Source organism: Cryptomeria japonica, chromosome 7 (genome assembly GCF_030272615.1).
Source record: "Cryptomeria japonica chromosome 7, Sugi_1.0, whole genome shotgun sequence".
In the NCBI taxonomy this organism is placed as follows: Eukaryota; Viridiplantae; Streptophyta; class Pinopsida; order Cupressales; family Cupressaceae; genus Cryptomeria; species Cryptomeria japonica.
In genome coordinates, this window is record NC_081411.1 from 186,177,295 (window position 1) to 186,249,383 (window position 72,089).

The 72,089-nt window shown below is 35.8% G+C and overlaps 1 protein-coding gene across 1 annotated transcript; it reads left to right on the forward strand.

Moving 5' to 3' along the window:
- The first annotated feature begins 17,610 nt into the window (after positions 1-17,610).
- LOC131056326 (ankyrin repeat-containing protein ITN1-like) lies at positions 17,611-21,212 on the forward strand. Its single transcript, XM_059209449.1, has 3 exons — positions 17,611-18,173; positions 18,456-18,958; positions 20,212-21,212. The coding sequence occupies exons 1-3, from the start codon at positions 17,696-17,698 to the stop codon at positions 21,082-21,084; spliced, it is 1,854 nt and encodes a 617-aa protein (XP_059065432.1). The 5' UTR covers positions 17,611-17,695; the 3' UTR covers positions 21,085-21,212.
- Positions 21,213-72,089: the final 50,877 nt, after the last annotated feature.

A 72,089-nucleotide genomic window follows, 5' to 3' on the forward strand; every position in this document is an offset into this window, starting at 1 on the left:
TCAAGTTGTTGTTTCTCTCTTTGTAGATCTCTTTCTTTATCCTCAACTATTTTTAATGCATCTAGATTTTCAGTCATCTGTGTGCTGAAATGTTCATGTTCTCTTTTCATTGGTTTTAGTTTATCAACCAATGCTTTGTTCTTTTCTTTCAATACTCCAATCATTTCTTCAGTCTCTTCAGATATACTATTCTTTGATGATGTCTCAATTTGTTCCACTAACTCTTGAGAGTCCTGCAAATCATCAAATAATCTTCTTCTTACTTTCAGAGATTTTTACATTTGCCTTTGCATGTCTGCAATCACTTGATTAGCATGATCCATCTCTTCTTGTAGATACACAATCCTCTAAGATTGTTTATAGCCTTCCATTGATAAGATCTTTCTCTTTAGGCAATTAAACCCTTTTCCAAGATTCAAGCTCTGATACCAATTGTTAGGCCCAATATGGAAAGCTAATGTACTGAGAGGGGAGGGGTGAATCAGTACTCCAAAACTTTTCTTGAATAATAAATTCATAGTTATGCATAAACCGAATAGTGCAGTAACATAAAATAAAGCTAAAACAAATAGATAACAATCATACATGATTCACTCCATAACACATATATTTTGGTTACACAGAAACTCTTGGTTAGAGAGAAAAATTGCGATGGGGATGGCACCCACAACTTCACTACTGCAATAATAAAGAGTGCTCGGTTAGAGCTACATATTAGCTATTTCTGATAGCTTACCTTGTTAGGAGTAACAAGATCTATTGGATCTACCTTGATAAAAGATTTTACAACACTTAATCTAAATGTTGCACTTGGTTAGAGGCTTTACAATTTATAGACTTGATTAGAGCCTTTTACCCTGTTAAAGGTTTCTCTTTCAACTTCACAATATTACAATAAAATCATTATAAATATCTGCAACATTACATCTGAAATGTTATAGAAAATTCTATGTGCTCAGAATAGATTACCTTGCTTATAGCATACCTCAGTAACCCATATAGTAACTCGGTAAACCCTTCTGTTTACTCTACTCTTTGACTGTTCTCTGAAAACCTTCTCGGTGACCTCTATGTCTCTGTAATAGTCTTCTTACACTCATACATACACCCTTAACTCATGCTATATAAATAGATCACTTAAGACGGTGATCCAATTCATTGCTTTGATCTTACAAACACAATTTATAATCATATAAAATATTCCATTGGTTAGATGACCTCAAAATCATACACAATCTTCTAGTGCAATTTCCAATGTGATAACGGTTAGATGTGCCTTGATCTTGTAACACGTTTTCATATGCATGTCTAGGTTCAATGAATCTGGTAACATGTTTCACTCAATGTATATCAACTCTGTGTGTCATCTTTGTTGCTTGATAGACATGAAAAGATACTCGGTAGATTTCTCGATGTATACTGCATTCTATGACTGCTTGCTTCTGTAACCGACTAGACTGTGCATACCGACTTCTCTATGTATACTGACTGCATGACTCGGTAGTGTTAATCAACTAGAGTATATAGTATGACTTTGGATATAAAAACTAATGGCAACTTGATAAGTAGTAACAACACCATCCAAGGATAGAGCAATAATAGCAACAATGATCTGCATAGAAACTGTTAGATTTTGCCAAGATCAAGGGGTCAATGAAATGTACAAAATAGAGACACAATATAGGACAAGAATAAACTGTATTCTCATCAATAGAAAATGATCAATAGTTCAATAGTTGTTACATACAATGTAGATGAGCCTGCTTATATAGGCAAGGCTAGGGATATGTATGAGCACACAAATATGACATGTGGCTCAATAAGAAACAAGGGTAGGTAGGAAATAGGTGTGGGTAGGTAGGAGAAATAATATAATATTCCACATGAGGTGGATCACCCACCGAAGGTGGAATTATCACTCCACAATAAGTGGATATGATAGTGTAATAACAAGATCAACACCATAAGAGGTGGAATTTCTCCTACACACACTATCCCAATGTGGCACAAACACCCAAGTGTCTCATATCCAAACTACTATGAAATGCATTATCCTAAGTAAACTTAAGTAAGTGTAATAATATCCATGATGAATAATTATTTACACCAACAGAAACTATAAAGATCAAGCCCCCAATTTGGACTTTCTCTTTCTCTCATGGCTAGGTAGATTTCTCTGAGAGGGAAGGGTCAAAAAATTTCAACATATTATATGATATTACCATTCACCATATTCATCCATAACTCTCCATTATTCTTGAAGTCATTACAGTTGTTCGATTCAATCTAGATTAGGTCACCATCCATTACTAGACTTTTCACTAAGAAACCATAGGCTAAAATAGAGAGGGAAGATAATAAACAAAAGTAAGAAAGAGAAAACATAGGTCAGTATTAAGGTAGGTGTAACTAATTCCAGTAGAAATTAATTATGGCATGGCCTAACATAGGCAAAAGATCAAGACATTTGGAGATAAAGTTTCCTGATTTCCAATTTGGCCTCCACCTAGCTTTCTTTTTAAGCATCATAATGGTGTTATTAGAATCACCTTCATTAATGATTCTTTTAAATCCTATCCATCACAATCACATTTTTTTTCATGTGTTATTAATTCTAACGTGGCATAACATAGGCAAAAGATCAAGACATTTGGAGATGAGGTGTCTTGATTTCCAATTTGGCCTCCACCTAGCTTTCTTTTTAAGCATCATTATGGTGTTATTAGAATCACCTTCAATAATGATTCTTTTAAATCCTATCCATCACAATCACAACTTCATGGTAGACTATAGCCACCTCCATAAATCTTGAGGTTTGAACTCCAAGGTTAGTCATGTAGTCTAGAATCATTTTACCACTTGAGTCTCTTATGATCCCACCCCTACTTGCTCGGCCTGGGTTACCTCTTGATGAGCCATCAAAATTAAATTTTAACCAACTCATATCAAGGAGAAACCATTCACTTATATTTATAAAACTAATAGGAGGATAATTGAAGCTAGAATCAACTATACTCAAACTTAGAACAATCTTTCAATCCAAGGATGAGGGTGGGTAAGAGTGTTTTTTCTTCACAAAGCATTCCATTATGTTTTTGACATTGTTGATTATGGAGATTGTTAAACAATCCCAAGTGCATTTTCTATCTTTGAATATTCTATTATTGCATTCTTTCCATAAACTCTACACTAAATGGAAGAAGGCCTCCCACCAAAGTTCCTTAATAAGGGGATGAGCTAATGGAGGAGTCCACCCAGAAGATCTTCCTTTAAGATCCTTGTTCCAAACCAAAAAAACCAAGAACATACTAGTAATTCTCTATTTGATATTCTATGAAAATGGTAGTGAAACATAATATGATTTATACTCTCTTCCTCCTCTTCACAGAACGCACATCTATTCACAAACTCAAAACCATGTTTCTTTAGGTTGTCAATAGCGAGGATTTTCCCATAGAAAACCATCCACTAGAAGAAACAAACCTTTAGAATCATTTTTTAATTCCAAATATTTGTCTAATAAAAAAAGGGGGGGATTCTAGAGCATCAATTTCAAATCCTAATTCGACAAAGTATTTCCCATCCTTGGAAGAAGCCTAGATCAACTTATCTTCATCTTCCAATCTAAAAAATCTAAGATTATTAAGAATCCTGAGCAACTCCTAAATAATTGTTCTCATTATATGATCAAAGTCCAAGGGATTAATTCTTCATACAGGAGGTGAAGGATTGGGAATCCAATAGTCTCTGACATAGCTCTTGAATCTATCAGTTAGTTCTCTTTAAATAGCTAAATAGATGGGTTAAACTCCAAGGAGATAGGAGAAGACCATGGGTCTTTCCATAAAGATAGGAAGTTGTTGGGTTGAGGGCAATGTCTTAGAAGTGGCATGAATAAAGATTTAGACATAAAGCAAGGATCCTATTTGTTTCTAGAAAAAAGTGGCTACTATTTATGAGTAATGACCAATATGCTATATTATAATTATAAAATGTATATATATAATTTTATAATTTTTATTATAGAAATAAATAGTGATAAAAAAATGTAAAAAAAATGTTGTCTCTCAAGCATTTCAAACTACAAGAGTTCGTTGAAGTTTCCAAATCCTTGTGTTTCAAAAAACAAGCAGTGCTTAGAGTGGATGACCATTATTATTGGGGGTCTAAATAGGAGGGAAAATGTATCTACCAAGTCTTATGGCTAGGAGTATGAATCAATTTGGTTCACCACAAGAGGTAAGGGCATTCACTTGGATCAATTCTATAGCTGAAATGTGGATATGAATATTGCGGATAAGGGTTTATTTAGCCAACATTTAGTTAGAGCTAATGGTTTTTGTTGTGGCTTTGGTGTTTCTCAAGGTAGTGAGTAGTCCTAGAAATAGGATTTGCTGAAAAAGTGTGGACCTATTGTTTCTTTGAATCATGGAATTTTGAGATGTGTCTCAGGTTGAAAAGTTGAATTTTGGATTGTCTTCAATTTTTTGATAGGGTTGGGAAAGACTACCCCATAAGATGGTTTGCCTAGCTCAAATAGATTTGGGACTTAAGGTGCTTCTATCTACGGTAGTATGCAGTTCTCGAAATAGGGTAAGATGTATAGGGGTGGAGTTAGTTGACCCCTGAAATAGGGAGAACCAAGTAAATCTCAAACTAAGAAGGGGGATGACGATATTCCTTCTATGTGTGGAGGTCCAAAGGAGATGGATGAAGTTGTTCAAGAGAAATGCAATGTGAAAACCCTTGGGAGTGAATAAAATGGTGGTAATGGGAAGGGATCTTCTAGGCCTAATGGGTTGATGTGGTCTAGTCTATTTGGAGTAGATAGAGGGAAAAGGAGCATTCTACCTTGTGAGAATAGGACAATTGTTTATTTGGAAAGCAATATTGGGCATGAAGTAGCACAAAATAAATAAAAAAATATTAGAGATAGATCTAATTGGTAGATTTAAGAGAATTTGGTCAAGCCTAGGTGAGGTATACAAATGGATTACAGAATTTTGGAGCCCCATTTTGGATGGGGATGTCTAGATATTCCTTGGGGCTTGCAGTTACTTTGTGATGGTATCTGATAGCGTACAAGATAGAAAGAACATTTTGTTAGAGTACCAATGGAGTTTGGAAGATAAATATATGCTACTATTAAAATCGTGGCATTCAGCTTTTAACTTGATTTCTAAATCCTTTAATAAGATACCAATATAGGTAAGACTCCCCAACTTACAATTGTATTTTTGGACTGAATCTTGTTTTGAAGCTATTGGAAATTTGCAAATGGGAGTTGGGTACAACCTATGGATTATGAAAGTATTTTGTTTAAATGTAGATGGTTCTTACAAACAAGTCATATGGCTACCCAACACATTAAAAGGAATAATCGAAGATAGGATTCATGGTGGAAGGAAGAAGACCCGAATCTCTATTTGGTAGAAAAATAAAGCTCCGAACCTTCAGAGATCAATTCGAGTGAGAGATATATTGAAAGACAGAAAGAAAAGGACTCAAAATTTCCTTAAAAAGGAGTAATAAGAGGGAGGGAAATAGGGAAATTGGTGTTGATTATTCAGTGGTATTGGAAGACTCTAGAAATGAATCTTCATGATCTTTGGATTTGGGGGATTCTCCCATTGCGAACATGGGGGTCTTAGGAAGAGTTGTGCGAGAAAACATAGGAAATATAGACATAGAAATATCTTGTATCCTTGAGGTGAAGTAGGAATCTTGTGGTGCCATAATGAAGGAACAAAAGGAAGTTGCAAAGTTGGAAAAAGGCTAGGAAATTGTGAAAGGAAAGAAAAATAAGAGATCAAAGAGAGATGGATCTTTGAATATACCCTCTAGTTCTCATGTAAAAGATCGAACAAACAAAAATAGGGATGATAATAGTAGGGATTAGGGGGTTCTAATAGCTATGCTAAAGTGTCTATGTTTGAAATTAGGCCATTTTGGGTTGGGGCATTGTGAATGGCGGATTCAGTAATTAGTGGGATATCTAGCAATATGGTCAAGCTTGACATTTTGTAATGATCTTATTTTTATTGTTTAATTAAAAGGGGTGTTGGACCTACTAGTAATATAATTATCAAAAAAAATATTGATATAAAAAAATTCAAAGATAATATAAATATTTTTGAATTCCAAATATTTGTCCAATTGAAAAGGGGGTGACAAAGCAACAATTTAAAATCTCAAATTGACATAGTATTTCCCTTCCTTAGAAGAGGCCTAGATCAAGTTATCTTCATCATCCAATCTAAAAAAAATGACATTATTAAGAATCTCGAGCACTCATCAACAACCATTCTCATTGGATGATCAAAGTCTAGAGGGTTAATTCTCCACACATGAGGGAAATAACTCGGAATCCAATAGCCTTTGACATAGCTCCCAAATATATTAGTTAATTCTCTTTCAATAGTTGAATAGATGGGGTGAAACTCTAAGGGGATAGGGGAAGACTATGGGTCTTTCCATAAAGTTAGGGAGTTATTGGGTTGAGGATGATATCTTAGAAGTGGCTTGATAAAAGATCTAGACATAATGTAGGGCTCCTTTTTGTTTCTCAGAAAAAGTAGAGCCCAACTATTTATGAGGAGTGACCAATATGCTATATTAAAATTTATTATATATTATTTTATAATTTTTTTAAAAGTAATATATTGATATAAAATAATTCAAAGATAATATTAATGTTTTGCATTTTTTTATTTTTTTAACAAGAATATCTTAAATATTTTTGAAATGTGAATTTACAAACTTGTTTTAATTGTAGCAATAAATTTATGATGTTTGTTTTATATATAAAATTTTATAACATTCATTGTTATCATTATTGTATAATTTTACTTTTTTTTTTATATATATACACTTTATTTGTCATACAACTTACAGCTAACATATATCTTAGTACGAGGTGTGTAGGTGGTCTATGGGGAGACAATCCCTCCATTTGGTTCTTGCCCCTTCCCTACACTATGCTTCTTGGGAGGTGCCTATGCCACCATTGTTGGGTTTTCCTAAGGTGGGTTGCAGTTGCATTGCATTTTCCTAGACCTATCCTTTGGGATGTGTGTTGGGAGAGGTTTGTGTTGGTTCCTCTACTCCCTCTCTACTATTGGTGTTTGGGGATGGGGCCCTTCCTTTTATTTTGTGTCTTGTCTTCACTATTGTTCTTAGGATGCCTCTCTTCTCACTGGTTCCCTTGATTGTGGGTTGTGCTAGGTAGTTAATTTTTGTTTTGGTTATGCTTGTTGCCCCTATGGTGCCTTATAGAGATTTTGTGTTCCTTTGTGTCTTCTAGAAAGTGGGTTTTTGGAAGGAGTATGTTGATGTTTGGACTATCTTCTCTGTGTTTGGGTTAGAGGTGTTTTTCCCTCTTCTTATGTGGAGGGATCTAGTTAGGTTTTTAGATCTTACATGCCTTTGGTGGGGCCTATGCTACTAGCTTGCTTCCTATATGTAGAGACTCCTTTTGAGGTGAATTTTTCTTGGTGGGGAGTTGAATGAGGTCTATGGGGTGGTGGATTCACTTTAGTTCTCAAGGGAAGATGGTTTACTTAGTCGAGTTGGTGTTTGACTTTATGTGGTGGGTTGGAAGCAATGGTGTGATAAGGACCAGTTACCCTATGGGTGCCTAACTAGAGAGAGCTCTATTCCCTTCCTACTTTTCACAATGGTGATATTGATTTCTTCTGGAAACTACCGTCCTTTGTTTGGGTTGGTGTTTCTGTTTTTGCAGCCCCTTTTTCTCCTATGGTTCCTTTCTTGGAATGGAGTTATTGTCCTACTATTAGGATAAGGTTTTGGAATGCCTTTCAAAATATTTCTATTATTTTTTGCTCACTTGGTTTCTTCTCTTTTAGTTTAAGGGTTATTTTCTAAATGCTTTGGGATCTTGTCATAAACCCCTTTGTTTTAGGTTGATATTTTTTATGTGATGGGAACTTTGGTTTGATTGGTTTGAGGACTCGATCAAATTTATCCTTTCAGAAAAGGGCTTGTCCTTTTTTGGTTTCATTTTTATGGTGGGCTCATTACTTGTGAGTTTCCACTTGTGTTCCTATTGGCAGTTATGTATCAGTAATGGGCCTATCATGTCTTTATCTAATCAAAACATATATCTTTATAAAAATTATAAAGAACATCAAAAGATATTTTTTACCATTTTTTTTTTTAATATAACTTATAAATACTTTGAAATAAATTAATATTAACCACTAAAAATGAATATAAAAACTAATTGTCATAAAATTTATTTAAGTCCACATTAAAATATAGTAAAATTTTGAAATTAATTGCAAAGACCAAGTAAATTCCTTGTTGAAGCACATCAATTAAATATTAAATGTTTGCAATTATTTGAGTAAACTTTGAGCTCTTTCTAAAGAAAGCTCTTAAATTTTAAAATATGCCATATAATTATATTATTGAATGCATATCATTATATTACTAAATTTTGGGGCTCCAGCTCTAGGGAATTCTAGTAGAAAATTTACTTTTAGCTTTGATTTATATTTTGATGATAAGGTGATTTTTTGTTATAAATGGGCACTAAATATTTAATGGTGGTATTGGTTAGAGTTATACGACTATTCTTTTGTAATGGTGCACCTATGTATTGAGGTCCCTTTTGATAAACAATACTATTTCCTATTGTAGTCTAAATTTGCTTTGTTGTGTGGTTTTTGGGTTGTTAGACCACTTATAGTTTTCTATTTTTGGTTGCCTTCTATTTGCCTAATTTATGTAATTTTTTTATATTGGTTCAATATAAAAAAAATCATTAATGGTGGTTGTTCCAGTGGAAAAAAAACTGATGTTTTGATTTTTTCCTAATTAAAAATTCTGTTTTTTTCCAATTTCTTCAAAGTAACTTTATTTTTTAACATGTGAATAGATAGCTTATCTCTTTTTTATTTACTATCATGGATAAATACAACATCACACAAAAAAAAGCATATTTGATGTAGAAGTAACTTGCTAAACCCACTTTGTGATTGTAGATGCCTTTCCGCATAATGATTAGAGAGAGTTGTTGGCATTACATAGAGATCAAGAAAGTTGTTATTGTACTATTATATCATTTTTTATTTTATTTAGTTTGAAATAATATTATTTAATTTATTTTTTGAATATTGTAATGCTTTTTTGTAAATAAGTTTATATTTAAATATATAATTTTTTTAAGTAGTTATAAATGTATAATTTTCTATCTTTAATATATTTGATAATATATTTCACAAATCAAGTTTCAAATATGTTTATCTTATTGAAATTTAAGATAATCAATAATGCTAGCTTTTAAACTTAATTTTCTCTATAATTTAAAAATGCATTGTTTTATATATCTCACTATAGTCTATAGACTATACTCATTAATTTCATAAAGAAATATTTTTCTTATACATCCATTTGCTACCTTCTTTCCAATAGCTTTAGAATTGCATTAGATGTTCGTTGACATATGCACAAACTATAGTTTCTAATTTTTTTAAAGGTGAAATGCATTATAGGTTTCTATAGGTAACGTTTTAGAATCCAACTACTAGATAATATTATGAATTTTCTAGCTAATTGTCTAATATGTTTTATTTTGTTTTTTTTCCTAATGGAGAGTTGAACATTTACTACTTTCTACCAATAGAATAAGACAAATTAGGAAAAGAGGGGATGGAAAATTGAAAACTTGAGATTGAGAAAAGAAAATTTATTATGCTTTTTAAATTTAATAGGCTATGTTCAAGTCATATTGTAGTGCAACTTATGGGTGATATTTAGGAAAGTATGTTATTATTAGGCCTAGAACTTTGAGTTTGACCTTAAAAGTCTATCTTTTCATCACTATTTCATCTAGATAGAAGTATCCTATTTAATTATGAAAACATCTCATAACTTTATGAAAGATATTATGTAGAATCAAAGAAAGTTATATGGTGCTTGAACAAAATTCAATTTTTTTTAGCATGAATTAATCCTATGATTTCTATAGAAATTAGCTAAGTTAACAAGTATTTATTAGAAATCACTAAACTGGTAGGCTTGGGATTTGAAATTAACAACCATTAGTATGTTTAAGAAAGCCAAATGCATGGTTTTATTTTTAAGAAGGGTAACTAATTATGATTGCCCTTTTAGGAATAATGAACATTCTTAGACACCCATTCCTTTCCTTCCTCAAAACCCCTCCAAACAACCTTCTTATCAACCTACTCTTTGTTAACAAATCCCTTCTTCTCCATGAGTCCAATCTTGAACCATTTCTTCTTCCATGATCCCTTGACTAATGCTACATTCTTATTAACTTGTTGTAGCTTTTCCTTATGAGGATGTTGTTATACATTCTAATAGTAGGAAATTATTAGGAAAAATAAATAACCTTCTAGATTACTTATTTCTTCCCATCAACATCTCAATATGATTTGATCACATTCTTACTCTCACTCTTCTACATATTTCCTAGTGCACATTAACTTGATCTAGACCTCACATTTCTACTCTCACTCTTCTATAGAATTCCCAGTGCACATTAAAGATCTAGACCCCTACTACCTCTAAAGATAACTAGAGTAATGATCAAGTTGTTATGTTTTCCAATGTGGACATGTTCAAGGGTGACCAAGTGACAACTACTTGTGTAGATGGATCATCAATAAAGTTTTCCACATGGTTGTCATCCTCGGTACTTGGATGGAAAGTTTCATATTGGTTTAGTGGATTTGAAGTGACAAGCTAGCTATAATATCAATTCTATTAATGCATTAGTAGCCTCTGCAAGATAAGACTCTCCTAACTCAATAATCTCCTATATTCTGTTTACTCATTTCATGCTTTATGTTTATCAGATTATAACATTGGTCACAATTATGATATTGATATTGGATTAGATTGACGACATGCTTAACTTTGTTAAGCGTCAATCTAATATGCTATCGGGGTATTAACCTGATAGCATATAATGCTAACAATTATTGTTTATGTTAATCCATGTGCTTTGATACTGATTCATAATCGGGTATGTTTTATATATCTGCAACAATTAACAAAAGACATATGATATAGATCGAATATGTTTAAGCACTATTATCATTAACATATCGATCGATATGATTAAGCATTATTATCATCAATGATGATACCGATTCATTATCGGGCATGTTATAAACATTGTTATCATTAAAGATACCGATGCATTATCGGGTATGATTGAAGCATCGATTAGTTATGGATTGGATGTTGTTAGCAGGGGTCAAGACCAAGTGACTATTTATACATCATTCCAATCAAAGGAGATGACATTGAAATCGATACATGTTCATTCACCTTACCTGTAGTAAAAGAGAAAGATAACAATATTAGTATCGTTGACATAATATCAAATTGAAATACACCATCCTGCATATAACTTGTCCATTAAATTGGAAATTACAATACATTTACATGGTATCAGAGCCAAGTTGATTGAACTTGAGGATATTTAATTTAGTGAAACAAATTTAAAGAACAAGGTTATATACTACATCACATTTCTTCAAATGGCCAGCGCTATCAGATTCGAAGACAGAATCGGAGGTGGTGATGATTTTCAGCCTAGAAATTCAGAATTCAAATGACCTTAAAGGAGAACAAAGTGGATTCATTTGTTCAAACTAAAAATGATCAGCCCAAAAATGAACTTGACAAAACAGCATGGATTGAGGGAAATGAAAAGGCAATAAAAATAATAGTTGATGGGGTGAGAAACAACATAATGCCCATCATAAGGAAACATCAGACAGCCTATAAAATGTTCAAATCTCTTGAAAGCATATTTGAGATATCAAATGCAAGTCAAACTCTAGCACTAAAATGAGAAATAAATCATATCACCATGAACAAAGGGGAGACAATCAATGCCTACTTTATGCGGATATCAGTTCTAAAAGATGAACTTGCAACTCTGGACTACGAGATCCAAAGCAAAGAGCTAACACTCATTGCTTTAGATGGGTTGCCTAGTGGATGGAGCACATTCGTCCAAGCCATCAGTGCAAGGTCCAAATATCCCAAATTTGAAAGGTTAAGGGATGACTGTCTCCAAGAGGAATCAAGATTGAACAAAATAGGAATGAAACACAAGAATATAGATGAAGACCTGCAGGTTATAAACACCAATTCCACCAAGCAAAACAAGAAAAGGCAGTTTAGAAAAAGAAAAGGTCGTCAAGGCAAGAACACTTCAAAGAAGGACTTATCTCATATTCAATGTTATAGATGTGATCAGTTCAGACACTTCATTGCAAAATGCCCAGAAAGAACCAAGAAACATGCTACATTTTTCAAAGCAGGAAAGACTAAAGGGGAAGATGACTCCGGGAAATATGTATTCTACTCAGCACTCACAAGTCAAGCTTCTAACAAAATCAACTCATGGGTAATTGACAGTGGTTCATCCAAGCACATCACTGGGTTTAGAGAATCACTTGATTCCATGACAGAGGAGAGTGATGAGGACGTAACCATTGGAGATGACTCCACATATCCAGTCAAAGGAGTAGGAACCTGCACCATCAAATTGAAGACAGGCATAACCTTACAGCTTGAAGGAGTACTATATGTCCCCGGCATCAAAAGAAACCTAGTTTGTATATCAGCACTGGAAGATAAAGGATACAGAGTGATGTTCATGGACAAAAAAGTATTGGCCTGGCCAAGGAACTCCTCCATCAAGAAGGCAAAGACCATTGGACAGAGACAGGGCTATTTGTATGAGTTGTGCATGGAAACCAATCTAGCTCTAATTCATGAAACCACTAATGCAAATGAAGTTTGGCATAGAAGATTAGGCCATCTGAATTTTAGGGCTTTATCTTCAATGGGAAACCTTGTCACAGGTCTACCCAAATTAAAGCAAGATCATTCAGGGGTATGCAAAGGATGTGCCCTAGGTAAGAATACCAAAGGTGAATTTCAAAATAGTACTAGGAAAACTAGCAAAATTCTAGAATTAGTTCATTCTAATGTATGTGGACCTATGTCCGTATCCTCTCTAGGGGGATTCTTGTATTATGTAATATTTGTTGATGACTACTCTAGGAAGACTTGGATCTACTTTTTGAAAAGTAAAGAATCAAAAGAGATCCTCTCTAGATTTAAAGAATTTAAATCACTAACTAAAAACCACTCAGGAAACAAAGTTAAAACCCTAAGAACCGACAATGGGGGGGAATACACATCAGATTCATTTAAAGAATTTTGTAGAGATAATGGGATTAAGAGGGAGCTTACTATACCTTATAACCCCCAACAAAATGGGGTAGTAGAAAGGAAAAATAGGACTATAGTTGAAGCTACCAAAGCCATGATACTAGATCAAAACCTTAACACTAATCTCTGGGCTGAAGCTTCTAGCACCGCTATGTATATACAGAACAAGTGCCCTCACTCCCATCTTGAGGACAAAACTCCTGAGGAAGTATTCACTAAGATTAAGCCTGATATTAGTCACCTTAGGATATTTGGATGTCCCATCTATATTCATATACCTAAAGAAAAGAGACTAAAACTAGAACCTTCTGGAAAAAGAGGGTTTCTTGTAGGATGTAGTGAAACCTCCAAAGCCTACAGAATCTATGTACCTGGTCAAAGAAATATTGAACTAAGTAGGGATGTAATATTTGAAGAAGACCTGGCTTTCAAAAGAGCCCAGAACTTCATAGAACCTGAAATCTGTGTACCTACCTCTAACTTAGATGAAAATCCTGCCCCTGAGTTTCAGAGGGAGAATCTAGATGAAACTGAAAATGAACATGAAAACAAACCTAGAAATCTCAAGAAAAGACCACTCTGGGCCACCAAAACTGTAGAAGAAGCTCAGAGGTTTGCTGCTCCTTCTGGAACCTTCAGAGAAAGCAAAAGACCTAATAAATTTACTACCTATGTTGCTCTTATGAATGACCTATCTAAAAATGAACCCGACAATGTAATAGATGCCATTAAACATCAAGTATGGAAGGATGCTATGTCTGAAGAGTATCAATCCATAATAAAAAATGATGTATGGGAAATTGGACATCCCTAGACCAACTAAGAAGGCTGTTATTTCTTCTAAATGGCTCTTCAAGATCAAAACATGTAGCAGATGGCAGCATTGAAAAAATATAAGGCAAGATTTATTGCTAGAGGTTTTTCTCAAAAGGAAGGGATAGACTATGAAGAAACATTTGCTCCTATAGCCAGATATACCTCAATAAGAGTTGTACTAGCCATTGCAGTAGAAAAGGGATGGAAGGTACATCAAATGGATGTAAAGGCATCTTTTCTTAATGGAGAGATGTCTGAAGAAGTATACTTAGAGCAACCTAAAGGGTTTGAGATCTATCATGCAGAATCTCATGTGTGTAGACTCAAGAAAGCTCTATATGGGCTCAAACAGGCTCCCAAGGCCTGGTATGAAAGAATTGACACATATCTATCAACACTAGGCTTCTCTAAAAATGAAGCAGATCCTAATCTCTACTACAAATAGAATAAAGGTGATATGCTAATAATGATTTTATATGTTGATGATTTATTAATCACAGGAGAGGATCATCTTATAGATCAATGCAAGAAAGAGCTATCCAAAGAATTTGATACGAAGGACTTGGGATTCCTTCATTATTTCCTAGGGTTGGAAGTATGGCAGAATCCTAACAATATTGTGCTAAACCAAGGCAAGTATACATTAGATATCCTGTAGAGATTTGGAATGCTCAACTGTAGACCCATGACCACTCCAATGGAAACCAATCTTCATAAACTTAAAGAAGCAGCAGTAGAATCACCTTCTACTGACCCCACTCTATATAGGCAAATGATTGGGTCTCTTATGTATTTGGTAAATACAAGACTAGATATCTGCTATGCAGTAAATGCCTTAAGTCAGTTTATGTGTGAGCCAAAAGAGATACATCTGGTAGCAGTAAAACACATTATGAGATATTTACAAGGCACCTTAAACCTTCGTCTCAAGTATAAGAAAATTGATCTTAATCTACACGGATTCTCAGATTCAAATTGGGCTGGAAGTGTGACTGATCGGAAAAGCACCTCTGGGTGCTGCTTCAGTTTGGGATCAGCCATGATATCCTGGATCAGTAGAAAGCAGTCTTCTATAGAGCAAAGTTCCACCGAGGCTGAATACATTGCAGCCTCCATGGCTACCCGAGAAGTAGTGTGGCTTAGAAAGTTGCTTGTGGGATTGTTTGGCAATCTGATGAAACCTACTATCATCCATTGCAACAATCAAAGTTGCATAAAACTTTCAGTGAATCCAGTGTTCCATGATAGATCCAAACATATTGAAATCCCATACCATTATGTACGAGACATGGTAGACAAAAATGTGATCAAATTAGAATATGTTAATACAGGAGATCAGACTGCAGATATTCTGACCAAACCACTTTCCAAAGTGAAGGTTGATCACTTCAGAAAGGGTTTAGGTATGATAGAAAGGTACTCTGCTTTGTAAATAAGATGTTGAAAATGTAAACTTCTTTTGTCATGTTGGGACATTCTGGATTTTACCCCCTATGCTCATATCTAAGAGGTGACAATCTCTCAGATTATGAACACTTGTATGCAGACATCATAAGGTGATGATCTTATGATTCTCAAACCAGTTATCATGTTGGATCTCTGGTATGTCATGGATGTGCCATGATGTTGTTGTGATAAAACATTTGTATGAAATGTTTGTGCACATATCACAACCTGGATAAGATGAGAATTTAACCATCCTCATATGTTTATCCTCAGTATTGCATGTTTAGGCGATACTGATATCATGTGTTTAGGTGATATCTTGTCATAATAAAATGATGAATCTATTATATCACATAGATTGTTGGTACCCTATGTCACATACTTAGGGTAATGTTTTATGTTTGTATTCTATGTTCTGATGGTACTTCATATTATATGTATAGATGATATATCTTCTTGGAGATTGACATTTTGAAAAAGAAATGTGATGCAGGTTATCTTATCTTCCAAAAGCTAAGAGGAAGTGTTAATGCATTAGTAGCCTCTACAAGATAAAACTCTCCTAACTCAGTAATCTCCTATATTCTGTTTACTCATTTCATGCTTTATGTTTATCAGATTATAACATTAGTCACAATTATGATATTGATATTGGATTAGATTGACGACATGCTTAACTATGTTAAGCATCAATCTAATATGCTATCGGGTATTAACCCGATAGCATATAATGCTAACAATTATTGTTTATGTTAATCCATATGCTTTGATACCGATTCATAATCGGGTATGTTTTATATATCTGCAACAATTAACAAAAGACATATGATATCGATCGAATATTTTTAAGCACTATTATCATTAACATATCGATCGATATGATTAAGCACTATTATCATTAGCGATGATACCGATTTATTATCGGGCATGTTATAAATGTTGTTATCATTAAAGATACCGATGCATTATCGGGTATGATTGAAGCACCGATTAGTTACGGATTGGATGTTGTTAGTAGGGGTCACGACCAAGTGACATCTTGGTCGGACATGTCATCAAGGTGCCACTTGATCGTGGCCACCCTACTATTTATACATCATTCCAATCAAAGGAGATGACATTGAAATAGATACATGTTCATTCTCCTTACCTGTAGTAAAAGAGAAAGATAACAATATTAGTATCATTGACATAATATCAAATTGAAATACACCATCTTGCATATAACTTGTCCATTAAATTGGAAATTACAATACATTTACAAATTCTACACTCAAAGCTAATGTACCTAGTCGTAACCTTCCATTGTTTCAGAAACAAAATATTTGTAAAAAGAGATGGATGTTGTTTATTAGTCACAAATAAAATGGTCAGTAGATGTGCATAAGAATTACTCTACCAATAAGTATGAAAGTATTAGATGTAATTAAATATACTAGAAAATAAGAACTTACAGAAAGAAAAAGCTTTGTAAAAAGTTTAAGCTATATGTATCCAAAATTAGCTATTAGTAAGATAGTGCGGCCGCTAGAATGGACTAATATATCATGCTAGACATAACTTCATTAGAAAGATATGTATAAGATATATTTTATTATTATTTTTCTATAAATTTAAATTTAAGATAATTTAAATTAACGACTGCATCCATATATACTCTTTATGAAAATGACCTAGTGACCTCTCGTAAAAGTAAAATAATGGCGAATCGAACAAAAGACTTTATGAAACAAACTCTTTGACTCGGAAGCCTTAACACTGATTTTTATTGTTTAACCCATCATTATTTTAAATGTAATGCGATATTGTAGTAAAGATCACCCAAGATTCCATGTTTCTCCTTACAACAATTAAAAGCATATTTCTATAGTGCTCCCACAGTAATTTCAGTAGAAGGAATACGTGTATCCGTTTCTTTCCATTAAAGTAATGTATTGGCATATCTTTTTCTAGTGTCAATTGGCATATTTTCTCAAATGAACAGAAGGTATTCAGTATCTTTTTATCTTTCTTTTTTGACATGTCTCTGTTTCGCGTCCTCTTTTGGTGGAGGTTACATCTCTTTTCTGGTGGAGGTTACATCTTTTTTTCTGCGGAACCAATTCCTGTTAACCAGCACAAGAATAATTTTCTGATTGCCTTATCGAGCCTTACGATTGTTAAGGCAGCTTAACAGCAGAAAATTGCCATGACAACTGAGTGTGAACAGCCCAGCGAAGGAATCGATGGCAGGGCATACTACGCTGCAATACGTTTTGGAACAAAAATTGAGATTTCCCAACTTAAAGAAACTCTCAATAGTGTTACACCCGGAAGCAGAAATACTCTTCTTCATTTGGCTGCTAGTGTAGGAAATCTAGTAATCGTTCAAGAGCTCCTGCAACTCAATCCTCTGCTTGTCAAGGCCACCAATGCCCAAGGAAATACTGCATTGCACTTGGCTGCTCATGGGGGTTTCTGTAGTGTTGTGCAGGTTCTACTCCAACAACAAAAAAGTGGTGTGGATATCTGTAACAAGCATAATGAGACGGCTCTTTTCAAAGCTTGTGAAAGTGGTAATTTAGCCACAGTGAAGGAGCTGTTGAAAGCACATCCGCCAAGTCTACGCCAAACAACAGTGGATGGGCGAACCTGTTTATATGTTGCAATAATCAAAGGAAATTTGGGTCAGTTATTATTTTTCTCTTTACCTAGTTATTTCTGATAATTTATATATCTCTTTCTAGATCTAGAATATTAGCGAGGATTATCCTACAATGCAACTTTAATGTTCTTCTTCTAATTGAGCTCTGTATTTCTTACATTAATGTAAGCTTTAACTAGGTAATCCGTACTTCTTCAACACTTAAATCGAAACTAATCTGAGATTATTTTCTTTGTTCTATCTATGTATTTATTTTAGAAAGGAAAATGCCACCAGCTAATGATTTTGGATGCTTCCTCCACAGATCTAGTGAATGAGATCTTAAAGTCACAAGATGCAAAATATTTAATAAAAATGAAGTATGAACATGACGATACGGCCTTGCATGTAGCTGCTCGGATACACTATGTGCACATAATGAGAAAGTTAATACAGTCTGAGCCCCGACTGTGTTATTGGGTTAATGGCAACCAAGAAACTCCCATTTTTGTGGCAGCGAAATTGGGGCATCTGGAAGCAGTAAAAGAGTTGATAAAGGAGAGGCCAGACGCTGTCGAAATACCAAGTAGGTGTGGAATGAACGTTCTACACATAGCTGCCCAAGTTAGCCAAGTGAGAATTATTGATTACTTGAATCAAAAGGTAGGTTTGTCAGACTTGGTCAACAAGGGACTTGAGAAGCCTCCAGAGGAAAAGTCCCTGCAAGGTGGAGAAAACCCAGGTCCGGCTACAAAATTAGATCATTTTTCACAGATAAGTGAAGGAGATACACCTCTGCATATTGCAGTCAGGAACAAAAAGCTACCTGTAAGTTTCTTTTCATATCTTATACTATTAATTCTCATGCCCGCTTTCGTTTGTTTAAATAGAAATTTTGGGTGGTTGTCCGATTTCTTAATTTGATATCATTGACTATGGAAAGAGGTAAAAATTAAGTTGCATTTCAAATCTGGTCCTCGCCATTTGAGTGTGGCTGTACAACTTACAGGTGAAAAAGTAAATTTTATTTCCAAAAGTATTTCTTACTCAAGATTAGCATCACAAAAATAAGGATTTGGAAAAACAAAAGAACTTTGACTCAAGCTGCGTGAAGCCAAAACTCCTCAAGCAACTTTGTACCCTATTGACAGCCTTACCCTTTAACTCATATGAACTCATATGAGTTGAGATCCTTAGTGGCTAGATTCCCACCTCAAAGCATTCATAGGACAACTCGTTGCCCCTAACCATTATCTTATCTTCATTCAAAGTGGGTGAGTGCCAAGATGTGTGCCCGGGAATGTAGGCATTCGGGACATGGAGCGCCCCATCTAGGCCCCCTAACATCATCCTTCTCCTTACAAATCTCCTCCAATCTTCACACATTAGGCTAAATCCCCACTCTCAAAGGCAAGAATAAGAGCCACTCAAATTAGTCTTGTCCAAAAGAAGACAGACTACTATTCATTACATCCAAGGGAAGCCTCAACCATAACCTATAATTGAAAAGGAATCACCTACACTTTAAAGCTTTATATGGGTTTACCTTCCTCTAAAACTCTCTTACCCTATACCCTATACCCTACACAAGCATGAGTACGAAAATAATTAAAAAACACTAGAAAATCTTCATAATCCATATGTTGCACCTAATCACTTCCTTAGAGGATAGATGATCGAACCTTATTGGGATACTAGCTTATCTATATAATGATAAGCAATAAAATATTTATTTTTCTTACGTAAGCAAAATTCTATTCGAAACGACCATTTCTTGTACTTTATATTTTTTCATTGAGAAGAATTTGCTTGAGGAGTTTCAATTAATTAAATGATATTAAGTGATTTGCTTTATTGATGGATTCTTTTCCCTAAAAAAAGATGAAGATTCTTAGCATTAAGAGATAGTATTAGTATTTATTTTAATTGTTTGTAGATCCCAAGTTCCCAAAATTCCTAGTTTCTCCATGCTAGAAAAATTTAGCAAATCATCAACGAAACAAATAGAGAAATCTCCAAATATGAATATTTTTAATGCACCATAACCTTCTATTTACTAAATTTCAGTTTGCGTCCTGTAGATGGTGAAGTCGCTTCTCAACGTACAGGGTATAAACAAGGACGCAGTTAACAAGGAAGGCTTAACGGCGCTGGACATTGCAAGAGAAAAAACAGAATACCACGAATCTCACAAGATAATTGAAATGCTGTGTAATTGTCCTCCCAAGTGCAGGCCTTTCTTGTACAGCGCTCCCAAGGTCGCCGAAGAGAAACGCCAGGTTGCCATTGATATGGTGAACAAAACATTTGACGCGAGGCGCAACACAGAATTAGTGGTAGCAGTGTTGTTAGCCACAATGTCATTTACAGCTGTCTTCACCATTCCAGACGGTTTCAGAACTGATATAGAGGAAGAAGAAAGGCACAAGTTTGGCTCCCGCTTTCTCATTAGATCTCTTTCATTTAATATGTTTATAATTTTTAATTGTGTGGCCTTCTTTCTGTCGTTATTTGTGGTGCTGGCATGGCATATTACTACGCCTCTTACAACAGAACATAAGTTGTCCTTCTTAGCTATCACCAATCTCATGGTTTGTGCCACCGCTGCTTTTACAACGTATGGTTTCATGGCTGCATTGTACACAATACTTGAGCACAATACACTGGCTTGGCTTGTGCTTGGGACGTGCATGATCATCTGCCTCTGTGGCGCTTTGGGTCTCTTCAAATTGGCTACACAGTATTTGGTGAAAATGGAAAGAGTGAGGCGCCTGTGTGGTGTGAATCTTTTCCTCTTTGACCGTCTGGTGGAGTCTGTCTGGATGAAACTAGAAAGTTGGGGTTATTTTGATATGGTACCCAGGTACATAAGGAAGTGCCATGTTATTATACACTCCAAGTGCACTAGTAAGTGTAAGGCTATGCCTAAGAGTGAGTCTGTTGAAAACGTGTAGGTACAAATTCAAAATCATGTTATTGTTGTAAATAAGATCTTTTTGATGTATGGAGTAAACTGGATATCAAAAGTCTATACTTCTTTATTAACAGTTTAGTGGTTGGATATTGTTGATGTATGTAATAAATTAGATCTTGTTAATGCATGGAGTAAATTGGATGGTTACTATCTTGTTCTTCCTCGCTAAGAGTTTAGCCATTGCATTTAGCTCTTGTTCATGTATGCAGTAAATTAGATGATCAAAATTCCATTCTTCCTTACTAATAGTTTAGTCATCTAATCTCGTTTATGTATGAAGTAAATTGGTCGACCAAAACTCTATTCTTCCTTACCAACAATTTAGGGCACCATCCAATCTTGTTGATGTATTAGTAAATTGGATGATCAAAATTCTATACTTCTTTACTAACAGTTTAGTCATCCCATCTTGTTGATGTATGGAATAAATTGGACGACTAAAATTCTCTTCTTCTTTAGTAACAGTTTAGTCATTTTGTTTATATATTTATGCTCTCCACTTTATCTCATATTAATTTGAAGGTGTGATTTAATTATTCAAAATTTTTTTAATGTGTAACATTATTTTATAAATGTTAATTTAAATAAGTTTATTCATTAAAAAAACATATTGTTTTTTATTAAGGGAAAACAAGTTTTGAAGGGACCTAAAACCCTTTACAAAACAGGTTTTGGAAGGACCTGAAACCCAAACCTTAAGATAAACTTGAAAGTCCACCTAATGATACAAAGCAAAAGTGAGATAGGGCAAACCATATAAAAGATGGGGGACGGCGTAAGAAGGACCCCCAACAAGAAACAACAAGCTGCAAAAGTGAAAGACCAACAAGTAGCCCCAATCCAACCAAAACAAATCAAGGATTTGATCTACACTTGTGGGAGCGAAGGGTCATATCAATAGAGGACTAGGATGATTTGGATTTCTTACTTTTAATGGTAATCCATCCCTCTTCAACCCTAATAGCAGTGCTTTGCCAAGAAGATAGGTCTAGAATAGAGAACCTCCCACCAACAAGAGGAATAGTGGCATCATCTTGAGAGGTGGGGAGAGTAGAAATCTGAGAATCAGAAGGACCAAACAATGATCCAACAGTAATTTGGGAAGCGGGAAGATCAACCACCATTGAAGAGCTTCCAACATCCTTCAACCAATCAGTCAGGATGCCACTACCACAAGAAGCATCCACACGCACCTAAGGCAAAGCAACAACAAAACTTTCATTTACAAGCGCCATAGCAGGGGCAGCAGCCTGAGGTGCATTACCATCACTATCATTGGCTAGAGGAACCTACGCAACCGCTTGGGAGAAGCTTTATTTTTGAACAAAGTAGTGTTTAGACGAGGCACCATTCCACCAAGAAACGGATCTTTTTTCTTTTTATCTAACTCACACTGTACAGTGACAAGAACAGTATGGAAGCAATTTCGACATCTGAAGGGGATGCCCTCATAGTCAAGCGATTAGACCCAAGATCCCAATGAAGAGTTAATCTTTATCTCAGTAGGGAGCCCTTTAGAAACATTAGTATCAACCAAAATCCGAGCATAATTAGAATGATAAATATAGTAAGAATCCTTATCAATCATTAGGAAGTCTCCTAAAGCCTCCCCCATTTCCTCTAGCAAAGAGTCTATCTAAAGATGAAGGGGGAGGTTAGGGAGCCTAACCCAAATAGGAATCTTGTTAAATGAATCAGTAGATGGGTTAAAATCCGAGAACCAAGGTTTAACCATCAATAAAAAATTATCCTCCTAGCTGAAAGGATTGTTACATAAGATTTTTGATCTATCCTCTTCCTGTTCAAATTTAGCAATGAAGAAAACCCTGGCTAAAGGATAAATGTTAACAGTGCCCTTTAAGATCGGTTCCCAGTTTTGAGAGATCTAGGTGTGCAGTTGTGGAAGGCTCGGCCAAAAGCCCCAAAACTTGCAAATCAATCCATGAGACTCAAACACAGAGTTATGGATGATCTCCTTTTCAATGTCAGCAGACAACCTAAAATCCAAGAAGTTGCACATAGGAATAGCCACAGACACCAAGCCACAAGCATCCCAATCCATAGCAGAGGACACTATAACCCCAATGGCAGAAATAGGAACACCACTATTTGTAGAATCACCAGTAGAAGCCCCATTGGCATCCACCTTCAGCCTACCAAATGTAGAAGATAGAGAAATGTCACCCGCAGAGGAGCCCATCCCTCCCACGGTCTCAGTTGCAGCCAGGAAGGGTGAAAGAGTTGTTGAAAGAGTAGGAGTCCATTGAGTGGGAGCATTTTTCTTCAGCCAAGGCATAGTTGAGCGGGCTCCTTCTAGCCACTATTGTCTTCTGTGAAATTCCTACTTAATCTTTTTGTTTTTTTCTTCAGATGAATCAAGATTTTTCCCTCAATATCGGATATGAGAATTTTTTTTTTTAAAAAAACAGATTGTTGTTTTTGATAAAGATAAACGGGTTTTACAGGGACTTGAAACCCAAAGTTTTACAGACCAAGGCCAGTAGCCAACCAAACATTAAACCTAAGCGAAACAAGGGAGAAACCCCACACAGACCGAATGCTAAAATACAAGACAAACAAAGCCAAAAAATAGGGCAAAGCACTCAACTGAGAGAGTGCACCAATTCAATATTCTTCTAAATAATCTTCTTGTTAATTTTGTCCAAATCCTCTAGGTTCCCTAGCCCTGGCTCCGACTCCTGGTTCTAGTGCAAGGACCTGAGTTATTTTATTCATTAAAAAAATATATTCTTGTTGATCTAATGAGAAACAAGAATAAACACACTATTTTTATTTGATAATTAAATTTTGAAAAAATTTACTTTTATTAATAATTATAATTTTTCAAGAAAAGAAACTATTATTAAATATATTTATAACAAGTTGTGGATGTATTTATTTTATATCATAAAAATAATTTATTATAATTTAAAATAAAAAATAATGTCTAATTTTAAAATTATGAATTAATAACTATTTATTCATAAAGATTATGTGAATTAAAATATTATAAATTTAATTATTTTTAATAGATAAAATTCAATTTAAAGAACAATAACTTTGCAATATTATTACTATTAAAAAATATGTAAGCCAAAATTTTGGAACTTGATAAATTTCATTATCAAAAATTTTAAGTATGTTTTTTTGCATGATTTCATAAATAAAGAAAGCTTTAATTTGACAAATTAATATAATAGAAAATATTTCACATCTTTCACAAAACACAATGGCGATAAATTGTTTAACAATCACTAAGAGAATCAAGGTCACATTGTTGTGAGCCTAGATACTTAAATTTTTGGATCCCCCATTGTACTTCACAAAATCCTATTTTTGTAGAAACCCTTATTGTTGGAAAAACATGAAATGGGTCATTTTGGAAAACCAAATGGATTGAGGTATATAATGCATATATTACATTAGATGAATGGGTGTGCGTAAGAAATGTATGGATAATATGAATTTATTATATTACATGATTATATAAATATGATAACAACTAATTATGTATAAATGTTTGTGTATAGAGAAGAGTCGAATATACAAAAATGAGAATATTTGAAAAACTATTGTGTCATTGATCATTATGTACATACATTAATAAACTAATTATTTATTAATGTTTGTATATAGAGAAGAGTGGAATATACAAAAATGAGAATATTTGATAAACAATTTTGTCATTTATCATTATATACATGCATTAATAAATTTTCTAAAATGGTATAAAATTTAATAGTAAATGGCATCTTAAAATGATTGTGTATCTAAAACTATGTAACACTCACAATCATGCATGTAAAGAAAACATTAAGGCATTGAACGATATGAAGGCACTATGATAGGTATAAACTAATTGAGCTTACAAGTTGTTAGCATGTAACTTTGTTCTTTAGTATCTAATGCTAAGCCCTCCTTGTTACTTTCCAAACACCTCAAAATGTATGACACTGACCCCCTAAAATAAGAGTGGGATCCTATCAAGGTAAAGCTCTACAAATTTAGTTCAATCTTCTCACCATCTCCAAGACTTGCTTGCTCTCTCACAATCTTTGACAATTCCATGTTGGTGATTGGTCCTTTAAGGACCTCTTCTTCTTGTCCCTCTAACATCTCTCAATTCTCTATCTCCTCACCAAAGTTGTTACTAGCTCTGATACCACTTGATGCATAGCCCTCCTTGTTACCTTCCAAACCTCAAAATGTATGACATTGACCCCCTAAAATAAGAACAGGATCCTATCAAGGTAAAGCTCTATAACTTTAGTTCAATCTTCTCACCATCTCCAAGACTCTTGCCTACTCAATCAAGGGTATCTTTCTGCAACACACTCCATGAAACCTCCAAGGGTTATAAATAATTGTCACACTAGTTTTGGGTCCTAAAAGACTCCTCAAGGTCAGACAAAGCACCGGTTGCAAATATACCTGCTCATTCCTTAAGAAACTCACCCAATTAGGCCTAGTTGCTTGTAGCCCTATTTAGCGAGTAAAGGGGCCTTAAGTTCAAATTTTCCCAAACACCTTGGTAAACAAATTATGGACTCAAACACCCTTTTGGAATTTATACAAGTCCCAAAAAGGAAGGGTCAAGGTCTGGAAATTAAAGGTCTTTCCCGATAGGATATTGACTGTCCTAAAAGGGCTAATTAGGCCTCTTTTGTGAAGCAACTATGCTCAGATGATTGAACTGGCCAATTAAAATCCCATGGAAATTTTTGGAAACATTAATCAATAGGAATTCTAGGGTTACACACCTGGAATCATCACCATTTGCACACAAGGTACTTTTGTTTGTTCAAGGTCTAGATAGCCACATAGAGATGTCTACCTAGGGTCGCTCCAAACACTTATCTCCCTTGCTCCTCCTACAAAACACTCTTGGAATCCTATAATAAATTTACCATACTTTCCTTTCACCAAATCCCATGGGCCTCAGATTGGTAAAGTGCAAGATATGGCCATGAAGGAGGAAAAACCCAAGGTAAACCCTAGTTTTTCAGGTACCTACAGCAAAAATTGAATATCAGGAGCAACACACATAATAAAGACTTCAAATCAAAACCAAAACAGATTTAAGTCTCCTCTCCAACCAATTCACATAATTGGGATTGGATCCCAATCTGTACAGAACCGTACCACAAACCAAAACTCCAGAATTGCAGGAAAAACTCAGAATTCTATTAGTTTGCTTGCATCAAAGATCTTCTCTGTACAATCACCTCTTGGAAATTGGATCTATGAGATTTATAAACTATTCCTCAACTTCTCTCAACTGAAAATCAAGAGGTTAGAGCCATTGGAGGAGGTTGAAATTGCAAAATGCAAAAAGTGCATAAAAGTTACTCATGACAACTTTTGACAACTTTTGCAAAAGTTGTCAAAATGTCATCTTTCACCTCCTAATACCTTGGGTCAAGCTCAACCCCTCATAAAATATCTTAAAATACTTAAAACTGACACATTTATCCCCTATTGTCCAAAAGTCCTAGTTGGCTCACAAGATAGGGTTCATTATTACAAACATATAATGCATGATTGAAAACCTATATAAAACATCCTAAAGACATTGTTAATGCCTTATCGTCCCTTCTCAGAGTCTAACTTTTCATCTTGAATGGTTTGATGAGGTGCTCTTGCACCAATATCTATCTACATTGGAATTTATAGAACATAAGAAAATATGTATTGATAAGATCCTATCTTATAGCTAGAAAGAAGTTGCAATAATAGTAGTTTGATGAGTTGTATAAGAAACATAAAATGCACAAAGATAGAAGTTTATTTTTATTTGAGATATCATAATTATGTGTTATTGAATATGTGGCTAGAACTATCCATACCACTCATCTTGAGGCAATCATATATTCGTGATAGAATAATAATAAATATGTTATGTAACCACTAGATATAACTCAGCCAAAGAGTTCAAATCAAATAAATAAGAAGAATTCAAAACAAAAGTAGGACTAGGTATAATATTAAAACATTTAGTTTTCCATAGATTCTAGCAATCATTGTTAAGCCCTACACAGAATGGAAAAGCTACTATTCCAATGGTGAGTGCTTGAAGAAAAATGCTAACAATGATCCAAGATTGGAAAACAATATCCTCAAATAATTGAACCTATTGAGGTTCTTCTTATTCATTACATTCCAAAACATGAATGTAGATGCAAATTGTTGTCACACAAAAGTTTCTTTAACCTTTTACTGTAAGATAGATGCATAACATTTACAACTAGATGGGAAGCCATGCTTTATTGATGGTTTTGAACTCTTCATTGGTGTAGTCATAGATGTTTGTGTTTATTTCTTTGATATTGGCATGAACATTTTTGTTCTCAAAAACCTTGGCATAATTAGTTGTGGTAAATTTGGATCAGTTGTAAAGATATGAATATATTAGTGTTTTGGTTGATTAAAAATATGATTGATGAGGTTACATAAACAATGATCATGTAAAATAAAAGTACAATCATCTAAGTACAATGTTAATAATGATAAATCCTACCACTTTGTTATTTGATGCATTTAAATGATAATTAAGTAGCTCCCTTCTCAACTTCTTTATTACTTTTTGCAACTCCACTTCTATAGGAGATCTCTCCAACTCACATTATAGAAGTATGAAAAATTAAACTCTCCTATTTTTCTAAAAGTAAATGCAAGAGAGCCTATTCCCACTTTTTCAAGTTCTATAAGCAATGTTCTACAAATTTCCTCCTACATTGCTGTTATAAACAATTGAACTAATCTTTTAGCATACTTTTTAATATAGAAACTAGAGATTTTTTATTAAAGATATTTTTGGATTTAGTATAAATAGTTGGTATTTGGAAGTTAAAAGTGTTTTGATCATTTAGAATAAGATAACAAGTAACTATAATCACTTCAAATTGGTAGCTATTGGCCAAATACTCCATGACAACTTGAGTTGTAGACTACTCTACATCTTTTTTACACATGTAAGTGTTAGTGGATTCATATCATGAACCATTTATAGTGAAAAAGTATTTGAGATTTGGAAGGTGATCAAATGCTTCGTTGAAACTTTCATATGTTGGAATTGTGAAATGTATCTTTTGTGTGAACTCTTGAAATTTCCATTCATATGATCCATAGTGAACTACAAATATAATAATATATAGTGTTGGTTAAATTTCTGCATAGACTTATTACTACAGAGGATTTAAACTTCATAAAACAAATTTCCAAGTTGCAAGTTTTGTTGTATTATAAGTTAGAGATATAAATATTAGTTCTAAAAATACCTATATCTACTAAATAACAATGAAGATCCCCCTTTATGGTAATTACTTTGGGCATTTATTGTAATTTTTAAATTCCTATTGTATTGATAGTCTGTTGTCAATAGTCCTAATAGAGGGGGAGGCATCATGAACCCTATTAAAAGTCGTTGCTATAGGGCTATCCTCAGGAGTCAATACTCCCCTCACCTCAAAAGGAAAGAAAGATAAAAATAAGGACAAGAGCATGGTCTCATTTCCATTTCACATTTTTTGGTTAAGAAGACCCTACTTCATACATTGAAAATTTGGTTGGTTTCAAATATTCTCTAATGAAATTTGTTGAGCCCTCAAAAGAGGCCCTTAATGTGTCTAGATCAAATAAAATCCTAGAAGTGTAGATCCTAGATGATCTATTGAATTATGCAATGGTAGGTTTGGATCTTTCCCTTATAGGAAAATGCATAGCTTATAGACCTAATGATGACCAAGTTAGGAAATTTTCTAGTAATGTTCTAAAGTTGGAAGGAAATTTCACTATCAATGAAATGACTAATAGACTATTATTATTAGTTTTGTGACTAAAGAGGACCTTATTTTAAATTCCTAACTATGGACCTCTAGGCTTTAGATAAGGGGTTCAATAACTTTATCACCTTATGCAAGTGGGATTTGAGCTTTGACCCCTCTATGGATCTAGGGTATTTTTCTCTAAGCTAGATCTTTCTTTTGGGTTTACCTTTAGAATTTTGGATCCATCAATGTTTTTATGGTATTGCAATCTCTTTTTGTCACCTATTAGTAATGGATAAAGTTACATAATAAAAATATCATTTGAAAATAGCTAGAATATGTGTGAATGTTACTATCAATGTAGTGTTACCCTCTTTCATCAATCTTAAATCTCATTTTGGGTCATGGAGCTAACCTATTGAATATGAAAATTTCATGTCTTTCTATCAATTATACCATAAATATGGTCACCTAATTGATCCCTACAAAGAAAATTTTAAAAATGAAAAGGAAGAAGAAAAAATACATCCAAATTTAAATGAAAAATAAAAGAGAAATAGTGAAACAAAACCCACTATTTTAAAGGGTCATGAGGAAGGAAGAATGCAAAATACTAGTAATGATTTCTCTAATAAAGGAATAGATAAAGCCCCTCATTTCTTAGAGATAAGGGGCTCTTAAGAGTAAAACATAGCTGATAATGATATGGCAATTAATGTACCTAACACAAAAAAGGGAATAGTAGACAATAGTACTAAAACACATAAACCAAAAGGAGAAGACAAAGGAAACTCAAATAAAATGTTACACCAAAACATTCCTATAAAGACTCATCAAAATTAATTTATCACAGACACACCAAGAGTTTAAGACATCTCATCTAAGGTTGAATTTTTCATCAATCTAAACTTTGCTTTTTAAGAATCTACAAACACTAGTATTACTCGGTTTTTGGAGGATGGTGAATTAGAACCAAAAAACACTTGTTGGACTTTGTTTTGTCCCCCTCTCAATTATTAATTTCCCAACCTAAATACTCATAGAATAATGTTCTAAATCATTTGGAAAGGGTTGCTAAATCTCAAGTTAGTAGGGATTTTGAGGATGCGTGATCACTTCTAGGGTTTGGTGCTAAGGTGTTTTCATCCCCCCTCTAAAATATGAAGAATGGACTCAAGTGAATGGTAAACCAAACAAGTAAAGAAAACATAGATTTTGGAGAATAAATCAAGTAAGGAAGACCCTTAGAAAGAGAGACAAGAGATCATGATGCAACTCATGAGGTTGCATCGGGAAGACAATAAACCCTAGAAGATATTTCAAGGTCAAGAAAATAGAAGAAACAAAAACGTTTTGGTAAGGGGTCTACCACTTGCACTATCAACAAAGCTCTTACTATTAATGTCTATTTCTCTTAGTATCTATGAAGATTTTTTATTGGAACATTAGAGGACTTAATAGTCCTTTTAACAACATCTCATCAACAGTTTTATTATGGATCAAAAATTAACTATAATTCTCATCCAAGAAACAAAGATGACAGAGTCTACTTTTGCCTAGATTGTTAAAAATATATGGTATGGTGTTGATTTTTTTGTTACCTCAACTAATGAAGCTTTAAGAGGAATATCAACATTGTGGAATCCCTCTAGATTCAAAGGTGTAAAAAAAACTATCTACAATTATACTCTAGTTGTTTCTTTTAAAGACCTCAACAACTCTATTAAATGGAACTTAGCTTTAAAAGTTATGCTCCTAATTCAAGACTTGCTAGAAAATAAAATTGGGAATGTCTATTGAATTTAATTGATGGTACACCTCAAGATAAATGGATGCTACGCAAGGATTTCGATACCCCTCTATTTCCCTCATAGAAATTAGGAGGTCTGGATATAGACTTTATTGATACTATGGTGGATTTAGTTGACTTCATCTCTAATACTAGCCTAATAAGCATTGATCTTCAAGATTTACAGTTTACTTGGTCCAATAGAAGACAATAAGATAATCATATTCAAGTGAAACTTGAAAAAAATTCAATATACATCCTAGCCACTCTTGCATTGAGTACTATTCCAAGAACTGGTTTGGACCATAATGTCATTTTTTTGAAGTGGAACGATGGATTTCTTAAAGAATATTTCTCTTTTAGATATGAGATAATGTGTTCTCATTTCAAGTTCAAAGATTTGTTAAAACAATGATGGAATGTCTCTTACATTGGTACTCCTATGTTTCGCTTGACTAAAAAACTCAAGAATGATAAGAAAAATGTGAAAAGATGGAATAGGCTATCTTTTGGAATTATTTTCACTAAAAAGAGAATATTTTAAGAATTCTTAAAGACATCTAGGATAATATGGCCTAGTAGGAAACATTGACCCAAAAATTATGATAAAGAGAGAGAGATTTTAGAGCTTAATGGTTAAGACTATCTACATTGGAAGCAGTCCAATAGAAAATAAAAAGTCAAGAATTCAGTGGTTTATAGAAGGATATTTCAATACAAAGTTCTTTCACCGATCCACTATGAAACATAGAAAAATAAACCTTATAAGAAAGCTTGTTTTTTAAAATGGAAATGTCCTAATAAAGGAAGAAGATACAACTCCATTTGTTGACTCATTTTTCAAACAAACTTTAGTAGGCTCTAATATAGATTTTGGTCTTAAAATCCTCTTGAGGTTATTCCTAATGCTCTAAATGACAATGATATCAAGGAACTCTAATAATCTATCATTTTGGAAGAGGTTAGAAAATTAGTCTTCTCATTTGTAGCTTTCAAAGCTCTAGGACTAGATTGTTTTCCTCTAGGTTTCTTTCAATAATTATGGGAGATTATCATTGATGACCTCTTAAATGCTATGAGAGACTTCTTCAAATCTAGGAAGTTGCTAAATAAGTTAAATTGAAGTTTCAGAGTCCTTATTCCTAAAAATATTAAATCTTATTCAATGAAAGACTACAAGACTATTAGTCTATTCAATACCACCTACAAGATCTTAACTAAGGTCTTAGTTAATAGACCAAAGAATTTTTTTCACCACCTCATTTTTTCAAATCGAAAGGGATTTGTAAAAGGGTGACAAGTTCTTGACGTTTCCCTAATAATTCATGAATATATCCACTCTATTGAATGCAAAAAAATCTCAAGTATAGTCTTGAATCTAGATATATTAAAAAAATATGATAGGGTTTCTAGATATATCCACTTTAGCAGCAAGGGCCTTCTCTTCATTTTGAATGGCAGGTTCCGGAGCATCTTCTTTGATAGCTAAAAACACCCACTCCTTTCCATTTCAGGATCCACTAGCTGAATCTTTTGTCGATTCATCATTAGAATAATCAGTCACACCTTCCTCATCAACATTGTTGCATGTTTTGTCTTTGTTCTTCCTGTACTTATGCTTTCTTTGATATTCATGGCTAGGCTTAAAAGATCTTCTATATTTTTCTTCAAATCTTGAATTCCTCTCAAGACATCTAGATGCAAAACAACCTATCTTATTACATGCAAAACATTTGAAAGGTGATTTTCCTTCATACTTACTTCCTACCAAACCTTTAGGTACACATCTAGCAAATAAGGCTTCAAGTTTCTCAAGTCCTTCATCTTCTTTCTTCACATCCTCTAGTTCCTTTGCATATAGTACTTTCCAATCACTCTTCCTAGTTGATGATGTAGATGCCTTGAATGTTGAATCTATCTTTGTAGCTCCTTGAGGACCAAATTCTTCAAGGTCAAAAGCAGACAACTTTCCAACCAGAATATCCCTATTGACGAAAGTGTTAGACATTGTTCTTAGCTCGTTAATTGTAGTAGCCTTCATCTTGTAAGTCAGTGGACAACCTCTCAATACTTTAGAAACAATCTCATCTTTGCTCAGAGATCCACCACAGCATTGAATTCCCAAGACAATTCCATTGGCTCTTTCAATAAAAGCAGTAATTCTTTCATCTTCCTCCATTCTCAAATCTTATATCTCACCTAGTAACCATCAAGTTTAGCAATTTTAATAGTAGGGTCACCTTCATTCAGAGTCTGCAACTTATCCCATATAGTTTTTGTAGATGATTTATCTGTTAATCCCATTACTTGCTGATCTAAAAGGGCGCTCAAAAGGGCTTCTCTAGCTCTGTAGTCATTTTCAATGTTCTTATCCAAGTTTGTTGAAGGAGGATTCCCATATGTCAGATCATAAGGAGTATATCCTTTCTCAGTGATCTCCCAAATCTCTTTGCTAATACATCTCAGATGAGTCTCCATCTGAAGCTTCCATACTCTATAATTTTCCCCTTCAATCCTAGGGTTGTCCTTTCAGTAAGTTATTGAAGTTGAATGATTATTCGCCATAGGATCTTCCTCAAGCAGTTAAGCTTCTACAGAGAGGACCAAGCTCTAATACCAATTTTTAGGATAACCAAAGGACAACTAAGAGGGGGGGTGAATTAGTTGTCAACAAATTATGAAAATTTAAGCACTTAAAACCTTTTACCAAAATGCATAAACCAAATACCAAAATAGAAGATATATCAATTAAGCACAAACATAAATCCTAAATCAAATACCATGCATCCACAACACATAACACAAAGATTTGTACGTGGAAAACCCAGAAAAGGGAAAAACCACAATGGGAAACCTTACCCACAGTTAGATGATACTTCTGCAAAAAGTGTGTGATTACAACAAGGGGCCTACACATGTAGGTAGGCACACTGCCTAGAACGCACTGCTCATCACAAAAAAGCCTCACTGACTACAAAAGTTCTCCAGACTACAATGTGGAAAGAAGATTGAACTGCAAGAATAGCATCTTCTATGCCTGAGTATAGTTTTGGTTAAGCTCAATATGAGGTATACGCCCCTCTACATGCATTCTACTCAACCAATAAAACATATGAGCATTCTTGAATTGACCTGTATAGTTATCTAACCATATGATATGTCGATCAATTGCAATATCTTTCTCATGAAAGAACTCAATGAAAGAATGTTGCACATACTCGAAGGAGTGTGAGCTATCATCACTCATATAAAAATGATACTCCCTGATTATCATCATGTCCTCTTTTTTACTATCAAGAGCATGTCTATATGTAATGTGAACAAAAATAGCAATCTGGATTAAATTGTAGTACTGAGACTGTACCTCATTCTGTGGTTGCAATATATAGTTCTTTGCAAAATCAACCACCGATACAATAGTACCAATCAGGAAAGAGTTCTTACACATCCTGAACTTTTGATCCAACCACTGAGACCTATGGGTGTCCCTTGCATACTTGTATAAAATATTTTCCTTAAAATCCAAAATAAAATCAGCAACACTCACTTCTCTTGAGACTAATTCGCATCTAGAACCTTCACCTCCACTCTTCAAAGTATAATTCACTGTCTCATATCTTTTTTTCTCAACATAATTCTTTCCAAACTCATGTTCGCTACCCTCATGGAAACATGGAACAAACTTTGACAACCCACCATATTCTGAGCAATTCTCATTCAAACAATCATTTCTATAAAAATAGCAGCCATCATCTCTAGGGCATAAAAATAGATCTCAGAAATAGCATTGCACCACACTCCTGCAACATCTCATTAGTATGCATCATAGAACAAATATGGCATAAAATTTCATGGTACATTGAAAACTCCACATGGTACTTGCAACATCAAGTATTATGAATCTTAAGAGGAACACAATAAAATGGCTTCAAAGATTCAAATGCCCTTTGTGATATTTGTAAAGTTGGATGTACTTCACAAAAAAAATTGTACATTGTTTGGCTTGATTCCAAGAAATGTTTGGGATGCGATGTGCGGTCTCAGTTACCGATTCTTAATTTCAAAATGTCCTTTACATTGGGTGACACTCTAGAATTAGAGTGCCAAAATTGTTGAATCTCCTTCTTCACATTGCCAATCAACTTTCTATCAATGCATGGAAGCCTCCCACCAAAATCCCATGTATCATGTTGAAGTGGATCATCAAGTCTTTGTCTTCGTGCAAGTTCTCTATCCTATGTCAAAAAAATTTATGTTTTCACCTCCAATGTCAAAAAAATTCATATTTACACCAAAATTATGGACACCTTCATTTTCAACTCCCAAATTTTCACTTTCCATTCTCACATCATGTTGAGCATTTTCATTATCACTTTCAACATTTTCAACATATTCAAAATTTTCACTTTCAAAATCTACATTTTCATTTTCAATAACTTGTTCAACATTTTCAAATCTAATTTCCTCTTCACTTGAAGTAAAATTAGCAATATCTAACATACCTTGTCTTCTCCTCCTATGACCTTCTCTATCTCTTTCTCTATACACTTCAATTTGGTCATTTGAAAGTTTTTATTTGCGTTTAGACTTCTGACGACTACTACTCCCCATTTATCTCCACAAAGATGCTCCTAAATGATTGACAATGTAAGATTTGGCTTTAAGAAGCTCTCAAAAGCACAAATTTGTCTCAACCTGTCTGAAAACCCATGATCATTGACAGAAAATAGAATGTCAAGACAATGGGTCGTAGGAATCCACAAAATGGCCCACAAGGCTCTTTTTTATTTACAAAAATCAGATATCGGATATCCAATTTTAATGTATAAATTTGTGGTCCCAAAAATTTTTCCCGTTGCTACCTTTTTTTTAATTGTTGCCACATTAATGGCAATGATAGAAATCGGATATTCGATATCCAATTTTATTACTCATATTTTAGAGAGAGATTATGGGAGAGGGATAAAGAGAGACGGACAGAAAGACAAACATCAGGGGAGGGGATAGAGAGATTATGGGAGAGGGAGAGAGAGAGAGATTATGGGAGAGAGGGGGGAGTGGGGAGAGAGAGAGAGAGAGAGAGAGAGAGAGAGGACCCTAGATTGCTTGAGTTAGCTTGACTCACTCCAAGGCTTTCTTCCTAGCCTAACCCAAGAATGTTCCTCTCACTATTCCCCTAATCCTCTCCAAGTCCTCACTACCGAGGTTTGATACTCTGCTCTTTGTGAATTCACTTTCATAAATCCACCAACTCACTAATCCACCAGATCTCACCAGACACCTTGCAGAGTTTTCTCTACCATGGATTATACCTACTACTTCTTCTAAGTTTTTTTCCTCCTCATGCTTGGATCTTCTCTCCCTTTGATCCCATTTTCCTCTGGTCTAAGGCTAACAGCCTAGACTCCAGTCTACCCTGAAAGTGATTCCTCTTGGTCATTGATACCTAGTCGGGCTATCATCAAGCTTGCCTAGGGCCAGTCTGCTGAAACAGCCAACGCCATTCCTTGGTCTGCTACATATAGAACTCTACTATACATTGCTGGCTCTTCTTGACAACCTCCAATAGTCATGTGGATACCACGATGGAGAATCAAGATAGAGCCATGTTATAACTACTTGTCACCAACAGAACACAAGAATAGAAAGACAACTTTATCTGCAGAGTCGAGCTTGGCATGACTTCAAAATTGGAACCCACGAAACACAAAAAAGTAACATCTACTCTATCACACTAGCATTCAAAATTTTAAGCCATTATTTATAGTTTACAAACACAAATTGAACTCTGAGAAAAGAAACCAGAAAATGATCTTCACATTGCTATTCAAAAGACTTTTGTTCCTGTGGAATCAAAACATCCGACAATCCCAATCCAACCTTCTTACAGAATTCCCATTGGGTCTTTTATAGCCTCCTAGACATGTCTTGAATCATCCCTAACAGACAAGATTCAACTCGACACAATTCAGTTTCTGACTGTAACTAACTTTCCATTTCCATCGGGTCATCGGGACAGCATCAAAACATTTTCTCCGATGATCGATGATAGTTTAGAACTCGCTAGCTTTTCTATCGGATAATCGGAGTAGCAACAAAAAATTCTTGTCGATGACCGATGGTGCGCTCCTAATAGAATGCTTCCTTATTGGTTTATCGGTGTAGCCCCAAACATGTTATTCTGATAGTCGATGATACGTTCCACATCCTCATCGAGTTATTAGCGTAGCTCCCAACATATTATGCCGATAGTTGATAATGCACTCCGCACAGTATGCTTTCCCATCGGGTTATCAGGTGGCACGAAAACTAGTCTTGTCGATACCTGATGGCTCCACTCCTAACTCACTCCACTCGCTCCAATCCACTAGCGACCTTGTCAGGTTATTGGGGTTGGTGGAAAACACTCCCGTCGATAGCTGATGGCTCCTTCTGACTTGGTCCAACCCACTGGCAACCTCATCGGGTTATCGGGATAAGTATAGCCGACACATGAATTTTCAAAAAGAAGACAAAAATGCACTCCAAGCTCCAAACAGACAACCTAATGGACTAGAACCAATCCTTATGCCAAAATTACCAAAAATGAACAAGGGTCTTTGCTCACCCTTATGTGCTCAAGCACCATACTCCCCACACAAAAAATCAAGTCCCCCCTAGGGGTGGCAAGGTGACATCAATGCCCAGTCTTTTGAAATCAAACTCTGCAACCCAAGTGGCTTCAGCTTCAGGTAAGTTGTGCCACTTGATTAAGTGTTCCATATACACGCTATGCCTCGTTTTCTTCTTCACCCTAGAATCCAAAATCTGTTTTGCCTATGGTTTATAAATGGGTGGTACTCGAATATCACTGACAGTAGTCTTCCCCTCTGGATTCATTCCATCTGTCACTACTACAAGACCCTTAAACTAAACGAAGTCTTGGACATTGAACATAGGGGACAATACAAATCTGTAGGTAAATCTACCTTATAAGCATTGGAGCCATACTTAGCCAAAATTTTGCAAGGACCTATTATCCTCATCTAAAGCTTAATAGGGACTCCCTTCTACAATATTGCCTTGTTTAGATGTACCATAACCATGTCTCCAACTGTAAATTAAACATCCTTTCTCCTCTCATCTGCTTTAGTCTTAATCTTCTATGTAGCATCGATCAATGTTTTATGCACTTGTTCATGCACCTCTTTTATAGACTGAGTGAAATCCTCTGCATGTCCACTTCTTCCTTTGAGGTTCCCTAAATCTCTAAGTTCACAAACACTACATGGGTGGAGTCCATAAACAATCTCAAAAGGACTCTTACCTTTAGTTCTATTAGCATTGTCATTATAGCCAAATTCTGCCTGTGGTAGCACTTGATCCCACATCTGTCCATACTCTTTTGTCAGACACCTCAAAAGATTACCCAATACTCGGTTAATGACCTCATTTTGACCATTTGTCTACAGATGATATGCAGAACCAAAAGAAAGGCTAGTTCCCAGTCTTGTCCACAGAATTTTCCAAAAGTGTCCTATGAACTTCACATCCCTGTCGGAAACTATATTGAGAGGCAACCCATGAATTCTTACCACCTCTTTGAAAAATAAATGTACAATATAACTAGCATCATGCATAGTCTTGCATTGAACAAAATGACTCATTTTACTAAACCGGTCCACAATAACAAAAATACTATCCAGGCCAGTCTTGGTTTTTGGCAAACCCACAATAAAATCCATGTTGATGTACTCCCACAGTCTTTTGGGAATTGGTAAAGGCTAGTATAGTCTAGCATTTGAACTAGTATGCTTGGCTCTCTAACACACAATACACTTCTCAACATACTTCATGATATCTTTATGCATTTTTGGCCAATAATAAAATCTTTGCACCAACTCAAGTGTTTTATTTAGACCAAAATGTCTACTGAGACTTCCATTATGTTTTTCCTGTATGATATTTTCCCTCATAGATCCCCTTGGCACACATAACTGACATCCCTTAAACAAAAGACCACTCTACATTGTGTAATCTACATATTGGCTATTGAAATGATTATTAAACTCACTGCATACCTTGTATACCTCAGAGAAGTCTTCATCTTCCTTGTAAAGCTCCTTGAAACTCTCCACACCTATTCTCTGCAAAGTCACTTCTTGGATAGAGAGAATTTTTTTACTTAAGGCATCTACTACCTTGTTCAGCTATCCCTTTTTGTGGTTGATAGTGAAAGTGTATGCTTGCAGGTATTCTATCCATTTGATGTGTCTATTGCTCAGTAAACACTACAAATTATTTGGGCAAAAGATAATGCCTCCACTTCCTAAGAGCTTGCACTAAGGCATAAAATTCTAAGTCATAGGATGAGTATCTCTTCTTGGCATCATTCAATTTCTCACTATAGAATGCTACTGGTCTTCCCTCTTGATTTAAAACAGCTCCTATTGCTATATGACTAGCATCACATTCTAGGGTAAACAACTTATCAAAACTTGCTAAAACTAGGATGGGTTGGGTATCTATCCTCTTTTTGAGCAACTTAAACCCCTGGTCGGCTTTGTTAGTCTACCTAAACTTAGTTTTGAACCCACCCTTAATTGTATCAAGAACGGGAGTACAAATTTTACTAAAACCTTGAATGAACTTTCTATAAAATTGGGCAAGTCCATGGAAACTTCTTACCTCGGTAGAATTTTTTGGTGTAGGTCGACTCTGTATCACTTCCACCTTTCTAGGATCCATTTACAAAGTGCCTTGGAATACTAAAAAACCCAAATAAATGAGTTCTTGTTTCATGAATTCACATTTTTCAAAGTTGATTGCCAATTGTTCCTCGTGTAGTTTCCTTAATACAATCTGCAAGTGTTCAAGATTCTCTTCCTTTGTTCCATTGAATATGAGGATATTATCCAAGTATATCACTACAAATCTACCTATGTAGTCCTTCAACACCTCATTCATCAACCTCATGAAGGTACTAGGGGCGTTGGTAAGCCCAAACAGTATAACTAACCACTCATATAACCCCTCTATAGTCTTAAAAGTTGTTTTCCATTCATCCCCTTCTTTAATCCGAATCTAGTGATATCCACTCTTTAAATCTGAATCTGGTGATATCCACTCTTTAAATCCAGCTTAGTAAAATACTTTGCTTCTCCAAGACAATCCATTAAATCCTCAATTTTAGGGATAGGAAATTTGTATCTTATGGTGATTTTTTTTATTGCCCATGAGTCAGTACATAATATCCATTTACCTCCTTTCTTGGTTGCTAACACCACTGGCACAGCACATTGACTTATACTTTTTATGATTAGACCTTGGTCTAGCAGCTCGTGTACTTGTCTTACCACTTCCTTGTTTTATTCAGGAGTCATCTTATATGCAGCCTTATTAGGCAGTGATGCTCCAGGTATAAAGTCTATCTGGTGACTTACTGTTCTAGGAGGAGGTAGCATTACGGGTGTTCCATCACTCACAATGTCCTTAAACTGTTCTAACAACTGTTGAACCTCTTTGGGTAAAAATTCTTGCTTATTCTTTTCTTCTTTATTAGGTGTCACTAAGAGAGCATAATGTTCTCCATCTCCTTTCTTAACATCTCTCAAAAATTCTCTTCCTCCAGCCAACAACACATTCAGACCACTATTCTTGGTTCCTTTATTCTCTACCAAACATTGAGTCATGTATGTCACCCCTTCCTTTGTGAATGCATAAGAGTTCTTTTCTCCATCATGGATAGCTTTTCTATCAAATTACCATGGTCTGCCTAGCAAAAAATGACAAGCGTCCATGGGTAGAACATCACATGAAAAAATTTCAGAATATTTCCCAATAGCGAACTCAACCCATACTTGTTCATTTACTAACACATGTTGTCCTTTATTCAACCATGTGACCTTGTAAGGATGACTATGTGTCATGCTATTCAACCCAAGTTTTCTTACTGCTTCTTTGGAGATGATATTGTCAGTTGATCCTAAGTCAATGATCACTTTATTGACCTTACCAAGTATCTTGCACTTTACTCTGAAAAGAGACCTCCTCTATTTAGGCTCTTCCTTAACCGGTTCACTGATTAGTACCCTTCTAACCATCAGATTCTCACCATTCTCTGAGTCAAGATTTACTTTAGGAGACTTCACACTACAAGAATCCTCTTGCACATAATTGATTCTCTTCTCTGAATGTGATGAGGTTGCCTTCTCCGGACACCTATATGCAGGATGACCAAAATTACTGCAATGGTAACACTTCATGTTTGCAAAGTATGAACCTCTGCCAGAACTTCCAGATCTACCTTTGTTATGGTTGTTATGACCTCTTCCTCTACCATAGTTTCCTCTTCCACTGGATTCATTAGACTGGTCAGTCAATTTTGACTCTCCTTGTGATCTTATTTCACTTCCTCTACCACTGTAGCTTCCTTTGTAACCTTATGAATCTTGGCCTCTACCTTTGCCTGTACTAGTGCCTTCATGTTTCTTCTTATTCTTTTCTTCTACTTTTAGGACCAACTGATAACTTTTTGAATGGTAGTTGGACTCAACAAACTTATTTCCTCTTGTATGTTCCATCTCAGTCTATTAAGATATCTTGCTACTCTGATGGTTTCATCCTCCATCACTTTTGACCATAGACACAACTTCTAGAACTCTTCAGTGTAGGTACTTACATTTAACTCCTTTTGCCTTAGGTTTTATATTTTCCTATGCAACTACACTTCATAATCCTCAGGAAGATAAGTCTCTTGGATTTTGCTTACCATCCCTTTCCAAATAGAGATGGGGATTTTACCTTCTCTCTCTCTCTCTCTCTCTCTCTCTCTCTCTCTCTCTCTCTCTCTCTCTCTCTCACACACACACACACACACACACACATTTTGTATAAACTTCCACCAAGTAACGATAGTACCTCTCATTCTTGACTTAGCCACTTTAACCTTTTGGGCCTCAGTCACACCTTTAGACTCAAAATGATTTTCCATTCCCTCTATCCATTCCATTAACAACTCTGCTTCTATTTTGCCACTAAACAGTGGTACTCCTTCCAAATATTTTCCACTCATTGCCTTCAAATCCTTCAAGAATGGTTCTTGATCAATAATAGGGTCTAGCATAGGGACTTCATCCTCTACTGCCACCATTTTACCCTTCTCTTCTACCTTCCCACTCACTTCTATTGTCTTGACTTCAACCACACCTAGTTTCTTCTCTAGTTGCTTCAACCTTTCCTTAAGCAATTGGTTTTCATCTTCTTGGTCATCGACCTTCTTAGCCAATTCTGCATTGGTCACCATCTTTACTCCTTTTGATACTAGATCAGTCTTGCACTCTTCACACAAATATTTAACTTGCTTTGATACCAATCTGATTGGGAGGACCCTAAATTTCTTGAGTCATCTTGACTCACTCCAAGGCCTTCTTCCTAGCCTAACCTAGGAATTCTCCTCTCACTATTCCCCTAATCCTCTCTAGGTCCTCACTACCGAGGTTTGACAATCTGCTCTCTGTGAATTCACTTTCATAAATCCACCAACTCACTAATCCACTGGATCTCACCAAACACCTTGTAGGGTTTTCTCTACCATGGATTATACCTACAACTTCTCCTAAGTTGTTTTCCTCCTCATGCTTGGATCTTCTCTCCCTTTGATCCCATTTTCCCCTGGTCTAAGGCTAATAGCTTAGACTCCAGTCTACCCTGCAAGTGATTCCTCTTGGTCACTGATACCTAGTCGAGCTATCATCAAGCTTGCCTAGGGCTAGTCTACTGAAATAGCGAACGCCATTCCCTGGTCTGCTACATGTAGAACTCTACTATACATGGTTGGCTCTTCTTGACAACCTCCAATGGTCGTGTGGATCCCATGATGGAGAATCAAGATAGAGCCATGTTATAACTACTTGTCACTAAAAGAACACAAGAACATAAAGACAACTTTATCTATAGAGCAGAGCTTGGCACGACTTCAAAATTGGAACTCACGAAACACAGAAAAGTAACATCTACTCTATCATACTAGCATTTAAAGTTTTAAGCCATTATTTACAGTTTACAAACTCAAATTGAACTCTGAGAAAAGAAAATAGAAAATGATCTTCACATTGCTATTCAAAAGGTGTTTGATCCTATGGAATCAAAACATTTGACAATCCCAATCCAACCTTCTTACAGAATGCCCATTGGGTCTTTTATAGCCTCCTAGACATGTCTTGAATCATCCCTAATAGATGAGATTCAACTCAACACAATTTGGTTTCTGACTATAACTGACTTTCTATTTCCATTGAGTCATCGAGATAGCATCAAAACATTTTCTCTGATGACCGATGATAGTTTACAACTTGCTTGCTTTTCTATCAGGTCATCGGAGTAGCAACAAAACATTCTTGCCAATGGCCGATAGTGTGCTCCCAACAGAATGCTTCCTTATCAGTTTATTGGTGTAGCCCCAAAGATGTTATTTCGATGGTCGATGATGCATTCCATATCCTCATTGGGTTATTGGCATAGCTCCCAACCTGTTATGCTGATAGCCGATGATGTGCTCCACACAGTATGCTTTCCCATCGGGTTATCGAGCGGCACAAAAACTAGTCTTCCTAATACCTGATGGCTCCACTCCAAACTCACTCCACTCACTCCAATTCACTGGCAACCTCATCGAGTTATCGAGGTAGATGGAAAACACTCCCGCTGATAGTTGATGGCTCCTTTCGACTTGCTCCAACCCACTAGCGACCTCCTCGTGTTATCGGGGTAAGTATAGCCGACACATAAATTTTCAAAAAAAAGACAAAAATGCACTCCAAGCTCCAAACAGACAACCTAATGGACTATAACCAATCATTATGCCAAAATAACCAAAATTGAACAAGGGTCTTTGCTCACATTTAGGTGCTCCTACACCAAGGGGGAGAGAGAGAGATTAGGGGATAGAGGGGGGAGGGGGAGAGAGAGAGGTGGGAAGGGGGAGAGAGATAGAGTGACCATAAGGGGTTGTATGTTGTCCTTAGGGGTCATATGGTATCCCATAACCCCTTAAGACACCATATGACCCATAACTACACAATTTTATACCTTAAGGGGTCGTATGGTGTCCTAAGGGGTCGTAGGACACAATATGACCCCTTAGGACACCATATGACCCATAACAACCCAATATGGTGTCTTAAGGGGTCATATGGTGTCCTAAGGGGTTGTAGGACACAATATGACCCCTTGTAAGATATTGTAGTATCCTAAATTATACTCCCCTACAATTTTGTCCTCACTTAGGCCTCATTTTGGCATTTCATCCTCTAAGGCTTCACTGAAGGACTAATTCTACTCACACCAAATATCAAGCACAACTTTTCACTATCTACATTGTCTCCCCTTAATCCTAGAGCCCTCATTTCCAGGACCATGGCACCTAGTGTCATGGTCCTCTCAAAAAGGGTCCATCTCGGGGCCTCACAATAGTCACTTAATTTGGGCAGGGACCTAGATCTTGTGTTGGCCTATGTTGGAAATTCCATTTGTTTTTCTCAATTAGCAAGTTTAAAAGTAGTTCTAGCCCTCTCATTTTAAACCTAACGAATTTTGAAATCAAGACCTACTCTAGCAAATTCAAGTGACCGAGCAATCAGTCTTCTATCAAGAATTGGATAAGAAGAGAAGTCAAGAATCAAGCATTAGAGATGACAATCATGCTCTATGTTTTATGGAGACTATCTACATGAAACCCTAATACCATGTGAAGACAAACAAAACTTCATTAAAGGTATAAAATTAATTTTTTATTCATTCTCAACCTTTCCCTCTAAAGGAAAGTATTTTACCACAGTACTTCATTTATATTTTCAATTCAATTTCAAGGTTAATTTCAAAACTAGAGTTTGACCTAAGGCCAACCCCTATTCCCAACAATTTCCCCCTTTTTTATTGTTTGCAAGAACAAGTACAAATCTACTTTTGGGAGGATTGATAGCATTCACAAAGACAAACAAGTTCACCTTTTTATGGCAAGAAATTTGGAGGACCAAGACGAGGAACAACACAGTCTTAAAAAATTAGGCTGAACTTCTAGGAACAATTTTGAATCATCTTTTTCTACTCAAATCTAGGTTGATGGCTCCATACGACATCTATAGCTCACTGTTTCTATCACATTGCTTCAATAATTCACTATTTTACCCTAACCTTTAAAATTAAAAACTCAATTTAATTTAGTGAAGAAAGAGCTTTGCTTAGGAGGCCAGTAATCTAATCAAAATCTTGACTTGTCAAGGTCAAATCTATTAGATTCCATCTTTCCTAATGTAACAGTAAATTAGGTCATTTAGTGGTTTTATTATCTTTATTTAACCCTATCCCTAATTTTATACCTCTATATCTATAATTTTTCAATGTTAAGAACTATGAAAAAGCCTCAAGTCAATATATCATCCTTGTATCCCTCCATTCACCAAAAATTTATTGATGATACCATCATTTTTGGAGATGCTTCAATAATGGAAGCTAGTTAACAGAAGTCCTCTTGAAGATTATGAAAAAGCCTCAAGTCAATATATTAATTATTGTAGCATCATAATTTGTAACCAGTAAAATTCACACCTCATATTTGTGCTCCTACTTTAGCATGTCCTATCCTTGTTCCCCCTAATATTTTTTTGTTGAACCCAAGCCAGGGCTAGGGGGGGTGAATCGATCCAAAATAGAAATTAAGTGTATCACATAAACAATTAAACTTCAACACACATCCAAAACATGAACACAAAGATTTATAAGTGGAAAACCCAAATAGGGAAAAACCACAATGAGCACCTACCCATAAAATATATCCACTATGCATATCAAATTACAAAGAAAAGAGCTAACTACTCCAGACTTGCACACCAAGCCTAACTATTCATGGGGCAAGATACAAAAGAGGACATGCAAAACCTAAAGCTAACTGCACTCAGGGTAAGATACAAAAATGATATGAAAAGAAGGATCTCCCAATCATGAAGGGTTAGTGCAGGATCATGGGGGGCCAAAAAGTGGTGATGTGAAAAAATAGCCTTCTCCACTCGCCTAAAAATGCAAAAATCCATTTTGACTTTTTTATTGGCCTGGGTGTCAGTACACCTTGGCATGGTAAACACCTAAGCAAATCGAATATCGGATATCCAATTTTTATAGGTAATTTTAAATTAAAAAATAAATTATATAATATATAATGTAATATAATAATATATTATATATTAAATTTTATATAATATATAATATATTATTATATTATATTATATATTATATAATACATAATATATAATATAATATTAGATTATAAAATATTATATTATATTATACAATATAATAATATATTATATAATATATTATTATATTATATATTATATTATATATTATATTATTATATTATATAAGATATTATTATATTATATATTATATTATTATATAATAATATATTATATAATATATTATTATATTGTAAAATATAAATATAATATAATATTTTATAATATGATATTATATTATATAATACGTATTATATCATATATTATTATATTATAATATAATATTATATAATATAATATATTATTATATTATATTATTATATTATATTAATAATATAATAATATATTATATTATATATATTATATAATATTATATTATAATATAATAATATATTATGTAATACGTATTATATAATATATTATTGCATTATATATAAGACATTTTTGCCGGTATCCTAAGGAATCGAATCATTCATCCATCCCCGGATGAGGACATCATTAGATGGTGTGGCTCTTCTGATGGTAAGTACAAGGTTTGTTTTGTCTATAAATTGAAAGAAGTTGCTATTGATAAGAAGGATTGGTTGGTTAATCTGTTTTGGCACAGATATCTACTCCCTAAAGCAAGTTCCCATGCTTGCTTGGCTTTCCAGAGGAAGATTCTAACCGGTGAAAGACTCCTTAAATTTCGTATTAATGGGCCTAGTAGATGTGTATTATGTTGATATCAAGAGGAGACAATTGATCACCTTCTACTACATTGCAAATTCTCCAGCAACTGTTGGTGGCATTTTATGGGAAAGTTAAATCTTACATGCCCTTTTCCGAAAGGTTTGGATGATTGGTTCCTACTATGGCCTAAATAAAAATGCAAGGCATTATATGGGGACTTATTTGTCATCCTACCCTCACTGCTGATTTGGGAAATTTGGAAAGAGAGGAATCAAAGAATTTTCCAGGGTAAAGATCTGAGCCAAATTGCCCTGTGTGAAAATTGAAAATCACCTGGTTGAACTCCTGAATGAATCAACTAAGTCCAAATTGCTGAAAAATAATCTATATACTGACTAGGATTGGAAGTTAAAGTTTGTGTTTCCAAATTTGATCATCCCCTCACTTTTTGGAAGTAGAAACCCTGAGATACCGACTAATTCATGATTGGGTGTTAAATGGGAAGTCCCAGATTCAGGGTGGCATAAGATTAATTTCGATGGTGCCTCTGCAGGGAATCTAGGGTGGAGTGGAATTGGATGTATTATTAGAGATTCTGAAGGCACCTGTATTAAGGAAATCTCTGAAGATATCGGTAAGGCCACTAACAATGAGGCTAAACTTCGAGCGGCAATAAGAGGTTTACAAGTGGGGATTGAGTTGGGGATAAAAAGAATCCATCTGGAGGGGGATTCATTAAATGTTATCAATGTTGTTTGTAGTAACCAAACCCCTAGTTGGTGCCTTAACCTATGGCTTCGATTGATTGTGGATTTGTTGGAGACTATTGAAGAATTTTGGATTAGCCATATCTAAGTTGGCAATTGCAAATGGAGGCCTTGTTCCGGTGCATTCAGTTAGGGCATAGCTAAATTGTGATTATGGCGATTAATATGGTTTAAGTGTTGCACCCTATCTTGGTAGAAGAATGAACTGGCTTTCTTTCCTCGATGGTCTTGGTTTTTATCGGTTTGTAGTACTTACCTAGAGATGCACTCATACCAGGTGTGGGATTTTCTTTGATTGTGGTTTCCTTCTGGCTCCTACCGGTAGGGTTATCCCCCCTGACTACGTGGTCTCTACCGGTCAGCGATGCTATCGGTTGCATAGGTCTCTTCCATTTGTCTCTTACCAGTATTTATTATGGTTCTGGTAAATGATCTTATCAGGGTCATTTAGTCCAAGGCCGGTGTAGATGTTGTTAGAAAGATAATCTAGAAAAATTTCAGATAAGCATCTGCAATCGTTTCTCTCCTCAAGTCATCCTTTGCAAATGGAGGCCTTGATTCGGGTCATACGGCTAGGGCTCAACTAAATTTTGATTATGACAATTAATATGGTTTAAGTGTTGCAACCTATCTTGGTCTAAGAATGAACTGGCTTTGTTTCCCCGATGGTCTTGGTTTCTACCGATTTGTAGTACTTACTAGGAGAGAAATTCTTATCGGGTGTGGGCTTTCCTTCTAGTGGCTCCTACCAGTAGGGTATCCCCCCCGGCTGCAAGGTCTCAAGTTGGCTATGCTATCAGTTGCATAGTACTATTGTAGATGTTGTCAAAATGATAATCTAATGTCCTTAATTACTATTAGATATGATAATGCCGGAAGGCGGTAGACATCAAAGAGGCAATCAATTACAAATAAAGGTGACATGCTTAAGATACGGTTTGTTGTGCAAAGTAATTTGGCATGCTTAGTGAGGTCGTCGAGCTCCTCAACCTTTATGAACTGTCAAGATAAATAAAGGAAGGCCTACTTAATTTAAACACATCGAACTCTTCCCCTTTCTTTCTTTGTTGTTATACAATGGATACACCGATATTGTTGGAGGCAACCTACCGTTAGATGGCGTTTCTAGGCAAAATTTCTGATAAGCACATGCAATCGTTTCTTTCCTCAAGTCATCCTTGATTTTGCATTGTGTAAAAAGAATTTTGGGGAAGGAATTCTTAAAGGCACGCCACAGATATAGAGCCAATGCAAACATTCTGGCTTTTTTTCTAGCAATGCTGCTCTACATGGGGACTAGTAAGCAAAGGGCAAAGCTTCTCACTCAAATGGTGTTCAAGCACCACTTCCTTGGGGAAATTGACATCGTACTAGATAATGTCGATGGAAATCTCAGAATGCCCTTTCCCCAAAATTATTATATGAGATTGGGAAATGGTGTGGAGGTGAGGAAAGAGGTGATAGTAACCTCTCTTGATTTCAATGCCTTGGAGGCCTCCTGGCCTAACATTAACAAAATTATTGAGTTCCTTTTCAAGGTTACCAGAATACTGCCCAGCTTCACAGGTTCCTAGAGAAGAACTTATATTTAGGATGAAGAGCTCTCAGACAGCAGAGACACTAGTATTTTGGCCAATGGTGACATAGAAGATGGGAACTCTTAGGGTCTTGGTCGTGGAGAAGAGTGGATTCCAAATGGCTTCTTGTTAGGGATCCCATAGATACTGAGAGGGGGGGTGAATCAATATCTGACTGGTGAATGGAATTTCTTAACTTAAAACATGCAGGACATAATATAACAGTGTACTGGTATGCAAGAAATAATGCAATAAATAGAATCAAGAACATCCACATGAAAAGCACACCATAACACAAGATTTTAATGAGGAAACCTGGTGTGGGAAAAACCTCAGTGGGTTTTGTGACCCACAATATTCACTCACTGGCCAATAAGAGAATATTACTTACAATAGGGGCCTGCACATACAGGAAGGCCAATTGCCTAGAGCTCACTACTCAATAGGAAGTCTCACTGACTTACAATAAGGATTATACAAATCCAATATCTTGTACTGCTTTACAATAGCATCTTCAATGCCAGATTCAATACCAGTTCCTGCTCTGTTCTTTACATATACCCCTTAACCTATATTTCGCACAATAGGTCTGCCTAATATTTTCCTTTTTTGCTTACATCTCCTTTTCAAATGTCTACAATGATCTCTTTTATATATAAGAGTCATTTTACAATTTGCCAAGTCGGCTTACACATTTTTACAATAATAAACAAAATATAATATAACAAAATCATGTCGGCCTCTGTGCCGGTATACTTCCTTTCTTCTATGTCAGTGTCGGTGTCCTGAGTGCCAGTGTAGAGTGTGATCTGTTGATGCCAGTATAATGCCTTTGCCGGTGCTATAAGATTGCAAGGTTGCCATCAATGACAAAACATTCAATCACATACAATGTCTCATTGGAGTGTGCATATGCCAACAATTTCCCCCTTTGGCATTGATGGCAACACTCATGAGAAATTTCAAAAAAAATGATCCAAAATTGTGAAGTCCAAAAATGTGTGTGCTCCCCCTGAGCATATGATTCTTGTCCTATGATTTGAATTTTCTCATCCCACTACTCCCCCTTTGGCATCAATGACAAAGGTTGTCAAGATGTCAGTAGAGTTTGTAGTTTCAACCTTGTAACTGGGTAGTTACAATTTGAAAAAGATCTCCCAAAATCAAGTTTATGTTGTCCATAAACTTTTTGCTATCCTTTATTGTTGTCTCTGTTCTCTTTATTGTGCCGGTGAGATGCTGCAAATGCTCTGTTGATGTTTTGCTTCCCTGTATTAGTGCCTCAAATACTTCCTTCCGTAGAGATGCTAGATAGTCCAATCTTGGACTTAGTTTTGATCTCAAATGTTTTGCCTTATTCACTATTCTTTCTTTCTCTCTTTCCAATTTGAGTAGTTCTTCCTCAAAATTTGTTATCTTCTCCTCAAAAACTGATAGTGTATCAGGTGAGTTGACAAAACTATCTACAAGTTTATTGATCTCATCCTGTACCTTGCTCATTTTCTTGTCTATATCTATAGTCAAAAAGTTTGTTTTACAAGTATCTTTGTACAAATTTTTGTACTTTTTCAATAAATTACATAATTCTAGTAGAAGTGTGTGAAAATCTCTGTTACACTTCTTTATTTTCTCATCAAAGAATTTATGTTTTTCAACTTCTACTTTATCCTTCACTTACTCTTCTTTTATTTTCTCAATATTTTCTAAGATATATTTACATAGTGTATCCAGTTGTCCTAAAGAATCTTTGTTGTTTATATTACAGTTGGGAGCAATTACCTTCAAAATTGGTATGGTATCATCAATTGCTTTGTAAGCTTGTGAGTTGTAGTCGGTTATTTTCTTGATAGAATCGAGTAGTACCTCAATCACATTAGTTGATTTGAAGCTTGATGATGAATCAACAATCTGAGTACCGGTGGAAGTAACCAAGCTTGTATTGACCTCTGGTAGGTCTGTTTGTGTCTGCATTTCTTTAAGCAATGGTTTTTCACTAGTTGCCGGTGGTACTATTTCCTTATGTACCTATTCCTATTCTAGAGCCTTTTTCTCTATTTATTCCTCTGTTTGTTTCATTGCCTCAGTCTGTGTCTGAGTCTCTGCCTTTTGTTCTTTATCTTCTGTCAGTTTCTCCTGTGAGTTATTAGTTTCCTCAGCTACCGGAGGCTCACTAGCCATATATGTCTTATCTGTTGTATCTTTGTCTACCACTATGTTGATCTTTTGAGCATCAACATCCATAGTATATAAAACTTCAGGATTAGGATTATCATCCTCTACATCCATACTCTTAGCTACTAGTTGATCTTTAGTAGTTACATTGTTTTTACTGGTGGAGTAATTAAAGGAGGTGGGAGTAAGTTGTCTCTAACCTTGATACTAGGTGGTCCACCAACTTTTCCTTTCCCCTTGTCTCTATCTTTTTGATAAATGTTTATGGGTTTGGGGTTCTTGTACTCTTCTTGTTTTTCTTTCTCAACTAGGAATATATCCCATCCATTTTTCGTCTCCTCTGTTACCTCATTAACTCTTCCTATCATTAAAGCAACGTGTCAGTGTGCAGTAGAAAATACTGTCCGATTTGCTTGAGCAATTAGGTCATGAATTTCTTGGGGAGAGTTTACCGGATATACAGCAAGTAGCTTTTCAATCTTTATTTTCTTATCCAGTTCTATCACTGCTTGTCTTCTTGCTTCTAGTCTTTTAAATAGTTCATCAGGAATTTCATTTACTACTTCCATCAAAAACTTCTTGTACATATCCATATGTAATATAACACTATTTTCAACTTGCTCTTTTTCATTAGCTGTTAAGGTGTCATATATTTTCTCTATGTTCTTTAATTTACCTTCCTCTGTGATTTCATTCAGTAGTATATCAAGAGGGGCCAAGTCTTTGTTTGTCCTCTTCTTCTTCTTGGGTGTCAGTTTCTTCTTTGGTGTGGCCTTTCTTATTAGAGATCTCACTGCTTGTTGTTTTTGCCTTGTCCTCCTAGGTGAGGGTGTGGTTGCCGGTGAGGGATCTCTTTTCCTTACAACTCTTTTGAAAGTTGCTGGCATGTCACTCCCTAAAGAAGTACCTATCGGTGATAGGTGAGTTTCAGGTTGTGGAGCTCCTAACTCATCCTCTGTTATACCAGTTTTCTTCAGCACATCTTCTTTGATGGCTTTTTCTTATCTGGAACCTTTCCTTACAATTGCCTCAACCTTTTTCACTCTTTTCTTTGATTATATTTGGCTTTCAATGGTTTTTTCACTACCAAATACTTCTTCCTTAGGTTCTCTGGGGGCTTCCAGAAGTGCTTTAGCATATGTTTCAACTATGTGATCATCTGTTTCATAGCCCATCTCGGTTACCCAAACTGTCCTTGGGATGACTGCTTCCATCCAAATTTAATCTTTCTTGATTACAAAGCATATTTCATCTTTGTATTTGTCTACAATCTTTTGTGATAACCTTATTCTTTTCTTCATTTTGGCCTTTAATGCTTGAAAAAAGTCATGAATATTGTTTTCCTTGTTTTCACCCTTGTTATTGAATAGTTCTGTTAATTGTTTGCCTACTGGTATATCATATCCAAGTTCTTTGTAACCTATACCAGGAACCTGTTTTGTTATGTGTAGCATCAAAAATACTAACAGATTTCCAAACCTGAAAGTTCCTTTCTTATCCTTCTTGATCTTTCCAAGGTTGTCAATTAATTCATCTTTTAACCACTTACATAAATCAATTTTTGCATTATCTGTGACCATGTCATAAGCACTCTTAATGCATAAGCTTGAAACTGAATTAAGTCTATTTGCATGAGTATCTTTACATCCTAATTTCATGTTGATGAATCTCACATTGATATAGTGTCTTTTCACCATCTACCACATTAATTGCATGCTGATTAAGTATTCACTTTACATTGTTTGCCGGTAATAAGTAATTTCCAACTTCTTATCTCTAACTGAGGGAATAATAGCACATGTATCAATAGATTTCCAAACCCTCAAGGAAATTTTATTCAATTTGATGAAGAACTTCCTGCCGGTGGAGCACTGCTCTGTCCTTCCAGTGAAGCATCACTCTGTTTTGTCGGTGAAGCATTGGTTGGTTCTACCAATGGAGGAGTATTCCCAATATTTAGATCAGCTTTTCTAATCCATTGTTTTCAGAATTTTTTCTTAACCTCTTCAACTTTTTCTTTACCTTTCAATCTAGAACTTTTGTTGTCTACCGGTGTTCCTTTACTTCTACAAAATTGAGCAATATACCCAATCTTGTTACATGTATAACAAGTTACATTATTTTTCTAAATAACTTTCCCATAACCTATACTGGTTTGTGTTCTACATTGATTAGATAAATGTCCAAATCTTCCACAAACATAACATTTCACATTCATTCTGTAGTTTTCAGAATTGTGACCTACTTTGTTGCATTTAAAACATTGACTAGTGGGTGTGTTGATATTCTGATAATTTTTAGATCTACATTCATTTGCTCTATGACCATACTTATTACAGTTAAAGCATTTTCCATTGAATTTATAAGCATTAGGTTGTCTTACCGATTTGTTGTGATCCTAAATATTTGTAGTACCGGAGCTTTCACCAACTTCAAAGCCAATTCCAGAAGTGTCACCTTTAGGTTTTTGATTCTTCAACAAGGTGCCAAGTTCCTCTGAGCTTTTCTTGAATTTTTCTTTATGTTGATTTGTAGTTTCTAGTTCTCTTTCTAAGATTTCCTTTTGTCTCATTAGTTCATTTGAGTCATTCTGAGTATGCATCAGATCTGTCTTCAACATGTCATTTTCATAGCTAAGTCTTGTGTTCTCATTTGCTGCATCACTTAGTCTTCTGGTCAATTCTTCTTCATTTTTCTTCCTATCCTCAATCTCTTTGCAAAATCTCATAGTCATATCCTACATCTCATTCTTTATTGTCATGATCTCTTGTTTCAACTTGCCTATCATATCATTAAGTGATTCCTTTTCATCATTCTCATTTTGCAATTTTTCACAAAGTTCTCTTCTCTTATTTCTTGCAACAGTAAAATTTTCTTGAAGTGCCTGAATGATGTCCTAAGTTGCCCTTAAATTATCTTCTAGTTTAATATTTTTCAATTTTTCTGCATCATAGTCTGTAAGAGCTTCTTCCAGTTGCTTCATTAGATTTTCCATCTTTACTGGTGTCAAGATCTTCCTCAAGTTGTTAGGCTTTTGAAAATAGAGGACCAAGCTCTAATACCAATTGTTAGGGATCCCACAGATACTGAGAGGGCGGGGTGAATTAGTATCTGACCAGTGAATGGAATTTCTTAACTTAAAACATGTAGAACATAATATAACAGTGTACCGGTATGCAAGAAATAATGCAATAAACAAAATCAAGAACATCCACATGAAAAGCACACCATAACACAAGATTTTAATGAGGAAACCCGATGTGGGAAAAAGCTCGGTGGGATTTGTGACCCACAATATTCACTCACTGGCCAATAAGAGAATATTACTTACAATAGGGGCCTGCACATGCAAGAAGGCCAACTGCCTAGAGCTCACTGCTCAATGGGAAGTCTCACTGACTTACAATAAGGATTATACAAATCCAATATCTTGTACTACTTTACAATAGCATCTTCAATGCTAGATTCAGTACCAATTCCTGCTCTATTCTTTACATATACCCTTTAACCTATATTTCGCATAATAGGTATGCCTAATATTTTCCTTTTTTGCTTACATCTCCTTTTCAAATGTCTACAATGATCTCTTTTATATATAAGAGTCATTTTACAATTTGCCAAGTCGGCTTACACATTTTTACAATAATAAACAAAATATAATATAACAAAATCATGTCGGCCTCTGTGTCGGTATACTTTCTTTCTTCTGTGCCGGTGCCGGTGTCCTGAGTGCCGGTGTAGAGTGTGATCTGCTGATGTCGGTATAATGCCTTTGCCAGTGCCATAAGATTGCAAGGTTTCTGTCAATGACAAAACCTTCAATCACATACAATGTCTCATTGGAGTGTGCATATTGTTAGTGAACAGATTTGTCCTTCAACAAATACATACACATACTAACTCCAAATGCCCGGGATAAAGGACAAAGAGCACCAACAGTTGGATAGATTATCATTGAATTGATAATCTTCCTCTGAATTGAGAGGTACAGCTCCCTCTTTACAAGATTTACAATGAATTTATTATATAGTTGATACGCTAACACTTTTAACTAGAAAGCATCGAAAGGCTTTAGCATTTATCCATCAACACAAATAAATGCCTTCAAAACTGCACACATAAGAAATTTCTGAAAAGAATATTCAAAGGAGAGTTCATAGACTCTGATTCATAACATTCTTACTGCATATATTCAAAACAAAATGGAAACTCAACAAGAGAAACTAATAGCTTAATCGAGACTCTCTCGTGCCTCACAGGGCAAGGGGGATCAAGCAGGTTAACACCGTGTAAGTCATCCAACATTCTATAACAAATATAAACAAAAAGGAAATGCAGAGATAATTGATTATCAGATTAAATTATGCCCACATAAAAATCTAAGAATAATTACGAATCTCAGAATGCACAGATTCAAAGATATCACAACATTTCATTAATAATCAGCTATCATTTTCACTTCCCACAATTCCTAAAAAACTCTTCTATCATTTCCAAAATCACAGTTTTAGAACCCCTCTCTTTTCTTTCATTACATATATATAGCTAAGAATATCAGTTATCAATAACTGATTCTTGAAAAGATTATTAATTAATCTTTTCCTTTATCCTCTTCTTCCGACAACTTTTTTTTATTTTGCTTCAAATCTTTTATCTCGAAATTTTTGATAGACCCATACTCAGAGATAAATATCTTTTTAACCTGACCATATATTTCAAATCGCTCTAGTGACAATTTAAAAAGCTAAGTTTCCTAAAACATATTAAAATTTCAGCATGATCCAACAGTTCAATTGAAAGTTATGCCCCCCACACCGAGACTAATTGTTTTTGTCTCAGAAAATCCGTGGTTCTAGATTACATTGAAAATTACAAACATTAAACATGCCAATATTATTGGATTTTGAATTTGCTGAAATTTTGAAGTCACACACTTTGAACCTGCATCTGATGAATCTCTGAACTCTGAATTTGAACCTCTGAAATTGAACCTTGAACCTTTTGAACTTTTTTGAGCTGCTTGAACCTTTTAAACTTTTTTGAGTTGCTTGAACCTTTTGAACCTTGAACTTTGAACCTTGAACCTACGAGGTTCAAGCAAATGGTTCAAAAACACAAACTGCACCCACAGTATAATGCATTGATTTTTCTCTTTTCATTTTCCTGCGCGTTGAACCTTGAACCTGAACCAAAATGGTTCAATGGTTCAAGTTCAATGACCAAAAATTACAAAGCTCGAAATTTGAACTTTGAACATTTTGAACCTGCAAGCTTGAACCTGCGGGCTTGAACCAAAAAAGGTTCAAAGTTCAAGTTCAAAGGCCAAAAATTACAATGAACCCAAAATTTGAACTTTGAAGTTTTTGAACCTTTTGAACTTGTTGAACTGGTTGAACCTAAGGAGGTTCAAGGTTCAAGTTCAATGATAATTGTTCCTTTGGGCTGCCATAGAAAAACCTACATAACTTTTTAGTGAAAACTTTGTTTCTTGTGAAATTTTAACCGTAGAATAAATGAGCCAAGTAGAGAATAACCCAAAAATAATTTTGGCATATGAAACATAAGACTTGAGATTTAATTGTTTGGGCATATGGGTAAGCTAAAAATAAAACAATTAAAATCTCTCAGCTGACATGGACTTTGGCCACAAAAATTTCAGCATTAAAACATTTAAAATAGCTGATTTTTGCTGATTATGAGACTTTAAAAATGAGCAAAAAAATGGGGGTAACACATATGCCAACACTTCTACCACCCCTGGGAAAAGGCAAAATCGATGGCTCATGCTGCTTGTAGAAATGATTGCCCGGTAATCTTGGATGTTGTTGTTGCTCTTGCTCTGGGTGACGATGCCCTAGATTCAAGCTCTAAAGAATCTTGAAATGTATTGACCTCCTTGGCTATGTGTGTCAGTCCTCTTTGTAATTCAATTTCTCAAGTTCTAGTACTATTAAGTAGATTGTAGGCCTATGGCCAAATTAGGTATAGTAACAGCTAGCATTTTGTTCTCCTCCGGCTGATTTTGTTTAAGTTGGATGGTCGCTAGAAATGTAGGATCCTTGCCAGCTCAGTTGGTTTTTTGGTCATTGTTAGGAGCAATGGTAGGGGGTTTTCTTCCTGGTTCTTTCCCCCTACAGCTCTTTCTGAACTAGGTTTGTATTTTTCATATTTTGATTAATACAAGGGTGTTACCCCTCTACAGTTATTAATCTATTTAAAAAAAAATTATGTAATATATTATTACATTATATATATATATATATATATATATATATATATATATATATATATATATATATATATATATATATATATATATATATTATATAATATATTATATAATATGTTTTATATAATATATTATTACATTATATATATTATATAATATATAATATAATATAATATTATATATTATATAATACATATTATATAATATATTATTATATTATATTATATATTATATAATACATATTATATAATATATTATTATATTATATTATATATTATAATAATATATAATATATAATATATTATTATATTATTATATTATTATATTATTATATAATATATTATTATATTATTATATAATAATATAATATATTATTATATTATATATAATATAATAATATAATAATATATTATTATATTATTATATTATATAATATATTATTATATTATTATATTATTATATTATATAATATTATATTATATAATATATTATTGTATTATATAGTATAATGTTATCTTAAAATAATTTAAGTATAAAAATCGGATATCCGATCTTCTTAGACAATATAATTAGGCTATGACAGCACGTGAGTTATTTTTAACCCACGGGCTGCACGATATTTTTGGAATCCGATGTCCGATTGGACCCGATATCTGGTTATTGGACCCAAATTTGCTATAAAATACATTCAAAGGTAGGATTTTTATTGTTTTCAATCATTTTCATTCCGTTTTTGTATTTTTTTAATGTTTATTTGTTTTTTCATTGAAAATGTGGTTTTTTCATGAAAACTAGGTTTTTTTAAATCAAATACAATTTTTTTCAAATTTGTTAACTAAATTCAATTGTTTAAATTCAATTAGCTTAAAAATGGGGGATAATAGTGAAAATATTGATCAACCACAACCGCAACAACCAAACCCTCCTTTGCCAAACCCCCCCTCAATTTGAGATTTAATTGCACAAAATTTGAACTAATTGAGGGGGATTGCAGATGTCTATCATTTGATCCCTCGCCTAAACCCATTGTTTGATCCCCTCACATCGATCATAAAGAGTATGGAAACCATCACTGAGAAGCATAATGTCCCTCTTTTGTGGCGAGATTCTATGAGGGAACAATATGCTAATGGCTTGTCCTATAAGGAGATCAAGGATCTTGAAATATCCAAAGCCACAATCGCCGCATTGTTTGTGAATCCCTGCACTGGTCAACCTGTAGACCCCAAAAAAACAAAACTTTCTATTAAATGGTACACAAATGACGGTATTGTGAAAAACTTTTGGGATTGTTGGTGGATGTTTTTCAACAAACAACCCAACAACAATCTTGATGTCCCCTTCTACTGCATAAAAAAATTGTATGCTGAGTTTGTCTTAGGAAAACATGTGAACTACTTTGACATCCAACCTTTCTAGGGTGTGGGTATAGGTATGCCCCAAAATAGACCTGAGGTAGTCAAACTAGTCCATGGCCCATATGTCCCCCCTCATCTTGTTGATCCCCCACCTCCAGTGTAGCATCCAGATATCATTTGTCAGGTGATATTATAGATAATATCAGATATTCACTCTTTGAGTAGCCTTTTGGTTTCTCAAGCTGGGTCAGTACCTCAGCCTACTTTTGATGGTAGTGGTGCATCCGATGGTGCTGACACATCCTCCTCGGCTCCACACATTTGCATGCCCCATAGTTTTTTCATGTGTGGGAACATATTCTTGGGTCCAGTTGGACAACCTGTTGATCCTCCTGCACATAGTTCAGATTATGAGGTGCATGAGATGCATGATGCACCAAATGTTATGACACATACTGGAGGATACCTTGGGGATTCCTCACATGCTAGAGGTGAGTTATGCAGGAGCACCCTTCTAAGGTCTTCCTCCACATGACCTTGTTGGAATTTTGCTTCTTTAAGAAGCCATGTAAATGTAATAAGAGCTAAGAGCTCATTGGTCTTGTTTAGGTCCTAGTTTAGGTCCTAGGTTCTTAAGTCTAGGTTAATTTTTCTTGTGGAATAGAGGGTATGTGTGCCTTTGATGTGTTTGGGGTCCTTTTGACATGTTTGTGTCCATAGGATAGCCCAAGGTAGGCTCAAAAGTCAAGAAAATCAACATTGTAGAAGTTGCTCAAAACTTGTAAAAAGTTGCATGACAACTTTTCAAAGTTGTCATGCAACTTTTCCACCAAATAGGTCATAACCTTAATTTGGCATTAGGAACCCTAACCATGGAACACCAACCGAGGTAGAGACACTATAAGTTGTTGCAAACCCTAAAATGAGTGGTTAGATGTCAGATTGTACGGCCAAGAGAAAAGATCTTGACTGTGACTGTGTTTTTGTTGCCAGTCAACACAAATGAAGCATTAATAGGTTGATAATGGATTGTTTTGTAAACTGAATGGTGTTGTGAATCTTTCATTGTGTTTATAATTTCATTTTGAGCACTTTGGGTAGGTTTTTGTGCAGGTTTTTGTGTGTTTGTAATAATTTTGTGAAGTACTCTATCACTATCTAGTTTTGGACTGTTTTGTGTAATGGAATGATAACTCCTATCCCCATTATGGACACACTATGAAACCATGGGGAATAGGAGTGGAAAAATTGTACGGTATTCCAATACAAGTAGGGCCTCTGAAGATGTAGGAAAGTCTTTCAAAGACCCACTCCTAGGCAAGACTAGACTATGCTCGGCTAGGAAGGGTTGAAGTTGCAGAGGTCCATGAGAGAAAGGTAGGACAAGGAGGAAGGCACCCTTTGGAGGAGGTGAAGAGGGTTTTGTGAAGCACCATTGGTGAGAAGGAGGAGCTTCCACTAGTCTAGATAAGGTGGAAAAGACAATAAACCATCACTGTGACCCAGGCAGACCTTAAAACCCTTATTAAAACCCTCAAAAACCCCAAAATTCACCTAAGGAAGTGTACGGACACTTGGAGGCCCAAAACCAGGAAAATATTTGAGCCCTTGAAAAATGATTAGCAGTCCTTTTGGGAAGATTCACAAGTCTGTGCATCATTTTCAAGAGGGAGCCCTAAAAGTCTGAAATGGAGGCCTAATTGGGCACATTCCTTGCAGCCCTATTTTGAAGGAAAAAAGCAAATTAGTGAGATCGGTAAGGAAATGGAAGGTTAAAACCACTTGGGGGCACATGAATGGATGGAGAACCATGTCAGAGACCTATCTAATCCTTTCTAGGACCTAAGAAGGTGAAGGAGGAGCTAAACCCTTATTAGCCTATGTGAGGGTTATTTTGGAGCTTGTGAGTAAGTGAGACCTTTGGAGAACCAACACTTATTATTGGTGGATGGATTGGGAAAGGGTAGGGGATACATCAAGAAAGGGAAGTCCTAGAGACCCTAGGGTGTGGTTGGAACACTTGGTGATCCAAGGAGAGGATCAAGGAGCATAGACTAGACCAGTCTATCCCATACCCATTCCCATCAGATTGGTATCAGAGCCAAGTTAAAGATTTGGTGGACCGTGCATGTCTCTATATTCTTGTGAATCAGTAGGGGAGAACATAATGGTCACTAATGCAGAGCTAGCTAGGGAGGTAGAAGAAGAAAAGGAGAAAAATAGACTCTTTGAAGATGCTATGAGTGAAATAAGGAACAAGTTGCAAGAAGTGGTCGATCAGAGAGCACAAGAACTCTGAGGTGAGGAAACTAGTGATAGAGGCAAGAAAGCAATTGATCTTGATGACATCATAACTAATCTAGACCCCTTAATCAATGAAGAACCTTTTGTAAAGGCCATCAAGGCTTTGAATACAAAAGCTTTTGAAGGATTACCACATTTCAGTGGAAGGATGGACATTGACACTGTCATGGAATGGATTGAGGGTATGGAGAACCACTTTGAGTGTGAAGGTGTGACAAAAGCTCAATAGGTTAAGGTTACCAAATCAAGACTAAGGGGAGCAACCTTGACATGGTGGAAGTACTTGCAAGAAGAGAGAGTTAGCATAGGAAAGCTACCTATAGCTAACTGGAAGGCCATGGTGAGTAAGATCAAGAAGAACTACTTACTAGAGGATTATGAAGTCCAACTTCATAAGAAGAGATAGGGATTGAAGCAGAAAGACCTTGATGTGACCTCCTACATTGAGGAGTTTCAAAAGCTTTGTCTTGGATCAAAAGTCCAAGAGGAGGAATCAATCAAGGTGGCTAGGTATCTAAGTGGCCTAAAGTGGAACATTCAAGAGGAGATAAGCTTATGGACTCCTACCACTGTCCAAAAATGTCATCAGCTTGCTACTAAGGTGTAAGAGAGGAACAAAAGGAAGGGAGACTCTAACAACAGGGGTAGAGGCAGAGGTAGAGACCAAATGAATCACTGAGGTGGTTACCAGAGTAAGGCAAATGAGCAAAGGAATCAAGGAGAGTCCAAGTTAACTAAACATAGCAGTGAAACCAATCTCAGAGGAGGCCATTCTAGAGAAAGAGGTGCACAAGGGGGTCCAAGTAGGGGTAGAGGTACCGGCAGGGGTAACTCCTACTTTGTAACCATGAAATGTTACAACTGTGGTCAATTGGGACACCCAGCCTATAGATGCCCTGACAAGCCTACCTCATCAAACAGTGGAAAGAGGGTTGCTTATGCCCATGAGGACACATCAAGCAGCAAAACACCTAAGGTGGACCATATTGAATCAGAGATTGGAGAGAATCTAATGTTTAGTAGAGTCTTGATAAGACAACCAGTTAAAGATGAACCTAAGCATAGGAGAGCATTGTTTAGGGTGAGATGCAAAATCTTTGGTAAATTTTGCAAGGTGATAGTTGATTCAGGGTCAACTGAAAACATCATATCAGATGAGGCAGCTAAGAAGTTGAAACTCACAAAGATACCCCACACTAGCCCTTACAAGGTGACATGGTTGAATCAAGAGCAAAGTGTGCTTGTTAATGAACAGACTTGGGTGGAGTTTTCTATTGGAGGGTACAAGGATAAGATCCTTTGTGATGTGTTACCCATGGATGCTTGTCATCTACTACTAGGTAGACCCTGTCAATTTGATAAGAAGATGATCTATGATGGAGAGGAGAACTCCATTCCCTTCAAGAAGGATAGCAAAACTTTTAAGATTTAGTCTCTGACAAAGAGTAATGAGGGAACCTTAAGAACACCTAGTGTCTTACTTAATACTGGTAAGGAGTTCTTACACCTACTACATGAAGAGGAGATAGTGGGATGTGCCATCATTGTGAAGCCAAAGGAGGAGGAAGATAAGTTGCAGACATAGGTACCTAAGGAGGTGAAACAAATGTTGCAAGAGTATAAAGATATAGTAAGTGATGGAGCACCTGCAACACTTCCACCAAGAAGGTCTATTAGCTAGCAAATAGACTTTGTACCAGGTGCATCCCTGCCCAATAAAGTAGCATATAAGCTCACACCTAACCAAAATAAGGAGGTGGCAAGGCAAGTGCAGGAGTTGTTGGATCAAGGACTGATCAAGAAGAGCATCAGCCCATGTGCAGTCTCGGTAGTGTTAGAAACAAAGAAGGGAGGCAAGTGGAGACTTTGTACTAATTCAAGGGAAATCAATAGGATCACCATAAGGTACAGATTTCCCATTCCTAGAATAAAGTATTTGATGGACTCTTTAGGAGGTGCCATGTATTTTACCAAGTTGGACCTTAAAAGTGGTTATCATCAGATTAGAATTAAGGAGGGTGATGAGTGGAACACCTCTTTTAAGACCACAAAAGGGTTGTATGAATGGCTTGTGATGCCATTTGGACTTACCAATGCACCAAGCACCTTCATGAGGTTAATGAATGAGGTGTTGAAGGACTTCATAAGAAGGTTTGTGGTAGTGTACCTAGATGACATACTCATCTATAGCAGAACCAAAGAGGAGCACATTGAACATTTGAGGTTAGTCCTAGAGAGGTTGTATGAAGAGAAGTTGGCAATCAGCTTAGAGAAGTGTGACTTTTTGAAGCAAGAGTTAGTATACTTGGGAATTGTGGTGTCTAAGGGAACCTTGAAGATGGATCCAAGCAAAGTGGAGGCAATCTTGAATTGGCTTGCCCCTAAAACAGGGACTGAAGTTAGGAGTTTCCATGGTTTAGCCCAATTCTATAGAAAGTTTGTGAGGAACTTCAGTGGCATATGTGCACTAGTACTTGACACCATAAAAGGAGGCCTTAAAAGTAAGTTCAAATGGACTGAATAGGCTGATAAAGCATTCCAATTATTGAAGCAAGAAGTAGCCACAAAACCCATCCTACTCTTACCTACTTTTGACAAGCTATTCACATTGGAGTGTGATGAAAGTGGCATTGCAGTAGGGGGTGTATTGAGTCAAGAGGGAAGGCCTATGGCATTTTTCAGTGAGAAGCTTAGTGAGGCAAAGAAGAGGTATTTTGCATATGATCTAGAGTTGTATGCACTAGTTCAATCTCTCAAGAAGTGGAGGCATTACCTACTCCCAAAGGAATTTGTGGTGTTCAAAGATAACCAGGCTTTGAGTTAAATCAACACTCAAGAGAAGCTTAGCAATAGACATTTGAAGTGGATGGAGTATCTCCAATCTTTTACTTTTACCATCAAGCATAAAAAGGGGCAGCTTAACAAGGTGGTAGATGCTTTAAGCCAGAAGTTGTTGACTATCCAAGAATTACAATTGCAGAGCATAGGGATAGAAGGTTTCAGGGATTTCTATGAAGAATATGAGGACTTCTCATCAGCCTACAAGGTCTGCAAGGAGTTTGAGAATCATTTTCATGGTGAGTATCAAGACTACACCCTTCAAAATGGTCTCTTGTTCAAAGGCAATCAGTTATGTGTACCTAGAGGATCCATGAGAGAAAATCTCATACAAGAGAAGCACAATGGTAGTCTAAGTGGACACTTTGGAATCAATAAAACTTTGGATCTAGTACAGAGGTACTACTATGGCCTAAGTTGCCAAGGGATGTGAGAAGGTATGTGGAGCAATGTGGTGTGTGTCAAAAGGCAAAAGGAGGATCAAGTAATGCAGGCCTCTATCAACCAGTACCGGTCCCAAATAGGCCTTGGGAGTGTGTGAGCATGGACTTTGTGGTAGGACTCCCCAAGACAAAGACAGGTATGGATAGCATCTATGTGGTGGTAGACAGATTTTCTAAGATGAGCCCTTTTATTCCATGTAGAACTACTCATGATGTTAGTTATATTGCACATCACTTCTTTAAGGAGATTGTAAGGATCCATGGACTCCCATTAAGTATTGTTTCAGATAGGGATAGCAAGTTCATGGGCCATTTTTGGCAAACCTTATGGAGGAGACTAGGAACTAATTTTTCATTTAGCTCAGCTTACCATCCACAAACTGATGGTCAAACTAAAGTCATTAACAGGGTGTTAGGCAACTTGTTGAGGTGTCTAACCAAGGAGTATGGGCAGAAATGGGACCTATTTATTCCACAAGCTGAGTATGCTTACAATGATAGTGTAAATAGGACCACTGGAAGGAATCCTTTTGAGGTTGTCAATGGCAGACATCCAGGAGGGGTGTGTGAACTAAGAGAACTTGGTTCCATGGAGATGAAGAGTGGGCAAGCAGAGGATTTCACTCAAACCATCAAGGAAGTTCAAGAATAGGTCAAGAGAGCCATCCTAGAGTCTACTCAAAAACTGAAAGCTAAAGGGGATGAGAGAAGAAAAGAGGTTCAGTTCAAAGTGGGTGATTATGTGATGGTCCATTTGAGTAAAGCTAGAATGCAAAGCGGTAAGCCTACTATGTTACAAATGAAGAGGGTAGGACCTTGTAAAATTCTATCCAAATATGGTGGAAATGCTTACAAGGTGGATCTTCCTTCAGATTTGGCTATACCACTAGTCTTCAATGTTGTTGATCTGATACTCTACAAGGGTGAAAGAGTAGGGCAAACTAAGAATCAAGCCAAGGTACTGCAGGACTTGGAGGTAAATGCTTTACCTCAAGTAAAGCAACCCATAGTAGAGGAGATCTTGGAGTCAAGGGTGAAGAAGTCTACTAGACACCAGGTCTACATGGAACACTTGGTGAAGTGGGCAGGTCAACCTGAGTCTAAATCCACTTGGGTTGAAGAGGGCAGGTTCAAGAAACTTGGTATTGAGCCAGCTCTCATCTCTCCCCTAGTTCCTTAATTTTGTCCTAGGTTCTTAAGTCTAGGTTAATTTTTCTTGTGGAATAGAGGGTATGTGTGCCTTTGATGTGTTTGGGGTCCTTTTGACATGGTTATGTCCATAGCATAGCCAAAGATAGGCTCAAAAGTCAAGAAAAGCAACATTGTAGAAGTTGCTCAAAAGTTGTAAAAAGTTGCATGACAACTTTTCAAAGTTGTCATGCAACTTTTCCACCAAATAGGTCATAACCTTAGTTTGGTGTTAGTAACCCTAACCATGGCACACCAACTGAGATAGAGACACTATAAGCTATTGAAAACCCTAAAATGAGTGGTTAGATGTCAGATTGTATGGCCAAGAGAAAAGACCTTGACTGTGATTGTGTTTTTGTTGCCAGTCAGCACAAATGAAGCATTAATAGGTTGATAATGGATTATTTTGTAAATTGAACAATGTTGTGAATCTTGCATTGTGTTTATACTTTCATTTTGAGCACTTAGGGTAGGTTTTTGTGTAGGGTTTTGTGTGTTTGTAATAATTTTGTGAAGTACTCTCTCACTGTCTAGTTTTGGACTGTTTTGTGTAATGGAATGATAACTCCTATCCCCATTGTGGAGGCACCATGAAACCAAGGGGAATAGGAGTGGAAACCTTGTATAGTATTCCAATACAAGCAGCACCCCTGAAGATGCAGGAAAGTCTTTCAAAGACCCACTCCTAGGCAAGACTAGACTGTGCCCGGCTAGGAAGGGTTGAAGTTGCACCCTTTGGAGGAGGTGAAGAGGGTTGTGTGAAGAACCATTGGTGAGAAGGAGGAGCTTCCACTAGTCTAGATAAGGTGGCAAAGACAATAAACCATCACTGTGACCCAGGCAGGCCTTAAAACCCTTATAAAAACCCTCAAAAACCCCAAAATTCACCTAGGGAAGTGTACGGCCACTTGGAGGCCCAAAACCAAGAAAATCTTTGAGCCCTTGCCAAATGATTAGCAATCCTTTTGGGAAGATTCACAAGTGTGTGCATCATTTGCAAGAGGGAGCCCTAAAAGTCCGAAATGGAGGCCTTATTGAGCACATTCCTTGTAGCCCTATTTTGAAGGAAAAAAGCAAAATAGTGAGATCGGTAAGGAAATGGAAGGTTAATGTTGAAATCTCTATGTTATCTGTGTCCTTGTTTTATTTCTTTATCTTTTGTATTTAAATCTGCATATAATTGTTAGTTCATATTTGCTTCAGATCTGCTTAAAACCCTAACAATTGGTATCAGAGCGAGGTTTTCTGTAAATTGGCAAGACTTTTAGATTTGAGTGGGAGCAATGGAGGATTCCAAATACAAGGTCGAAAAGTTTAACGGCCAGAATTATCAGTTATGGAAAATGCAGATGGAGGATTACCTGTATCAAAAGGATTTGTGGTGGCCATTGGAAGGAAAGGCAAAGAAACCAACCACATTATCAGATGAAGAGTGGGACATTTTAGATAGAAAGGCACTGGGATCCATTCGATTGTGCCTTGCATCATCTATAGCATTCAATATAATAGAAGCAAAAATGATTGTAGATTTGATGGCAACATTGGCTAAGTTGTATGAGAAACCCTCAGCTTCGAATAAGGTATTTCTTATGAAGCATTTGTTTAATTTGAAAATGAGTGAGGGAGGATCTGTAGTGAAGCACTTAAATGAATTTAATACAATTACCAGTCAATTGTCTTTGGTAAAAATTACCTTTGCAGAAGAGGTTAGGGCTCTCTTGATTTTATGTTCTTTGCCAGAAAGCTGGAATAGCTTGGTTATGGCTGTAAGTAACTCTGTCTCTGGTAAAAATACTTTGGTATTTGATGATATTGTTGGTGTTATCCTAAGCGAGGAAATGCGAAGGAAAAGCACAGGTGAGACTTCAACATCATCGGGTAGTGTTTTCAATGTGGAGAATAGAGGAAGATCAAAGGAAAGAGGAAAAGGCCCTTGGAATGAGAAGTCACAAGGGAAGTCAAAGAAAGGACGCTCTCAATCTAGAGGAAAGAAAGATTGCTGGTACTGCGGAAAGCCTGGTCATCTAAAGAAAGACTGTTGGTCTCAGAAAAACAAAGAAGGAGACAAAAATGAAAATGATAGTAAGGAAGCTAATATTGCAAGTAATACTTTACAAGATGCTTTAATCTTATGTTTGGATAATGTTAATGATTCCTGGGTAATAGATTCTGAGGCTTCATTTCATGCTACACCCCATGGAAAATATTTTCTAGATTATGTTCAAGGTGATTTTGGACAAGTATATTTGCGTGATGAGCCCTGTCAAGTTGTTGGAAAAGGAAAGATAAAGATCAAGTTGTAGAATGGTAATGACTAGTTTCTGCAGGAGGTAAGACATGTTCCTAATTTAAGAAGAAATTTAATTTCTGCAGGGCAACTAGGTAGTGAAGGTTGCATAGTTATCTTCTTAGACAGTATGTGGAAGGTCACTAAAGGATCATTAGTAGTAGCTAAAGGTGCGAAGGTAGGCACATTATATCTATGTACTGGTAACACTTACTGTACCTTAGCTGCTACAGATAAAGTTACTGCAGGGACAACAACAATAAATGTTGCAAGAACATATTCGATAATGTGGCACCATAGGCTTGGGCACATGAGTGAGAAAGGGATGAAAATCCTTCACTCTAAAAATCTATTGCCAGGACTAAAGAAGATTGATTTAGAGTTCTGTGAAAACTGTGTTTATGGTAAACAGAAAAGAGTCAGATTTCTCAAGGTTGGGAAAGAGAAGAAGAGTGAGAAGTTAGAGCTTGTACATTCAGATGTATGGGGACCGGCTCAAGTATCATCTCTTGGTGGCTCTTGTTATTATGTTATTTTTATTGATGACTCAACCAGAAAAACATGGGTATATTTCTTAAAACAAAAATCAGATGTTTTTGAAACTTTTAAGAAATGGAAAGCTTTGGTTGAGAATGAGACAGGAAAAAAGTTGAAGTGTCTCAGATCGAATAATGGAGGTGAGTATTGCAGCAAAGCATTTGAAGATTACTGTTCTTTAAATGGGATTCGAAAGCAGAAGATAGTTCCAGGAACTCCACAGAAAAATGGTGTGTCAGAGAGAATGAATAAGACCATCATGGAACGTGCGAGGAGCATGAGATTGCATGCTAGATTGCCCTTACATTTTTGGGCAGATGTTGTACATATTGCTATCTATTTGATAAATAGATGACCTTCAACCCCTTTGGATGGTGGTATTCCAGAGGAGGCATGGACTAGTAAAAAGGTAAATTATTCTTTTCTAAAAACTTTTGGTTGTGAAGCTTTTGTCCATGTTGATAAAGAAAACATAACCAAGCTTGATGCTAAATCTTATAAATGTACCTTCATTGGATATGGGATAGATGAATATGGCTATCGGTTATGGGATTTTGAAAATAAGAAAATAATTAGAAGTAGAGATATTATATTCAATGAGAAGGTTATGTATAAAATACAGATGCAAGAAAAGAAGCATGAACAGAACAAACAAGAATATGTGGTGTTGGATGAGATCCTGAAAATGAAATGCCACAGGTACCTGATGCTCAGCAACAACAAATTGTCCCACAAACTCCTGCAAGTGTTAGACGTTCTACAAGGACAAGTAGACCCCCTGAAAGATTTTCTCCTTCTTTGTATTCTATTTTATTAATGGATTTTGGTGAACCAGAAGAATATGAAGAAGCATTGCAGGTAGATGCCAAACAATAGTGGGAGCTAGACATGAAAGAGGAGATGCACTCCTTGATGAAAAATAAGACTTGGGACTTAGTCCCTTTACCTGTAGAAAAAAGAGCCTTGCCTAACAAATGGGTTTATCAACTGAAGGAGGAGGAAGGAGGTCAAAAAAGATATAAGGCCTGACTTGTGGTAAAAGGTTTTGCACAGAAAAAGGGTATAGATTATGATGAAATATTTTCTCCAGTTGTAAAAATGACTTCAATTAGAACTGTACTTAGTCTTGTGGCTGCAGATGATTTACATCTTGAACAATTAGATGTCAAAACAGCTTTTCTCCATGGAGATTTGGAGGAAGAAATTTACATGTTGCAACCACAGGGATATGAGGTCAAAGGTAAGGAGAACTTGGTGTGCAGGTTGAAAAAAAGTCTGTATGGCCTAATGCAAGCACCCCAACAATGGTATTTAAAATTTGATAGTTTCATGGCTGAACAAGGTTATCATAGATGTCATTCTGATCATTGTGTATATTTTAAGAGATTTGATAATAGCAGTTATATTATCCTGTTGCTTTATGTTGATGACATGCTTGTTGCTGGGTCTAACATGCAACATATAAATGATCTTAAACAGAAATTAGCCAAGTCATTTGCTATGAAAGATTTGGGTGTAGCTAAGCAAATTCTCGGTATGAGGATTACATGGGACAGGCAAAATAGAACCTTGAATTTGTCCCAAAGTGAGTATATAAAGAAGGTGTTGAAAAGATTTAACATGCAGGATGCAAAAGCAGTTAGTACACCTTTGGCTAGTCATTTCAAATTGAATAAGGAGATGTGCCCAAAGGCAAAGGAAGAGGTAAATAAAATGTCTAACATCCCGTATTCATCAGTTGTTGGCAGTCTGATGTATGCAATGGTATGCACAAGGCCAGATATTGCACATGCAGTGGGAATTGTGAGCAGGTTTATGAGTAATCCGAGTATGGAACATTGGAATGTTGTGAAATGGATTCTTCGATATTTGAAAGGAACTACTACAAAGGCATTATGTTTCAAAGGATCCAATGCTGCTCTAAGTGGATTTGTTGACTCTGATCTAGCGGGTAATATTGATTCACGGAGGAGTACTACAGGGTATGTTTTTACTATAGGGGGAACTGTGGTCAGTTGGGTTTCTAAGCTGCAAAAGGTTGTTGCACTTTCAACCATTGAAGCTGAGTATGTTGCTGCTACAGAAGCCAGCAAGGAGATGATTTGGTTACAATGTTTTCTAGAGGAATTAGGTCAGACACAGGAGGATCGCCCATTGTATACTGATAGCCAGAGTGCCATTCATCTTGCGAAGAACTCTTCTTTTCATTCAAGGACAAAGCACATTCAGCTCAAGTACCACTTCATCTGGACTATTTCAGAGGAGGGTCAGTTACAGCTTGAGAAGATTCACACAAGTGAGAATCCTATCGATATGTTCACAAAGGCAGTTCCACAGGAGAAGCTGATTTCTTCATCAGTTTCTGTTGGTCTTCTTGATTGATAATTGTGGAATTTATACCAGTCAAGTCCTAGTGTTTTATCCAGCGGATGTTGCATGTACAGTGGTGTTGTGTAGTATCAGTCTCCAAGTGGGAGATTGTTTGGTGTGGAGCCTGATCAGTCTTCAAGTCGGAGATTATTGAAATGTGGTGACTAATCAGCAAAGTACTGTTCACTCAGCACATATCCTCGCTGGGGTTCGGGGCCGGGCTGGGCCCCGGGCAGGGGCTCGGGGGCGGCAGCCCCCGAGAAAAGTGGGGGTTCAGGGGCGGCAGCCCCCGAGAAAATTTTTTTTGCCTTTTTTGTTGATGAAAACCAACATTGTAATAAAACCCTAAAAAGGCTGACTTTGTTTGTTGCCCTAAAAATGCATGTTATAAGCGGTTGGGATGCTTAAGGCATTGTAAGGTTGATGTACTATTTTTGCTAGATAATAAGAAAGATTGGACAGCTGTGTATGGTGGACGTAACCCATTCTAGATGAACCACGTTAAATCTCTGTGTTATCTGTGTCCTTGTTTTATTTCTTTATCTTTTGTATTTAAATCTGCATATAATTGTTAGTTCATATTTGCTTCGGATCTACTTGAAACCCTAATAGTTAAAACCACTTGGGGACACATGAATGGATGGAGAACCGTGTCAGAGACCTATCCAATCCTTTCTAGGACCTAAGAAGGTGAAGGAGGAGCTAAACCCTTATTAGCTTATGTGAGGGTTATTTTGGAGCTTGTGAGTAGGTGAGACCTTTGGAGAAGCAACACTTATTGTTGGTGGGTGGATTGGGAAAGGTCATGGGATACCTCAAGTAAGGGAAGTCCTAGAGACCCTATGGTGTGGTTGGAACACCTGGTGATCCAAGGAGAGGATCAAGGAGCATATACTAGACCACTCTATCCCATACCCATTCCCATCAACGAGGAGGCACCTTCATCATACATTGATGATGTAGAGGTAAGATTTGTATTTTCAAAGTTCATTCTATATTTTAAATGAATATTTATAATCTAGATAATATTAAGTACTAATTTTTATTTACATGGTCTATTTAACAGTTGATGACCGAGGAGTTGACACAGATCCAGGAGGGTACCTTGACAGCCATTTCATTTGGCCTTGATATCTTGACGGTACATATATTATGGCACCTAGTCATTTATATTTTATTGTACATACATGCTAATCATTTATATTGGTATTAATTAGATTATGTAGTAACTTTCATGTATATCTTATTTTACTCTTGTAGGGCACAAGAAGCACGAGTGCGGGGCTTGTTGATTTAGGATCTGGTAGTGCGGTTGGAGATAAGGGAAAGGTAATTGAATGCAAATATGATTGAATTAATAGTTTAAATAATTTATAGTGATTATACACGTCTAGACATAGATTGATAGTTTCGTAT

Bases quoted from the DNA above. Each gene is read 5' to 3' on its own strand.
- LOC131056326 (XM_059209449.1), top strand. From the start codon at position 17,696: ATGACAACTGAGTGTGAACAGCCCAGCGAAGGAATCGATGGCAGGGCA. The intron at 18,174-18,455 runs GTCAGTTATTAT...CTTCCTCCACAG, and splicing joins AATAATCAAAGGAAATTTGG to ATCTAGTGAATGAGATCTTA. The intron at 18,959-20,211 runs GTAAGTTTCTTT...TGCGTCCTGTAG, and splicing joins TCAGGAACAAAAAGCTACCT to ATGGTGAAGTCGCTTCTCAA.